We start from the raw sequence: 72,089 nt of genomic DNA, 5'->3' as shown, positions 1-72,089 counted from the left end.
ACTTTATTTTGCCAGATCATTGGCAGCTCATGAAAGCAATTCCAGAATTTAGATTTGAAGTAAATTTGTTTCTTTAAAATTAGCAATAAGTCCCAAGATTTAATCCCACTTGAGTCACTGATCTTAATTAAATTTTCGTTCCTTCCAGGAAGTTGTAGTTTATGCTGTAGTATAACTAGGGTGAAAGTACTTTTGGTTATGCAGCTGTGAATCTAGACAGTTTTGATCTTTTAAAAGGGGTCTTCGGATGGGAGTTGACTACCATTGTGTTCAGCTGATGTATGATGTATTTGAGCAGCTGAGGCCTATCATGCTGATCATCTGGGAAGTGTACAAAGAGTTTCAATTTCCATCTGTACTGAACCATCACTATTGGTTGTATCATTATAACTTAGTAACTTTTATAATGAAATAACATTGATATGTTTGTATGTATGTAGATGGAAAAGAATTAAAATGAAAAGATTGCACAGAATTTGTGTGTTGCCTTGATTTATGACCGTTGGATTTACCCCAAATTTTGTTCTAGTTTTGCCTTCTGACTTGCAAGCTTCAATACATTTTCCCTGTTTTTTGCTCTCATTTATAAATTACATTCTGAAGTATAAACTCAGCACGTCCTTGAAATTGACAGCAGGCTTCATTTTATTCATTGTATGAAAATGTAAGTCATTCTTAAGACACTTTGTTCAGTGTTGCCATTGTAGCAGGTATTCTGGCATAGCTAACAAAAGAATTGAGGAGCAAAAACAACACTGGAAATACACAGCAGTCCAGGCAGCATCTGTGGAGAGAAACATAACTGGTCATTTACAGAACAGTGAAAAATAAGTTGCAGTGGTTGGAGGGGCAGGGAATGTCTATGATAGGGTGGAGATTTTGGTGCAGGCAGAGAAATGAAACAAGGTGTTAGCTTTAAATCTGAAATAAAAATGCTGGAAATACTCAGTGGTAAAGGCAGCATCTATGGAAAGAGAAAATATTAATTGAACTGATAATAGAAGAGATGGGCAAATATCAGAAGGATCCAGTTCTGACAAATGGAAAAGCCTGGTTACCTGAAATGATTGAATTCAATTCTTGAGTCCTGCAATGTGCATAATTGATAAGGTGCTGGTCCTCAAGCATGTGTTAGACATTGTTGAACAGTGTGAGGGGCTAAAGATGAAGGTTCTATATTGGAGAGATCAAAATACAGATTCAGTGACCACTTTGCAGGATTTCTTCATCTCCTGAATATTTGGTAGTTTCAGAATGGGGATTTGTCTATTTCACCTACTGCTGATAGAGTATAGTCAAGTATTGGATCCTAATAGCAAATCCTTCAACATTAATGCTTTAATCATTGCAAAGTTAGCAGCAGCTTTTCTCTTACCACCCCCTCCCCCTTCCCTTACCTCCAGTGATTAGATTAATAAATTTCTGAGTACCAACTGAAGTCACATTAAACATGGCACTTGCTACCTTACACCTTGTCGGGATACAACTTTACACTCTCTGATACTTGTAATTAGCCTTTCAGAGTGAATTCCAAAAGGCATAATATAACAGATCTGACTGAGGTTTTTTGCACCCAGCAAGTGTGAAAAACGTAGCTGTTGTATTACAGTTCCGACTAAAAGTGGCTTACTTTGTGTAGGATGGATCAAGTCCAACCTTGTGGGTGAACTCTATTCTGGAAACCACACACTTTGGTAGCGAAGCACAGGGTATGTAACGAAAGTTTTAAGAATGCCACACCAATGACTGGTGATGAAGTATCCACTGGGAGCTAATTATACTTGAATCTTGGATCTATTTACCACAAGGTCTACAACAGTTCAAGAAGTGCCTTTTTACAGAAGAAAAAATAATAGTCTTCCCAATGCCATTCCACAAATGAATTTAAAAACTACTGTAGAAAACGTATGTAGAACTAAAATTGTAATGGGTCTTTGCAGTTTGACTTGTTGGCTGTTCACATGTGAAGACACCTACCTTACTTCAGGGTAACATCTTGTGGGGTTTAACCATAAGTCAAAACATTCAGGAAAGTAGAAGTGAAGAGCAAAAATAAGTAAATTTGCCATCTGCACTTATGTTCGGGTGAAAAAGTATACTTCACATTGTTTGATATGAATCAAGAGGAAAATTATTTCAAACATTTTCATGTACTTTTTACAAATTATCTTAAAATCATTAGTGGTGCATAGAAACTTATTTGCTGTCTGCGGCATTTGATCATGTCTTAAATACTCCCTAGGATAAGCTATGAGGTATTTTCATATACTGTACAGTCAAATTATGAAATTTTTTGGCAACAGGAGTTAGTCATTCTGTCCTTTAGGCCTTCCCATTCACCATTCAATTAGATCATAAATATTTTGTGATACATCACCATAATGTTTAATACTTTTAGTTAACAAAAATGTCTCAGATTTTAAATTAGTAACTGACCTAGATCATTCGCATTTTGGGGAAAAGTTTTACAAACTTTGCAGATTGAAGTGTTCATTAACAATTCCTGAAAGCCTGAATATAAGTTAACGGAAATTTTCCTATGTATTTCCTTTAATACTGGAGATCAAGCCACCTCTTCAACTAAATTTCAAGGAATATAACCCCCAGTTTGTTCTTCTTGTATGTTATATCTTCTCAATATCTTTATAATATAATTCAGAATCCAGGTGGTAAATCTACAAAGCATTCCCTGAGTTATAATCTTCCTACAATGCTATGCATGGAACCGCTCTTGGTGCTCTAGGGTGATCCAACCAGTCTTTTGTTTGGTTCTAACATAATTTCTATCAGCATTTCCTCTTAAGTTACTGAATGCGAGGAAGCGTTCCAAACCCTCTGGTGTGCTCCTCGTGTGTATGTTGAACTTTCCCTCACTATGAACATCATGTTGTACATTGAGGTTGTGCACATATGCACTTATACACAATATATGCCTGTCTAAAGTGCACCTTCCAATGTGGACAAATTTAAATTCCTGAATGCAACTCTGCAACTTCTCAGCCTTCAATAAAGGATTTGATTGTCATAAGCGCATGAGTCACAGCAACCACAGTCAAAATACATTAAATTGCTTACACATTTGTGTACAAGAGCTGAACACGTTAATGGACAAATAGGCCCATCACCATGAGTGAAGTTTTTGATGTTTAAATTGGTTAAGTTGAGGCTCGCAATTTATTCAAGTATGATAAACAGATAGCCTTGGAAAAGACAAGAGTGCGTTGTGGGAGTTCAGTCAGCTTCCGCAGTAATCAGTGGGAGTTCAGTCACCATTCACATCCCATAGTTATGTCTAGACACAAATTCCTTTATTCACCAGTTTATTTGAGCATATGTAAAGAAGCCACCCACATACAGAGCTCCTGGATGACTTAAAAATCACAATGTAAACAATGATTATTATACCCAAGGCATAGTTACATGTGAAATGGATCATCCAGTTCTAAGGTTACACATCACTGATGAGCATTCTCTTGACCAAAGTACAGATATTTAATTATCACTTCTTGACCAACCCGAGTCAGTATCCAATCATAACAAAACATCTCTGATTCAATTTCCTGCATCTCCCCCTCTCATCCATAGCTATTCCATAGCTTGCTTATATGGAGACAACAGTTCAATTAGGGCTTTCCTGTATCAATTTGTATTCGCCTGCTTGGCATGTTATTATGCTAACCCAAGCCTTAAGTGTCATGGGTGTAGTAACTACAAAGACTTCTGCAATCCTGTGACGTCAGTGAAGGGAACCTTGTTCCTTTAACTGCTTATTATTATTGTTTGTACTACTAAGCCTGCCAGCTCAGTCATACAAACCAGCTCTGACTTGTTTAGTGGGACAGGAATATTTATTCTGCTACAACATGTTTTATTCTGACTGTGTCAATGTTCTGAGTGCCACCCCTTTAAAAGGGAATTTACAGGTAGATATTTTCTTTCCTTAAATGCTTCATCAATTAATCATTTAAGAGAGTTTAATTTTAAGTATCTTTTCTAGGATTATCAGTACAGAAAATTCTTTTTAATATTTGTATAAGTTATGTTTTTCTTTTGAATGATGTATCTCCAATGCTATGTGCCTGTGATGTTGCTGCTTATAAGTTTTTCATTGCATCTGTGCATACATGTACTTACGCATATGATAATAGACTTGACTAAGGATTATGGTCATTGTTGATAATCCACCCTGAGTGACTCTAACCCCTTAATGCCTCAGTATTACAAAAGACTTGAAGCAGATACCACTTATTTTCAGACACAAAGGAGACATTATATTTATCGGTTAACAACTGCTGTTTTTCCAAAAAGTAATATTACAAGAAGTGTCTTATTATTTCAAATAACACTGGAAGGCATTCAACCAATCATGCCTGAGTCACATCTTTGAATAGAGGTATCCAATTAGTCCCACTCCCACAAAAATGTAAGAATCAGGAGTAGAAGCAGGTCATTCAGCTCCTCCACATTGTCCCACTATTCAATAACATTATGGTTGATCTTTTGCCTCAGCACCACTTTCCTCCTCTATCCCTTGATTCCTCTAATATCCGGAAACATAGTCATTTCTGTTTGGAATGCATTCAATGACTGAACACCACTCCCCCCACCCCCCATCTAGAGTAGAGGATTCCAAATGTTCACCCTCCTTCGAATGAAGAAATCTCTCCTCAATTTAGTTCTAAATGGCCTGCCCCTTGTTTTGATCTTGGACCCTAGATCTAGATTCCTTAGCCAGTGGAAATATTCTCATCATATCCACCCTGCTGAACTCTCAAAGAGTTTTGTATGTATTGTTCTTTTAAACTCGAAAGAATAGAGGCCTGGCCTTCTTAATCTTTCTTCATACGACAGACCAGCACCTCAGGAACCAGTCTGGTGAATCTTCATTGCACGCCCTCTCTTTTAGATAAGGAGACCAAAAATGTACACAATACTCCAGGTGTAGTCTCACCAAGGCCCTGTAAAATTGTACTAAGATATCTTTACATAAATTTCTTGCATAAAGGCCAACATAACATTTTCCTTCTTACTTACCTGCTGCATTGGCATGTTAGCTTTCAGTGACTTGTGTACAAGCCCCTTTAAACATTAACATTTCCCAGTCTCTCTCCATTTAAAGCACACTCGGTATTTCTGCTCTTTGCATTGAAATGGATAACAACATTCTTTTCAAATTGTGCTCTATCTGCCATATTGCTGTACATTCTCTCAGCTTGTCTGTATCACTACTTACATTCCCACTGTATCCCTGTATCAGCAAACGTGGGAATGTTAAATTTGATCTCCTAAGCCAAATCACTGATAATAGATTATGAACATCTGGGCCCGAGCACCAATTCCTACAATACTCATATGTCACAGCCTGCCAACCAGAAGAGGACCCATTTATTGCTATTCTTTGTTTTCCATCTGTTAATCAATTCTCAATCCACACGAGTATATTACTCCCAATTCTATGGGTTCTAACTTTGTTCAGCAATCTCCTGTGTGCAACCTTATTGAACGCCATCTTAACATTCAAATAGACCAAATTCACTTTTGGTGAACTACTCCACGAGATACAACCTCAAAAAACACCGATAGAACAGGTAAACACTATTTCCCTTCCATCAGTCCACGTTAACTCTGTTAAGTCATATTATCATTTTCTAATTCCCTTTTTATTACATCCTTTATAGATTCCAGGATCTTCCCAATTACTGATGTCAGGCTAACAAGTCAGTAGTTCCAGAGTTTCTCTCTCCCTCTGTTCTTATATCTCTCCCAATCTCTAGGAACCATGTAAGAATCCATGGAATTTTGGAAGCTGATAACCAGATCATTCAGTATCTCCAATGCCACTTCTTTCAAAACTCTCCAATGTAGATCATTGGGTCCTTGGGAATTATCAGTTTTCCATCTTATTAACTCTCAGTAATATTTCTGTACCAATATTTTTTTGTTATTTCCTTGTTTCCATCCAGTAATTTTGAGAGTTTTCCTGTATCTTCTGCTATGAAGAGAAAAACACAAAGTACTTGTTTAATTCCTCTGCCATTTCCTTACAACTATAAACTCTCCAGGTGTAATGGACACATGTTTACCCACATTGGTCCTTTTCTTTTCACAGGCCTATAGAAACTCCTACAGAAGCTCTTCTGTCCTTTCTCCTCAGATGAACAAATCTTTTCCATTCTGAGCATTTATCCAATTCTATTTTGAAAGTTATTATTGAATCTGCTGCCACACGTCCTTTCAGGTGGTGCAATTCTCATCATAACAATTTGCAGCTTAAAAAGAAGTCACATCTGGTCTCCTTCACCAATTACCTTAAACTTGAGTCTCCTGAGTACAAATCTTTCTGCTGCAGTAAACAGTTTCATAATTCTGAACACACCAGTTAAATATTGGCTTCTTTACTTATTCCATACAACCAAAAGTCCTTCATCAGAAACATAATTTCAGTGAACCATTTTGTGGTTTGACATCCTTCCTAAAGTCTGATGCCCAGAGATGGCTATGGTATTGCAACTGGAATCTCATTAATATTCTTTGATTTACCACATCAATTCCAAAAGTATCACAAAATCAACACTATAATCCCTACCACAGCCTGTCTGGATTTCTTGATAGCTCCCAGCAAATCCTCAGCCTCTACCACTAAAAGGACAAGGGCGTCTGTATGTTCCTGATCCAGTTGTATTACTATTCTGACTTTGAAATATATTGCCATTCTTTCATTGTCACTGGGTCTAAATCCTGGAACTCCCTACCCAGCAGTATTGTGGAAATGTCATTGCAGCAGTTCAAAAAGGTGACTCATCACTGCCTTCTCAAGGGAAATTAGGAAAGGTTAATAAATACTGGCCCTACCAGTGATGTCCATATTGCATGAGAAAATGAGAAAAAATCTCTAACCTGATGAAATGTCGACTGTTTATTTCCCTCCATGGATGCTGCCTGATCTGCTGAGTTCCTCCAGCACTTTTTGTATATTGCTCCAGATTCCAGCATCTGCAGAATTTCTTGTCTCTGATGCTTTTCCTTTGTGCGTGCTGTGACTACACTTCTAACCTCTCGTGCTGCTCTCAGTAACAGAGAAAGATAGAGACAGTATGTTATCATTGGCCAAGGCAGCCAAGCAAAGGAATCCAAACAGCTGAAATCATGCAGTTTACCTCCACAGGTCACTAGTAAGTTGACTTGCTTATCAAGATTATTCCAATTTCAGTAGAAACAAAATTATAGCTTATGAAACTATCTAGAGCTGTATTAGTAAAATTCCAAAGTAATGACTGAATGATGCAGAATACTTTACAAAGTAGACTTCACAAAGGAAGTAATTTTTTTGGTAATTTTTACACCTCTCTTGTGTGTAAAATTCATCAGTATTCTGGAATGCTGGAATGAATTCTGGTCAATGCCAATATGAAATATTGCATAATGGAATTTTTCCTTCTTTACAATGCAACCTTAAAAACAGACTGGCTTTCTGGAGCTAGACAGCATTGGCAGGTCATTGTAAGGAGGTCTCAACATCCCTAAACAAGGGTTGATTAAATTATGCAGAGTTGCTACCTAGTGGTGCCTATTAGAAAGTTCATGGGGGTATGAAATAGGAGATTGTGACGCTATTTACCTCATATGAAAAATCTCTTCCTTATTGTGTTTCTAAAATTATAAATCTTCCTGGAATTTCATTGGAATCCTGCTTTTGATTGGTCCATGAACATAATGTGACTAATTGAGAATAATGGGGAAGGGCTTAATATGACAGGTCAGCCCCAAACTTAACCTTGAATAATTGATTGTTAAACTGACAGGACAACCTGTGTGGTCTGAACTCAAAAAGCTTTGCCAAAGAATACTGAGAAATTCAGGAGAGGCCCATGAAACACAAAGGTAATATAAAGCTGTACGGGGTGCACTGAAGATTCAATTATAGGCTCACAGGGAACTGGGGATACTGGTGGGACATGGCAAACACTGAAGGATCAAAGACTACAAAACAAAACAGGCACCAAGTGGCTTTTGCACTGAAGCATGAGAAATAGCACCTGAGCAATCGCGGTACAAATAAGTCTTTCAACATCACTATAAGGAGGTTGAAGAAACTGGCTACACCCTCCGTCCCTGAGGAGAAAGCAAGCAACGCCTTCAATAAATATGGATCATGGCTGAACATGCAGGTGAGGTGGCACTCAGTAATTTGTCACTTAGTACAGATGACTGTTGAGACACAGCAGAAACCTATTAACATAACAGTGGTGGTTAACAGCCCATCACATGGCATGAAACCAATTCAGAAAGAACAGGAAAGGTAAAATACAATTAGTCAATATTTGCTATAACAACTCCATTGCACATATTCAGCAGAAATTGATGTTACCCTCTCACCCAGTCAAGAAAGAACAGCTCCCCTCCTTTCTGTTCTTGAACCTACTTGCACAACCCTAACCCTACCTCAGCAATGGAACACTATGGACCACCTCTTGCAATACCATGGACTTATCTTCAATCGTATCTTTTTTTGCATTAAGGTCTTGTATTTGCAGAGTCTTGTTTTCACTGTATGGTATGATGTATATATAATTTATATTCTGTGTGTTGTCTGTACCTACATCCCTTTAATGCTGCTGCAAACAAGGTTTTCACTGTACTGTATCTCACCGTACTTGTGCATATGACAATAAACTTGACTTGACTCTGTTTAAGGAATCAGGGTGACCTCCACAAAACCAATCAAATATCCATCCTCCCTCAGCACCCTCACAAATGGAATACAGACCTCAGTTAACTTCCACCTACCAAGGGTTGACAATGAAATAAGTGCTTACCCCCTGTCATCTCAACACAGCTTCAATTGAGCACAACCAGTGTAAGGTTCAGAAAAACCACCTCTTCCATCACCAACTAATTCCTGGATCCCATGTCAACTTCTCAATGAACAACCAGATAATCTCTCAGTGATGGGAACAGAGCCCTTTTGCAACACTGATGAATATTTTGGTAACTGGACCCTTGCCACCACCCACTAAACATCGCTTCAGTCGACTGACAGAAGCCAACATACATGATTTCCTGTTGTTTTGTTCATCATCCTCTTTTTTTGTTTCCCTCCCTTTTCTCTTTCCTCTCCACTTTTGTATTCTGCCTCTCCCCATCCTTCTTTCACAATCCCCTCCCTCTCCTTCCCACCTCACAAAACTGAACCTATCCCTCTTTTGCCTTATATTCCACATCGCACACAGGTTTGGGGATGAATAGATAGGGACCAGGTTGCAGTCAGGAGAAGAGGTAGAGGAAGAAGTGGGAAACAAGGAACATGACATGAAAGTAAATTGAGAGAGGCAGATGTTTGGGATAGAGGGGAGAACTGGACAAGGAAAACAATGGAGAGGAAGGCAACAACATGGTGGATAGAGAAGGTTGAGAAATGACGGCAGTGGATCAGGAAAGGACAAATCAGGTGAAGATTTCACTGAGAGGCATCAGGAAAGAGAGTGAAAGAGAGGACAGAGAATGGGACAAGGAACAGGCAACAGCATCACGGGTGGTGAGAAAAATCTTCAGGAAAATCAAAGGGAAAAGATGTAAAAATTGCAGCAAAGAAGTTTCTGCCAAGAGAAATGGCAACAACAAAGTTATTGGAGTAAGGAATGCACTGAGGACTATGTCAAGATAATAGATGTGTTTTCTTGTAATCGTGCAGAATCCCTGCTGTCACATTTGCCTCCTGTGACACTTGATAAATCCTGAAATAAAGCCTGATTATATTTTGATTACAAAGCTGTAGGATTCTGTTAGGCAGTCCCTTGGGGTTTTAGAGTCATAGAGTACTACAGCACAGAAACAGGCCCTTCAGTCTATCTAGTCCATGCCGACCTGATCTTCTGCCTAGTCCCATCTACCTGCACCCGGACCATATCCCTCCAAACCCCTCCCATCCACATACCTATCCAAACATTTCTTTAATGTTACAATTGAACCCACATCTACCACTTTCCCTGGCAGCTCGTTCCACACTTGCACCACCCTCTGAGTGAAGAAGTTTTTCCTCAGATTCCCCTTAAATATTTCACCTTTCACCCTAAACCTATGTCTTCTAGTTCTAGTCTCACCCAACCTTGGGGGAAAAAGCCTGCATGCATTCACCGGATCTATACCCCTCATAATTTGTATACTTCTATAAGATCTCCCCTCATTCTCCTGCGCTCCAGGGAATAAAGTCCTAACCTATTCAACCTTTCCCTATAACTCAGGTCCTCAAGTCCTGGCAATATCCTTATAAATTTTCTCTGTACTCTTTCAAGCTTATTGATATCTTTCCTGTAGGTAGGTGACCAGAACTGCACACAATACTCTAAATTCGGCCTCACCAACATCTTGTACAACTTCAACATAATATCCCAACTCCTGTAAGTGCCCTGATTTATGAAGGCCAAAGTGTCAAAAGCTCTCTTTACAACCCTATCTACCTGTGATGCCACTTTCAAGGAACTATGGATCAGTATTCCCAGGTCCCTTTTATCTACTGCACACCTCAGAGCCCTACCATTCACTGTGTAAGTTTTACCTTGGTTTGTTCTCCCAAAGTGCAGCACCCCACACTTGTGGATGATTTGCTTTCACTCCTGTTCTGTGGGTTTTGAGGTGACAGATGAGGTGAGACCTGCAGGCCTTACCACTGAGAGGGTAGGAGGAGCTTGCTGGGATAGACAGACGGATAGTTTGTGAGGTGGTGTGATTCTTCCACCGTTAATGCTGAGCTTCTACATGCTCCTAATGCATGGACTAGGGTTGTCAGTGCCATCCCAAATCTCCTTCACCACTCTGAATGGCCGTGGGCCATAGTTGTCCAAGACTCAGTTGGGATGTGGCATTTTTTTGGTGATGCTATGCCAATTTAGCCTACTGATTTATTCACTGCTCTTTGGTATGTCCTCAAGTCTGATCAGTTTCAACTATAAACCTTCCTTGGCTATTGAATTTCTCTCCACTGTGTCATTTGGAGGAGATTCAATATAAGAAATAAATAATTCATCCATACATGAACTAAATTCGATACTGCTGCCTATTCACCAGATATAAATAAACACTTCTCCATAGCCGGCCTTTTACCCTACTTTCTCTGATGCTGCCGATACGCCCAGTTTATAAACACGTATTTGCCGGGAGCAGCACAAGTAACTGACAACAGATTAACAGACAGACCAACAGACAGTGACGCAAATGACAAAGGCAGATGTGAAAATTTAGAAAGGGAGGGCAAGGGAGAAAAAAAAGCAGATACCAGGAGGGACTGAAATTATTTTACATACAATATAATGTTTTCAAGTAACTTCCTGTGCATCCCTTTGTGGAAAGTTTTCTTGAATCTGGGTAGACAGCATCAACACGACCAATACCGTACTATAAGTTATTGGGTTGTCTAAATTAGGAGGGCAGTTGAATGGGGCCCAGTCAGGAATGGAGTTCCATTGCCATTAATTACTTTGTTCAAAGTTTTAATCATGACATTGTAGATTTAAGCAATCCCATCTATCAAAATAAAAGTTGACATAATGTGTCTATGTAACTCATAGGCTATATCCTTTATTGTCATGGTTACGGTGACCTGAAAAATCCAATGTTAGTTTATTGCTGTTTGCAGTTGTTTCTGGCTTCCAGCTTAAGTGAAAAAAACTGTGCCACTGCTGCAACAAATGTTAACTAAGACTTTTGTGCTAGTGTGACATTGATTGTTTTGTAAGTAGCTTATGAGTCACATGCATCTGTGTTTAAGTCCAACTCCACAGAGCTGAGCACAAAATATAACAGAGATGTTGGGAGAATTCAGACACTCAAGCAGCATCTGTGGAAAGAGAAACCAGTCAACATTTTGGGTCAACGACCCTTCTTCAGAACACATCTCAGCACAAAATTCTTGCCTAATATAGCAAAGCATTACTATAAGGTAAGATATCTTTATTAGTCACACGTACATCGAAACACACAATGAAATGCATCTTTTGCGTAGAGTGTTCTGGGGGCAGCCCACAAGTGACACCATTCTTCCAGCGCCAACATAGCATGCCCACAACTTCCTAACCTGTACGTCTTTGGAATGTGGGAGGAAACTGGAGCGCCTGGAGGAAAAAGAATATAGTTTCCTAATATCAGATGACTCAATTAGGCGCAGGATTTCATCACTAAGGGTTCACCTGTTGCCTTCATCATTGTAGAACTGCTTATGGCTTTGAGAACATTATAAAAATCTGTTTGCATTTTTATGTTTGTCTTTTGTTCAGAAACAAAACATTAAGTGTACGCAAAATTATTTAAAAATTGTAGCTGGGGATATGTTACAAAAAACCGCTACGTCTGGATCTTCACTAACGCACTTCAGGCTTTGTTCTTCTAATGTAACACATTTATCTCAGAGACTGGATGTGTTATTCTGTACCAAATGTAATATTCTGTATCAAATTACAACCCAGTTAATGCTCCCTATGTAATGATAGAGGTCCATGCACTTTGCAGAGCACACTGATATTTTCAAACTATAGAGCATGGTGGTCATTGTGCTAGAAAGCCACAGGCTTTGACTAACAACCCAGAGGTGTGTGCTCAAACCCCACCATGGCAGCTGTGGAATTTAAATTTAAATTCAGTTAATAATCTGGAATTGCAAAAAAGAACTAACAGATTGTCATAAACTGCAGCTGATTCCCAATGCCCAATGGAGGAATCCTTGCCATCTTTATTTGATCTCACCTGAAGGTACCTCCAGACCTGCAGAGATGTAGTTAGATCCTAATTGCTCTCTGAAATAGTCAAGCAAGCCACTCAGTAGTATCATAATTACAACATCTGGTAAATAGATAGATGAATGTACGGTATTGCAGTAAAATTCCAATAATCCTCACTGATCATCAACACAAGTGCACCTCAAGGCTGCATGATTAGCCCCCTGCTCTACTCTCTGCACACACATGACTGGCACAGCTCCAAAGCCATCTTCAAATTCACCACTGTTGTTGGACGAAACACAGGTGGCGATGAGTCAGTTTACCAGAGCGAGATAGGACACCTGGTTGATTGGTGCCGCAACAACAACCTCTCGCTCAATGTCAGCAAAACCGAAGGGCTGATTGTTGACTTCAGGAAGGGGAAGGAGGGCGACCATGGGAACATGGGTAGGTTTGCAACTGGAGCTTGAAGTGTTTGAAGTTGTTATACTCCCAGAATCATATCTTATATATAATGAGTCACAATCTTCCATCATAATCCCTGTCTCACAGACACAAAAAACCAATGAGAGTGGTTGTACAGTTCCATACAGGCTAGAGGGAGTCTCATATTATTGGGTCAAAATCTTCCTTATTACCACCTGCTGTACTCCATCAGCTGATGAATCAGTGCTCCTCCATGTCAAACAATGCTTGACAGAAACTTTGAATGTTTTAAGGGCACAGAACGTACTCTGGATGGGGAACTTGGATGAGGGTTTCAGCAGCAGAGGAGCTGAGGCAAGGGAGGAGATGGGCAATGGACAGAAGTAGGTAGTGTAGAAAATGGGAAGAGCAAAAGCCACAGTGCAGGAGCACAATACCGAGAAAAGAGACAAACAAATCATTGCTTACCAAATTGATTCCTGGGATGGCAAATTTGTTGCACGAGAGATTTAAACAGATTGGCCTATACTCTCTTGAGTTTAGAAGACTGAGAAGTCTTGTCATTGAAACATACAAACTTCTCACAAGGCTTGAGAAAGGAGATGTGGAATTGTTTCCCTTGGCTTAGAACCAGGGGTCAGCCATTCAGATGAGGCAAAATTTCTTCTCCCAGATAGTGTAAATCTCTGGAATTCTCCACCCAGGAGGGCTGTGGAGGTTCAGTCCCCTAATTACTTTTCCAAAATAAATATTTTTTTCAGCTATTAAAGGAATCAAGGTCAGTACAGGAAAGTGGTGCCGAGGTAAAACATCAGCCATAATCTTATCCAATGGCAAAGCAGGCCCAACGATCTTCTCCTATGAATTATAAAACACTTTGATCAAGCCTGGACTTCAAGAGTCAGACTACATTGTACAAGCAGAAATAAGTTTTAAATTTCATAAGCAAAAAAACTAACTGCTGGAAGAACGCAGCTTGTCAAGCAGCCATCTGTGGAGGCAAAGGGACGTGTCAGGTCGAGACCCTGCATCAGGTCTGAGGTTTGAAGTTCCATAGTTTTGAGGCCCTGGAAAATAGTAAATTAGAATTGGAGATTATACAACTAATTTTGATTTCATTGCGTATGGGACTAAACGCTCGTTTGGAGCTTGATAGAAGCATTGAAAGGTGCTCGTAGGCGAAATGGTCACGGTAGTTTCAAATAGACACAAACATTGCGACTGGAAGGTTGCAAAATGGAATTTGTTTTAACGCAGTTTATATTTTCTTGAGGTGGGAGGAGGGTTCTGGACAACTAGGAACGTTGGCTGCAGCCTTCCTTAAGGGTGGGATTGCCGCACAAGAAGGGAACGGGGCTCTGCGCTGCTGGCGGCGCGGACACGGGAGTCGCCCCGGAGATCAGAGATGGTGGTGAGGGTGAGTCGGAGGAAGCCCCCCCCCCCCAGCGCACGGCTCAAAGGCGGACACAGGCCCCGGGGCCAGCTGTCGCCATGGTGACGGGAGGGGGGGAGTGAACGTCATTGCTAAGCACCCGGTAAGTGACGGCACAGTTGCCGAGGTGGGATTGGTTGAGGCCGGCCGCGCGTCCTCCATTTTGAGCCGCGCAGGGCCGTGGGGTGAGGTTGTTGTGTCGAGCGGCTGAAATAGAAAGCGGCGCAGGTAGTGTCCCGGGGAGGCTCCGGAGCCTCCGTCGTCTCCCCTCCTCTCCCCTTCCACTGGGCCGCTCGTTCTTGGGTTGGGTTAGGGGCGGCTTGTTCTTGTTGTGTGGAGGTCCGCCCGTAGGCGATGTCCAGTCGGTCGGTCCCCTTCTTCACCCACCCCCCCCCCCTCGCTTGTTAATGCAAGTGTGGGAAGGGGGTCGTCCTGTAATCCTGCTTCTGTTTTTAATTGGATGGGAATTATCCTAACTTGTTTATTCTCACCCTGTCCCCTTTCTGTAAACTTGAGCCTCCTAATATTTGCAGCCAACAGCAGTAAAATCCCATCTGCTGAGGCCTCCTCCCTTTATCCCAGTCTGGGCAGCCTGTCTTTTTTTTGCCAAGGTCTCTCTATAAAAGTCTGTCTTTGAGAAAGAGTTTGATCATCATAAGCTTTGGTTCAACCTGAGCGCTTTCAAGTGATATTTCTTGCTATGTCGAAGCTACACTGGAAGTGCAAGTACTTGGCAGATTCCTGTTTGATTTTGTTTTTGCATGCAATTGCATTCTAGGTCAGCAACGATGAGTGCTCGGGTATTCATTGGCAGACTGAGTCCTTATGCCACTGAAAAAAATGTGGAGAGGTTCTTCAGAGGGTATGGACGAATTAAGGAAATTGATCTGAAGAATGGATTTGGATTTGTGGTAAGATTCTCTATTTTTAATGCTGAGGTTAGTTGTATTTCTGAGTATGTGTGGAGTGATTAAATCCATTCAATTGCCCAGTTTTATCTTAAAAAAAAATGTCGGGACTACTGGGTAATTAGTACAGAGAATTTGACCTTGACAAACACTAATTTGTAGATGCATACTGAAACTAACTTTCAGTCTTTTGTCTTTCTTTTTGGTTTAAAAATAACCAATATGAGTAGGTGAAGGCTCTTGATCCACTTCTTGGAGGTGGAGATGTGGCTTTCCAATCATTTATTTGTAAGAAACTTATCCAATAATTAGGGTTTTAGATCCAGACTATCAGAACATGAAAATTGTATAGACAAAGTATAAATCTGCTATAAAAACCAATGCTGTAAATGATCATTGGTCAGGTTGCATCTGTGGAAAGAAAAACACTTAAGATTTTGTGTTGAAGACTTTTTGTCTTCCTCTTTGACCTGATGTGTTAACTCTTGTTTCTTTTCTTACAGATGCATTCTGACCTGCTGAGTGTTTATAGCATTTTCTGTTTTTATTATAGATTCTCAGTATTTACAGTTTAAAAAAAATTGCTTACAAATCTATTGTTCTATCCTCAGGAGTTTGAAGATTACAGAGATGCAGAGGATGCAGTTTATGAACTGGATGGGAAAGAGTTGTGCAATGAGAGGTAAGCACTCCAGTCTCATTAACCGTCACCCTTAAAACGATAAGGTATTCTGCAATGTTTCTAGCTACATAATTAAGTATTTTGTGTGCAGAGTGACAGTTGAGCATGCCAGAGCGCGCAATAGGGGAGGACGAGGAGGAAGGTATCAAGGTCGCTTTAGCCAAAGCTATCAACGTAGTTCGGGAAGGTATGTTCATTCACCTTTTTTTTTAAAAATTAGAAATGTAGCTAATGTGCAAACTTACTTTCTTTAAAAGTTTTAGTAGATTGATTAAGCAAATAACTTGTTGTATGAGGTGTCTAGGTTTGTTTAATATGACAAACTTAATTTATTATCCAATTTTGTATTGTTCCCATTCAAAAATTGTAAGTGGCAAAACGTTTTTTGCCTGTTGTTTATGTTAAGTCCATGTTAATTTGTTAACATTAGTTAAGTAGAGATGTTGCTTGCCATAAATAGGTAACTTAGTGTGGTGCTGAGCCATTGGAACTGGAGGATCTTGGATTTAATCCATGAAATTTTACTTACAACACTTCGTACCATTATCTTACAATCCTCGGGGATAGGAGCCTGAAAACATATGGTTCTTATTGAAATGACAAATAGAAACTGAACACTCTCTGGTTGAAGACCTAAATAACTGCTGCCTAAATAGCAAGTAGACTGATGACATTCAATTTCCAGACTCTCACTTGGGTAAGATTATTATGGCCTCATAGACCAATCAATGCTCGTGCGTTGTCATATGTTCTTTTAAAACCAGTGATTTCAAATCTTTTGTATGGTGGGAAGAGAAAGTTGGTCAATATTCTTAAAGTAAACCTCAGACTTCTAAAAATCTACATTCATCAACTGAAAATAAGATCAATTTTGAGTTATGAATGTTTGTTTTCAAGAATGTGAGATGTTTAATAGTTTTAAAGTGGGAATTGCAGAGAAGCAGGAAGTTTTTGTTTTTCCTTTCTGACCTATATCCAGAAAAAAGTACCTGTTGATAACTGTAAAGTACAGAACATAACGTATTATCCATTTTAGAAATGGGCCGCCAGTTCGTACAGAAAACAGAGTTATTGTTGAAAATCTGTCCTCCAGAGTTAGCTGGCAGGTATGTTGCATGTATTATCTAATTCTATATCACATTAGTTTTGTGTAATTTGTTAAAACCAGTTGAAAAATTAAACTAGCATTTATTGAATTGTAAGCAGAGCTTTCAAGGTTAACTTAAGAGTCATTTTACAGGCGAGGACACAGTGTAATACTGTCTCTGCCAGATTTTTGACAAACTGTCTACAAGTGTTACTTTCAAACAACATGTTCTAACTGAATTTAAAGAAACATTGACAAATAATTGTTCAGTGCATGAATTGCACAAAATCATAGTGACATGGTGTAAGAGAACAAAAAGTTGTTCTCAACATTTTGGCATTATGTATGTCAGTATAGTTCCTTCCAAAAAAAAGACACTGACTTGCAGTTGAAACGTCAAATGTAATTGTGACAGAGTGGTACAATAGCTTGAGCTGCTACCATGCTTAAACTGGATTATCAGTTTCTATATTTATAAAGGTAGCAATTTTCACCAAACAAATGTGTGGACACTGCTGAAATGTCCATATTAAATATGTAACCTTTTTATTGTGAAAATGACTCTTAATAAAAATATGTCATCAACAGTTGGTTGATAAAAGTTGTCACTTTTCCAAGTGTTCCCATGAATTGAAAAATTGCAGTAAAAGGTGCTACACTTAATGCCAATGTCTGGGTTTGAGTTGGAGCATTAACTTCATTTTTTTTTGCTATGAGGTCAATATAAAACTTTTTTTTTGAAAGCAATGATGCTGACTTTCTTCTTATTTAGAGACCTGTGATACTTTTGGAATTTGTCCATTGTTGTATTTTTTTCCATCTTAAAACATTTTTTGAGAAAATCTTGAGGGACCCAAGGGCTTTTTAATGTATTGTGGCTTTGAGCAAGATAAATGGATAGCTGATCTGCATTAATTTGGATGACCTTAGCCAGTGTATGTTGCTAGGCTAGAGAGTGGAGGGGAAAAAAAGCCAGGAGCCCTGGTTAACAACATTGAAGGAAAAGGTGAAAAGTTAAGTGGGTTTGCCTTTTGATATTGCTAGACCCCACAGCACAATTGCTTGCTGACACTTCAATAAAACTTGCACAATGGTTAATTGGAGAATGTATTGGGAACTCCAGTAAGATTAGCACCTTTGACAAGGAAATTGGGGTTAGACAATTTAAGTACACCATCATGAAGGGAAAACTGAAACTTCTATTTACTTTTGTCATAGAATTTATTTTTGTACTATAATTGGCATTGTCATATTGTACTTTTTGCTGCCCTTTTTGGCCTCATTGCAAAAAAAAAGTAATCCATATGGAATAGATGTGAACTATATTAAAGAATCGATTGACCTTTAGTTGCCCTAAAAAAATTTAAGTACTGCTCCTTTAACTTGATTAGCTTAACTTCTTTAAATACAAATAACTTTTGATTGCCTACTAACCTTAACTAAAATGTGTTCACTCAGATTTTGTTTTTTGAAATTTAACCAAGTGTTAAAACCTTTATTTACCAGCCTCTCGTGTCGTTGGCCTTGTGACGTGGAGTGCCGTTGGTTTTCCTAATCGCTGTGCCTTGGTCTCTTGGGCCTAGTTGAAATGCCAATCTGCTCCTACCTTTGTCAGTTGCTGATCTAAATCTGTGTTGTGGTGGCCTGACCAACACTGGTGGGCACTGGGTTTAGTGCCATTACCTTGCTGCATCCCTGAAAATGATAACAAGGTGTCCTAAAGTCGAGAGTTCTGAGAGCCTGCTGTAAAATGCGAGGTCCTTGATTGGGAGAAATTCGCTGGTAGGGTTGTTTGGAAGCTCGATTTGGAGTGAGGCAAGAAGTCCGTGGTCACAGCGCAAGAGTAGCAATCCCTGTTCCTATGGCAATGCCAGAGTCTGCCTTTAAGGGAGGGTGATGACCGGGAAGGCTTCCATCGAATGGGTAGTGTCAGTCAAGCGGGTGGTGAAGAGAACCATCTGGTCTTCGGTCGTGGTGGTGCCTCTGCGAACACTTGTTACATTTGGCTGGTTGAATAGCCTAGGGAATTGTACGGGAAGGTAATACAAATTTTGAAATTGGATGTCTTTTTTGCTTGCTTTTCCAGTGATATATGGAAATAGAGACATTTTATGTGAATAAGCTTTGATTTATCTAACTGATTTGCTCTTGCATAGGATCTGAAGGATTTCATGAGGCAGGCTGGAGAAGTTACCTTTGCAGATGCACACAGGCACAAGATGAACGAAGGGTGAGTTACAAGATATTTTGAACTTGTCATAGCCTGTTCCTATGGCAATGCCAGAGTCTGCCTTTTAAAGGAGGGTAATGACCGGGAAGGCTTCCGTCGAATGGGTCGTATCAGTCATCTGTAAATGGCTTCTGTGAATGGGAGGGGAGGCAAAAGGGTTATAAAACCTGTGCTAATGCTGTTGTAAAACTATACTGCTGTGAGAAACTGGTTTGTAATCATCTGTGAATGATTTACTAAGAAATTGCTCCACGTTTCGTTGTAAGTGATCCTAAAACCAGTTGTAGAAAGCTTTTAAAGTAGTTTTGAAATAAATGACTGGATTGTCATATTTTCCTATCATGTTTGTAAGGAAATCTGAACACTTACACTGTTTACATCTACCCTGCTTCATCTTGAGCATTGAGTGTTCTTGCACTTTCCTCAGAACTAAAATATCAAGGGAGGGAGAAACAGAACAATAACAAGAAATTAATAGACCAGTTAGCCTGACGATACTGGAATCTATTATTGAAGAGATAACAAGGCACTTGGAAAATAACAATAGGATTGGGCAAAGTGAACATGGATTTAAGAAAATCTATTGGATTTTCTTGATTGTAGCAAACATAAGGGTGCACCAGTTAAAGTTGTGTATTACAGTTTAAAATGCTGCGCAATAGATTACTGAACAAAGAGTGAATGGCATTGACAGTCATTTTTGCCTTTTTAAAAGGTTGTTACCAATTGAGTGTCACAGGGATTTATGCTTTGTCCCCAAATGCACAATTGATGTCAGTAATTTGGATTGAATTAAGTGTAATACATCCAACTTTGATACAAAACTAGGTGGTAGTTTGAGCTGTGAGTGGGATGGAGAGAAACTTCAGGGGATATAGGCAGATGAAATGGATGGCAGCAGGAAAATGTGAAGTCATCAACTTTGGTAGAAGAATAGAAAAGTGGAGTATTTTTAAATGCTGAGGAATTGAAAGGTGTTGGTGTTCAGATAGATTTGGGTACATGTGTATGCAAATCATGAAGTTAATATTGCAGATTCAGCAAGCAAGTAGGAAGGCATGCAATATGTTAGCCTTTAATATAAGAAAATTTAATTGCAAAAGTAAATAAGTGGTTATGTATAAACCCTTGCTGAGATTGTATCCCTACACAAGGAAGAATATATTTGCAGTAGAGGGGGTGCAGCGAAGATTCACCAGATTGACTCTGTTGTATGAGGAGAATACTCAGCCAATATTCTCTACAAAGCAACGTATTTCAGAACATATATAAGTGAGTGATTCTGATAAGAAGTGATCTCATTGAAACATACAACATTCTTAAGTGTTTGACAGGGTAAATGCAGTTGAGGGCCTTATCAGTTATGGTCAAGGGGAAGTCATAATGAAGAAAAAAGACGTCTGAGGCACTGGTGTGGAAAATCCTGTCTTCGGAGCAGGTAATGACAGGGAGTGCAGAAATGGGAGAGGGGTGGGAGAAGGTTTATTCAAGATAACTGGGTTTATAATGGATGTCAGCAGCAAACCTATGCCCCAAGACAGGTGGTGATGGAAAAGTCAAAATTGGGAAGGGATATGATATTGGTGTTTTCTCTGGTTGGGTTGGGATGAATAGAACAAAGGGTCGTTTTCTCAAAAAAAAAGCCCTGCCAACCATTTGAGGCAGAGGTGAGAAGAAATTTCCTTACCCTGAGGGTGAAGAATTGTTGGGGCTTGCTGAGTATATTCAAGATGGATTGAAAGTTTTTTTGGAAATTAAGGAAATCCAGGGGTGTGGGGTTAATGCAAGAAAGTGGTGCTGAGTTAAACTATGATCTTATTGAATGGTGGAGTAGACATGAGGAACTCAAATGGTGTACTATTGTTTGTATTTCCTGTGAAGCCTATTCTATGTGACTACAAACTTGTCTGTTTCTTTTTCTAGAATTGTTGAGTTTGCCTCCTATAGTGATGTGAAAAATGCTCTTGAGAAGCTCTCTGGCACAGAGCTCAATGGAAGAAAGATCAGAGTGGTTGAGGAACGTAAACAACGCAGGTAATTGCAATATACCTTGGAGCAGGTTTCCTTAGTTGCGTAGATTGGATATCCAATCTCAAATATCAATTCTTAAAAATTAAAAGGAAGCACAAGAAGAGCATCTGCACTTAAGTTCTGATGAGGGAAGTAAGGGAGGAAATTACGAGATCTGGTTATAATTTTCCAAACATTTGTAGATTTCTGGAGTGATGCCTGAGGACTATAAGATTGTAAATGTTATGCTGTTGTTCAAAAAGGGACATAGAGGTGAATTCACTAACTATCCCTGATTTATTGTTTGACTAATTTTCTGCACCTTGGATTAAGCTGACCCAATTAGAGCAAAAAATGACTTAAGCCTCCAAGTCCCTCAAAGAGAATTCCGTAAGTTCAACCTGTGGGTGAAGAAATTTTATGAGTTCTGATTTGCAGACCACTTATTTAAAACCTGAGACTTTTGGCGCTAGACACAGACAGGGATATGTTATCCATGCATTTTCTCTGTCGATCCCTGTGAGAATATATTTTAATGAGATCACCTGTCATCTTCTAAACTCAAGAATGTAGACTCTGTCTACTTAATCATAGAATCCCAGGAATCAATGTGACAGTTCTTTGTTGCACTCTTCATCACAAGTACTGTATGTCCTTCCTTGGATAGAGAGACCAGCTGTAGTGCATACTCGAGGTGCAGTCTCACCAAGGAGAATTTAAGTGCAGAAAGATGTCTTTACATCTGCACTCAAATCTTCTTGCAGTAAAGGCCAACATACAATTCACCTTCATTGCCTACTATCTTTGCAAGTTAACTTTCAGTGATTTGAGTACAAAGACATGAAAATTTACGAAATACAGGGGCTCCCTGGGTTACCAATGTCCTGATTTACATAAATGACTTTAAGCAAATTCTCCCATACATATTTAAAGAATTTTTCAAACTAGTAATAATAACTAATAACATTTCATGTTATTAATGAATAACAAGATACGGTATATATTCCACCAGTTAAATTGTGGGTAGAGTTAGGATCTTGAGCTGAAGCATCAACCATTCCTTTGCCTGCTTGACTCACTGAACTCCAGTTTTTTTTTGCATCAGATTTCGGCATTTGCAGTCTCTTGTCTCCTACAGAGGATGATATTAGACATCACTGATATATAAACAGGCTGATGAAAGTTCATGCTGAGAAATGTGAAGTGTTACATTGTGAGGAGGGGTGAGAAGGGGTAGTATAATCCAAAGGGCACAGCTCTAAAAAGGAGCACAGGAACAGATCTATGTATGTGCATAATGCAATAAAACTGTTAGTGCAGGTTGAGAGAGAGGTTGAAAAAGCATTTGGAATCCTGGACTTTATGAATAGAGGCATGGAGTACAAATGCAAAGAAGGCTTGATGAACTTTTATAAAACACATCTGGACTATTATGTCTAGTTTTGGGTGCCACACTTTAAAGATGTGAGGCCTTTGGACAAGGTTAGGAAAAGATTAAGCAAAATGATTTCATGGATGAAGGACTTATGTGGAAAGTGGAGATGGTGGGATTGTTCTCCTTGGAATAGAGGAGATTGTGAGGAGAACTGACGTATTTTAGAATCATATAGCTAAGAGATGGACAGTCCCCATTGTTGGAGACGTCAAGAAATAGGGGCCATAAAACAAAACTGGGGAAAAGAACCAAAAAGGAAATGGGGTTTAAAAAAAAATTGGCACAATGAGTGGCTAAGGTCTGGAACACCTTGCCAGGGGTAGTCGTGGGGATACATTTCATTGTAGTGTTCAGAAGGGAACTGGATAAACAAATGAAATGAGTGGGACAAACTGGATTGCTCTTGCTTAGAGCTGGTATATCCTCGGAGCTGAATAGTTGTTTACTGTGCTATATAACCCTTCTGTAATTCTGTGAACTCAGAGTACCTTGCTCTCGTGTGTGTTGGATTTTAATTAAGTAAGAAGATAGAATAGCTTTTAACTATTGACTAACTTGGTACAGGCAACAGGACCATTGAGCTAGAGTGGTTAAATGTACACATTTTGGTTTTAGCAGCTAAACACCTCAAGTTTGGCTTTACCAGCCTGCATATACCATTTCAGGAACATACTAGATGTTAACTGGATAAAACTAAAGCAAAAAAACCTGTTACAAGCCTGTATTTAGTCTGAGTTGTCGTAAAATAGTATTTTGTTTTGACCATTCAAATGTACATTTTTTTCTTTTTCAGGTCTCGTAGTAGATCTCGTTCTCGTAGCCGAAGCTCTTCCAGATCTCGTTCCAGGGGCCGTAAGTCCTATAGTCGTTCCAGAAGTAGGAGTAGGAGTCGCAGCAAATCCCGATCTGATAGTAGATCACCTGCTCCTGCTAAGGAGCAGAGAGGCCATTCCTCAATGGCCTCTGGAGACCATGTAAGATCACGTACACGATCCCCTTCTGGTGAGAGTACAGATTAAGCCTGTTGATGTGGACTTGAGTGAGTGAAAGGTGATGTAAAGAAATGAATTTGAGAAAAGCAAATCTTAAATTTGTTAAAGCTGTAGTTGCATTTAATGAACTGCATTCATTTAACTTGTCACTTAGAGTTAAATTACTCATTTACTTCACTTTAGACTTTTTTTGGCAATAGATCCAATTTTTTTTTACTTTTGGTATTAAATGTAATGATGTAAATTACATTTCTCTTATGTACTCCTTTTTAAATAAAGAATGTACATATTACTTAGAGTTTTGTACATTTCATGTTTCTGAACTTTTACTAGGGACACTGGAATTTCTCTCATGGTATTATTTTGAAATAAAGGACAATGTCAGATTCAAAAGCAAGGATAATCCAAAACAAAATAGCCAGTACTGGAAACTTTGAAATTTTTACTTTCCCCAGTGGAAGAGTGGGGTTCATAGATTGCACATTGCACCTGTTGAGTGACTCTCAATGTATTGAAAAGTTCTGTAGCAAAATTGTCTGAAAGTTGCTTGAGTCTGAGTGGCCTACATCCAACCCCTGCCCACTGCTATCTACATTAAGTTCCTATGTTTAGGGTTTTAATTTTCAATTACTTTGAATTTTGTTTATAATTAATGTACTAAACCTGTTAATGTCCATCTTTCTAACTTAATGTGCAGTATTTTGCTTTTGCTCTATCAAGATTTACAGCTATAGGGTTGTAGAAACAAGGGCTCAAGCTAGTTACTGTACACTGAGCTCAATGCAGCAGGATTTAATCATTCTTGTCTGTATGTCTTGTATGCATCAGCTGTTACTCACTAGTAACAGCACTTGTTACTAAGTTAAGGTTGTGGAAGTCCATTTAATTCATGCACTGGGTAAATGCTCACCTGTTTAGAGATGCTCTGTTTCAGATCTTGCATTAAAACAAGTCCTATCTTGAATGTAGTGTGAGCAACACAGGCTTGGTGTGATGCATATCAAGTAAATTTGACACTAAACAATTGTTGGGCAATGACACTCACTAACAATGTAATCACATTGACCTTCAGCGGCAGTACTGGTAGTGAATTCTGTATCATCAGCCTCTGGGAAATCACTGTGGACCATGGGTACAAGAGCAAGTCAGAGGCTGGGTATTTTGGAGCAACTAAAACCTGATTCCTAAAAGCCTCTCCACCATCTGGAGTGTGATAGGATATTGTTTACTTCCTTGAAAACGTACCTTCAATACTACTGGAGGTAGATGCCATCCAGGACAGAGCACTCAACTTGATTGGGACAATGTTCATCACTTTAAAAGTTCACTCCTCCAGTCACAAGCGCAACATTGTTTCCTGTCTAAGAGCTTTGCCATCACTGCTCACGCAGGCTTTGGCAGCACCTTTTTTTCAACCTACAAGATCAAAGGCAGCATTTCTTTAGGAGCACTATAACTTCCAGGTCCCATGTCATCCTGGGCTGGAGGGTGTTGAAGATGTCAGTGGAACTGCAAGGCCAAAGAGTGATTTGAACCAGGAACTAATGTAGGCCAAGGAGTGCTGGGAAGATGGTGATTGGGTCATCATGGTCAACGTTAATAATACAATATCTTTGTGCCTGGCCCAGGATTTGAACTCTGATCTCTGGTTTGTTAGCCCATGCATCTGAATTTACTAGTCTGGCAATTTAATCGATGTGTTAAGGGGCAGTGTTAAATAAAGGACAGGAGAGAGGCAAGTATAGATCTTTGCCATCTCCAAAGTAATGGTGTGGGATTAGGTGATAAACATATTGGGTGATTTTTCTGGCTTTGACTGGAAAGATAGGAATGTAATTTGCTCAGATGACCATGGGGCTCTGGAGTGCTCAAGTTGGCAGAATCTAGGATGCTTCAGAGACCAGAGGAGCCACAAATTCTCAGACTTTGCACTGGAGATACTGGTGAAGGAACCAGAGGAGGAAGGATTCTTGATTAGCAGGAGAGAAGGAATCCTGTGACCGTGCTTTGCTGGTGCTGCTCTGACTGGCATCGTGTCTTCTTACAGATAAAGACAGACCCCTAGCAACATGCTTGTGATGAACAAGCATTCCCTCACTGCGATTCTTAGGAGGTAGGATAGCACCTCCCAAATCTTCAAAATAAGTTTGGATAGAGTGAAGTCTTGGCAATGTGACCCACAAAAGCTCAATCTCCAGTGAAGAATAATAAAGATAGATGCATTTAAATAGAGCTTGGACTGCTCTGCAACAATCTTTTTATCCCAACCCGCTGATTGGTTATGAGATCTTTAGCTTTTGATTGTTGAAGCAAACACTTGTAAACTGTTTTCTGGAGATGATTTCAGGTCTCGTCACTTCAAGTGTCACATGGCTTACAGTATTAAAAACAAAGAGAACATCAACTTAGATTTAAAGCAAGGTGGTTCCTGGTACATGGTGAAATTTAAAAAGATCCAGATAAAAGGTGTAGCCATAGGCACTCACATGGGCCCAAGCTATGCCTGTCTTTGTGGGATACATGGAACAGTCTTAGTTTCAGTCCTAACCAGGCCCACTCCCTCAACTCTTTTTTTTCCCAGTACATCAATGATTGCATTGGTGTTGCCTCCTGTATTCATGGAGAACTTGACAATTTCATTACTTTTACTGCCAATTGCCACCCTGCTCACTACCTTCACATGGTCAATCTCTGATTCAATACGCACACAATGCTGGAGGAACTCAGTAGGTCAGGCAGCATCCATGGAGGGAAATAACAGTCGATGTTTCGGGCTGAGACCCTTCATCAGGACCAGAAAGGAAGAGGGCAGAAGCCAGAATAAAAGGGTAGGGGGAGGAGCACAAGCTGGCAGGTGATAGGTGAGGTAGTTGGGGGGGAGTGGGAATGATTTGAGAAGCTGGGAGGTGATAGGTGGAAGAAACAAAGAGCTGAAGAAGAAGGAATCTGGTAGCAGAGGATAGTAGACCATGGAATAAAGGAAAGGAAGTGGGGAATAGGAGGGAGGTAGTGGGTAGGTCATAAGGGTGGGTGAGAGGAAAGAGAAGGGGTGAGGGGGGCCACAAGAATAAGGGAAAACAAGGAGGGGGGGGGGAAATACCACCAAACATATCTTCCCCTTTCAACATTTTGTAGGGACCATTCTCTTTAAGACTCTGGTCCACTCTATCATTCCCATCAACAACCACCCTTCTTACGGCACTTCCCGATGCAACTGCAAGTGATGCAATACTTGTCCTTCCACCTCTTCCCTTCCCACCATTCAGGGAGACAAGCTGTCTTTCCAGGTGAAGCAGTGATTTACTTGCATTTCTAACCTAGTGTACTGTTTTCGGTGTTCACAATGTGGTCTCCTCTACATCAAAGGAACCTAATGCAGATGGGGTGATTGCTTTGTAGAGAACCTACGTTGAATCTGCAGGAGTGACCCTCAGCTTCCTGTTGCCTGCTACTAATTCTCCATCCCAGTCCCATTCTGACCTATCGGTCTGTGGCCTCCTATACTTTTACAATGAGGCTCAACACCAGCTTGAGGAACAGCATCTCATTGTCTGGGCATGTTGCAGTCTTCTAGAATTCTACAACTTAAGGTATCGTGATTTTTTTTTGTCTATCAGTTGTCCATCTGTACTATTGTCTCAGCTTTGTGGCCAGAAAGGAACTAAAATCAGCAAAACAGCTAAGTGCAATGAGCCAAGGACAATGGAAGCAGACAAACCAAATGTCTTTGTTCTTGCCATGTGGTCGAAGGAACGGAGGCTGCCATTTTGTGAGACTGTTCTTGCGGCCACTGTCTTGTGAACTGGTTCTTGTTCGGGGATGGCTGAATCAGACCAATTGAAAGTGGACGCAAACAGGTCCCTGCTGATGATCTGCTAAACCTGAGTTCATTTCCAAATAAGAAACTATTTATTTGGTTAGGTAGAAATGGCGGGCTTGTGGAAAGAACAGCCTGTGACCTGAAGTAATCTGAGCCCAGTGTTAGGCTGAACTGGTCTGATTTAGGGAGAACAGAGAAAATTACCTGAGGCATAATCACAAAAAGTACTGGAGGAACTCAGCAGGTCAGGCAGCATCCATGGAGGGAAATAAACAGTTGACGTTTTAGGCTGAGACCCTTCATCAGGACTGGAAAGGAAGAGGGTAGAAGTCAGAATAAGAAGATGGGAGGAAGGGGAGGAGTACACACAGGCAGGGGATAGGTGATTTCAGGTGATAGGCAAGTCCAGGTGGGAGGGGGAGAAATGTAATTAGCCGAGAGGTGATGGGTAGAAGATGCAAAGGGCTGAAGAACAAGGAATGCAGTGGAAAGGGCAGTGGACCATGGAATAAAGGATGGCGGAGGGGAGGTGGGGTGGTCATCGAGGTGGGGGAAGGGAGCCATAGGAATAAGGGAAGACAAAGGAGTGGGGGGGGGGAGAAAAAGGAGAGGGGTTACCAGAAGTTAGAGAAATCAGTATTAAGGCCATCAGATTCCACTTCCCACACATCTGCCCTCATCCCCTCCTCCCGCCAACATAACAGGGACAGGGTTCCCCTTGTCCTCACCTACCACCCCCTGAGCCTCTGTATCTAACACATCATTCTTTGCAACTTCCGCCACCTCCAATGGGATCCTACCACCAGGCACATCTTCCCCTCACCCCCTCCACTTTCCGAAGGGACCGCTCTCTCCGCGATTCCCTTGTCCACTTATCTCTCCCCACAGATTTACGCCCCCCCCCCCGCACTTATGCCTGCAACTGCACCAAGTGCAACACCTGTCCCTACACCTCCTCCCTCACTACCAATCAGGGTCCCAGACAATCCTTCCAGGTGAGGCAGAGCTTCACCTGTGAGTCTGAGGGTGTCATTTATTGAATCTGGTGCTCCCGGTGCGGCCTCCTGTACATCGGTGAGACCCGACGCAGATTGGGTAACTGCTTCGTCGAACACCTTCATTCTGTCTGCCACAACAGCCAGGACCTCCTGGTGGCCACCCACTTCAATTCCACATCCCACCCCCATACTGGCATGTCTATCCATAGCCTCATCTACTGCCACATTGAGGCCAGATGCAGGATGGAGGAACAGCACCTCATATTTCGCCAACCTGATGGCCTTAACATTGATTTCTGGTAACCCCACCCCTTTGTCTTCCCTTTTTCCTATGGCTCCCTTCCACTGCCTTGATGACCTGCCTATCTCCTCCCCTCCTCCATCCTTTATTCCATGGTCCACTGCCCTCTCCTACTCCAGCCCTTTGCCTCTTCTACCTATCACCTCTCAGCTTATTACATCCTCCCCCTCTCACCTGGACTCACCTATCACCTGAACTCATTTATCCCCTGCCTGCATGTACTCCTCCCCTTCCCCCACCCACCTTCTTATTCTGGCTTCTGCCCTCTTCCTTTCCAAACCTGATGAAGGGTCTCAGCCTGAAACGTCAGCTGTTTATTTCCCTCCATGGACGCTGCCTGACCTGCTGAGTTCCTCCAGCACTTTTTGTGTATTGCTCCAGATTCCAGTATCTGCAGAATTTCTTGTGTACCTGAGGCATAAGTCTGGTGGAAGAGCAATAAAGCAATGCTACTTGTAGCCTTGGACCAGATCCAATGAGAAGCTGACATAGGCCAGCCAGATAAGCCTGAGCCAATGAAATCAAAATGCAACAGTTCAATCTGATAAGAAAGAGGGTAAGTATGGAAGATTTCGGGTGTAGAAGTAATGAAAACTCTGGATATCAACCATCGAGGAAGTAGATGACCCCACATCAGAAACGTGATTATGTCGGATTCAAGAGGAACGACTGGCCAGCGTGAACTCCTATTCCTGGGTATTACCTTTTTGACTGTTCAGGGAGGGTCAGAGAAACTAGTGGGTGTGCACACAGATATTTAGTATGATTTGCATGCTTGTTGCTAACTGATCCAATCAAGGTATTTGTCAGTTAATACAGATTCTCTCTGTGCCTAACCGATCATTATTGTTGAGGGTAATTACAAGAAACAATAAATTGTGTCCCTGGGTGGGTCTTGAGGATAAATTTCTCCGTTGAGTCAGCGGGAGACTCGAGCCGGACCAGATTGGCGAAGTACAGAGAGATCTAGGGGCTGGGTAGTCAGTTGTTACTGATCCAGGATAAAGAATTAAGGGAATTCTGCAAGTCTGGAGGACATGGATTGCTTTGATTGGAATACAATCTCCTCCAGATATACGCAATGGGGAAGTGGCTGGCAATAGTTTGAAGCATTTGCAGGTCATGCCAGTGGCAAAGGGAAAATTGCTGGGGAAGCCCTTTGGAAAATTGCCCAAGGGAAATTGTCAGACAGGAAATTTAAACAAGTATAGAAGCCAGTAGCAGTTGGCTGTTTAATTGAGGATTGGATAGAATATCGGCAGCAAGCTAAAGTAGAGTGGGACAGATTAGAAGAAGAAAAGGCTCTATGAGGAGGTAGTACACCTTAAGAAGAAGGTTACTGATTTACAGGGGCAGATGAGCGTGGATTTGATGCACAGGAACCAGTATCAGTTGCAGTGTGAAAAGCTGGGTAAAGAAAAGAGTAAGAGAGAAGAAGAAGCCCAAGTAGCTAAGAATGAAATGGAGGGATTGAGGAAGCAGTGCAGTAATTTAAAGACAGCTATGAATGTGATACAGAAATCAGTGCATGAAAAGTAACACTGGAGATCACACAAAGTATCTAAAGTAAATAGAAAAGCTGAGGACCAACTCGCTGCTCAGAGAGGAATAATATGTGCTTTTGGATCTGCAAGAGGGGAGGAAGGTGATGATGGAGATATAGATTGGAGTGATTTAGCAGATGAAGTGGCCAGATACAGATTTGATGATGACGAGGAGCCTCCTCCCGAGGATCCCCACCAGCAAGCAGCCAAAAGAAGCTGGTGCTACCGTCAGCACCACTGGCCCCCCTAGTTACTACCAGAGAGGGAGGGGGAAGCTGGGGCAGGAAATCAAAGCCAGAATATAACATACACTACCCCCTACGGGGTACAGCAACTGAGGAATATTGGGACATACATGCCCGGGGATGACCCTGGGGAGCTGTTCCAGACAACTATTCACCAGAGAGCAATACACGGTCTAGCTGACGCCAAGGAAAGGAAATTGATTGTAATGTGTCTGCATCAGAACATACACTCAGCTTTGCCAGAAGTACGCCGACATGGTGGGGGAACAAATGAGGAGTTAAAGAATGCAATACTGACTGTTATGGGTATTAACAGAGGTGATCCAGTAGATGCACTAACCAAATGTTATCAGAGGAGAGGTGAACACCCCACTGCATTTGCGTCCCATCTATGGGCAGTGTTCCAAGAAGTATATGGAACAGCATTCGCTGGAGACCATTTAGGACCAGAGCCTACAAATAGATGGTTAAGAACATTTACGTCTCACGGTACTGATGAATCTAGAAAAGCATTGGAACTGTTTGATCCCACTGACCCTACACACACTGAGGCATGGGTACTTGGGAAAATGGCTAGAGCATGGGAGAAGGAGACACTGAGGCCAACTAAAGCCTCTGGTGGGAGGGTGTTGCCTATTAAAGATCAGGCGATTGCCTGGAGAAACGAGAGGAGGGGACCCACACCAAAGCCAGCGAGGAAGGGGAGAGGCAGAGGAAATGGAATGGTGCTAGGAATGGGGAGAACTGAAGGTAGAATATCTAAATGCCATAACTGTGGCCAAGAGGAGCATTTTAAGTGAGAATGCCCAAAATCTGAGAAGAGGGAGAGCAGAACAAGGAGGAAGTCAGGGTTTTGCCTTGGAGGGGCCAAATAGGCTGAGCCCACAACATAATGTGATGAAGACACCACCATCCTGGGGATTGTACCCCGAGCTTCAATGACGGTGTCAGGCCTCACCAACGTGGGTGTGTGATGAGAGGTGGGATGAGACGGGAAGACCGCTAATGAATGGTAGGGTCGGAGGCTGCCCTGTTACTTTTCAATGGGACACCGGAGGATCCCAAACCACAGTCAACGCCACTAATGTAAGTAAAGCATATTGGGAGATACAAGGTAAAATTATTCTAAGTGGATTCACGGGAAAGTCACAAGTGGGACATGTGAATGTACCCTTGGAAGTTAAAATAGGAGACATCGTATTGGAACATTCAATAGTGTTGGTTGAATTACCTAGGGAGCTAGAGCTTATATTAGGGAGTGGTTACATGGCCAAAGTGGAACTTTGCTTTGACCCAGTTAATTGTATGATTTGGCAGATGTTGACGGACGTGAATAACATATACCATATGCAGATCCCAGCAGGAGAATATCAGGATAGAAAATGCACAGTGGGTGAAATGTGGATAAAACCAGAGGAGATGAGGAATGATCATGAGGTGCAGCAAATCATTGCACAGAACTCAGGAGTATTTGCACGGTACAAGCATGAATGTGGAAAGATGACTGGGAGTGTGTAAACAAGGCCCAGACCCCAAACTGCAGAAGCAACATTGGTTCCCACAGAAAGCAGAGGAAGATCAGAATCAACATCAGGTTTATTATCACTGATTTATATGTCGTGAAATCTATTGTTTTGCTGCAGCAAGAGATGTAGGTAAGGTAATACAGAGTCTGGTACAACAAGGGGTACTGAGGCCGGTAGCCTCCACTAATAATTCACCCATTTGGCTGGTAAAGAAACCAAGTGATAGTTGGAGACTGACAATAGACTATCAGGAATGGAATAATTTAACCCTGTTAACAGCCCCAGCCATAGCAACTAGTTTAGAACCAGTGGTTAAACAGAATGAAAGGGCGGTTTTGGACATAAGTAATGGGTTTTGGTCTATCCCACTAGAAAGAGAGTGTCAATAAAAGTTTGCATTTATTTTTCAAGGACAGCTGTATACATGGACTGTCCTACCACAGGGATTCCATAATTCCCCATCCATATTTCACCAGCACTTAGGAGAAGGGTTAAAATGGTTCTCAATACTTGAGTACTTAGTGCAGTATGTAGATGATTTATTTCTGCAGACTGAAACCAAGCAGGAACATTATCAGCTATTAGCAGAATTGCTGCAATTATTACATGCATTGGGACGAAGAGTAAACCCTAAAAAGGCACAGGTGATGAAACAGGAAGTTAGTTATTTGGAAATGGTCTTAACACCAGGAAAAAGAGAAATTGATAAGCAAAGGATAAAGACAGTTATGAAACTACCTGTTCCCCAAGACCTAAAAGGGCTGAGATTCTTTTTGGGGCTGGTAGAATACTATAGGTATCATGTTGATGGATTTGCCACAAAGGCAGCCCCTTAATGAGTTTACTGAGAAAGAATGTGGCGAGGGAATGGAAATCACACCATACCCAGGCCATTGCAGCTCTGAAGCAATCATTGACCACTGTGCCTGCTCTAAAAACCCCAAATCCAAATGAGCTGTTCTCCTTGGAGGTGGCCACTACTGATAGCACCCTCTTGGCAGTGCTATTACAGGAGACACATGAGAAACTAAGTCCAGTAGCGCACGTATCACGTATGCTTTCACCAGTAGAACAAGGGTACGAGGTATGTGAAAAGCACTTGTTCCCTGTTTTTAGGGCAGTACAACACTTTACCTATATAGTGGGACTTAATGAGAATCAGGTTTATTATCACTGACATATATCATGAAATTTGAAATTTGTTGTTTTGCGGCAGCAGTACAGTGCAAGACATAAAAGTTACTATAAGTTACAAAAAGAAATAAATAGTGCAAAAGAGGAATAACGAGGCAGTGTTCATAGGTTCATGGACCTTTCAGAAATCTGATGGCAGAGAGGAAGACGCTCTTCCTAAAGCACTGAGTGTGGATCTTTCAGGCTCCTGTATCTCCTCCCCGATGGTATCCACTTACAAGATTGACAGAACACCAATCCCCCCCTCCCCCCAATACAATTACTGCGAGATGGAAGGATTAAAGATGGTTCAGTAAGCCAAAATAGAATTGCTAGATGGACACTGTTGCTTCAGGGGAGAAATATAGTTGTAAAAGGAGTAAAAAACCACCACTATGTTAGCCGACAACCTGGTGTACCAAGGAGGAGAATGTGAGTGTCAAGTTATGATAGCAAATGATCCCAATGGACTATTTGTATCAAAACAAAAAGGAGGGGGTACAAGTAGATCAGATAAAGCAATGCCCGAGAACATAGACACAAAGGAAAAGGAAAAACCTGATTTAAACATTTTTGTAGATGGTTCCTCATCCGTACAGGAAGATGAGAGGGAAACTGGGTGCGGGATATATGTGGAGGATGAACATAGTCAGGAAAAGTGTAACGTAGCTTTAAAGTTAGCCAAGACCATGAGTACGTAGGCAGCAGAATTGGCAGCCATAGTATATGTGGTTGGCCACCCAGAATGTTCTTTCGCCTGGATCGGTCAAACTACCCTCTGATGGTATGTATGTTTGTAACAGCCTTATAGAACGTTTGCCTCTGTGGGAAGGCAGAGGATTTGTTTCAGCTGACGGAAAGCCCCTCCCATCTGCCTCATTATTGCGGTACATATTTGAAGAAGCAAAGGGAAAGGAATACAGAGTCATAAAGGTGAAAGCCCACTCAAAATTATCCCCTGAGGGGAATAGGAAGGCTGGTGAATTAGCAGAACAAGGCGCTTTAAACGCTCAGGAATGGTAGCTGCAGACTGGGGAGATCTGAAGGCAGAAGGAGCAACAGGTTAAGGTTATGAATTTAGTAGAGGAGCAAAAGAAAGATAAAGAATTAAAAAAATTAGAAGGAGCAGGGCCAGAAATATACAAAGAACACAAGGGAATACATTTTAAAGATGCAGTAGTCTTATGTGAAGGGAAGTTTGTGGTTTCACAGGGGGGACAAAACCAAATGATCCACTGGTACCATGACCTATGGGGACACCAGGGAGCTGAAAGTACCCTGGAAAAGATAAAGGAGGTGTGCTGGTGGCCCAGGATGAAGGATGATGTGGAAAATTATATCAAGAATTGCTTGATACGTGCACAATATAATCCCAATTAAAATGTAAAGGAAGGAGCCCTCCAACACACCACACCAGTGAAAGGGCCTTAGACTAATTTACAGATAGATTATGTAGGACCACTGCCACCCACTTGAGGACGGTACAAATATATTCTAGTGGTAGTAGATACTTTTACCAAGTCAGTGGAAGCTTTTCCGACCGGGACAAATACAGCTAAAACCACTGCAAAAATTTTTTTGGAAAGAGTATTTACTCGCTGGGGATTAGCCCGGAGTATAGTATTGGATTATGGCACATGTTTCACAGCGCAGGTAATGCAAGATGTCATGGCTCTTTTAGGGATCAGGCAGAGATTTCACATAACTTATAGACAGTCTAGTGGAATTGTGGAAAGGATGAATGGAATGCTGAAAAATATGATGGCCAGAATGGTGCAACAACATGGCAATATGTACTGATGATAGTAAGGAATACAGTGGCATCTTCAACAGGTTACATCCCATGTAAACTCATGACCGGAAAGGACATGAGAGGAATGGAGGAGTTGTTAGGATTAGATTTGTCAGAACCTGAAGTTGATGAGATTGTGTCAGAAAAGTGGGTACAATAGTTAGTAGAGACCATGAAGGAGGCCAATTATGTGGCAGCACATCAAATAGGAAAGAAGCAGCAAAGTAAAGCCTACTTTGACTCAAGGACTAGTCCGGTAGAATTAAGCCCAGGACAAAGAGTGATGATTAGAATACACCAACCCACCTTATTTTTAAGCCCAAAGTTTGCAGGGCCTTATGAAATTATGGACGAAGCAAGTCCATCGGTGTACAAGGTACTGATTGCTCAGGTAAAAGCAGGTGGTACCATATCAACCAGCTAAAATTGGTGGGGGAGAAACAAGAAAGTTATCACCATCAGCACGTAAATATCGACTACATGATGGTCCCGATTTGGGAGATTTGAGGATTGGACAGCTGTTCCAAGAAAATGGGGACCGACCCGATCAAGGGGATGCCTCTCAGTTCCCTAATCCTGAAAATCAGGGGGGGGATTTCTGCCAAAAAGACAGGGTAAAGGAGAAAGAAAAATATACTGTTGCTTTCCTCTTCTACTCTGAAACAAAGTTGGGTAAAAAGAAATGGACAGCTTGAGTCCAAAGACAGTTGGGAGCCTGGATTGGATAATCTAGGGGGAAAAGATGGAGAATTTGGACTTAATATAAGAAAGAAACTGGAAACAGGAGCAGAAACTACACCTGTGTGTTACAGGCTTAACTCAACATGAAAGGAGTAATGTTTCTCATTGCAATGGAATTAACCGTTACTGAGGCCACGGTCGGACTTGCTCCAAAACCATTGCAGCTGATGAACGTGCCAGCAGCAATGTTGATACTTGGTGAATACCAAGTGTTCAAAAACAACCTTTCTCAATTGATCCAGGTAACTCAGGAAAACTAAAGGGAAATAGAGGACTCGAATTTGTATTATGTGGCGGTGGATGGTTTGACATGTGTGGACAAAACTTTGAGTATCCTGGAGGGTAGAAAGGTACAGTTCTTCTGTAATAAAATTCTAGAGGTGACATTATCAATTATCCCAGAGGGGATAATGATTAGTCAGTTTTTAGGTCCAGTTATTGAGCAACCATCAGGTAATGATGGCCACAGTAAGATTACAGTTCCGTGGGATCACGCTCATGTGAATATTGAGTGGGGCAGTGACTCCCACAAGAGGTATATTGATTAGGGTGCCTACACCATAAGTTTTCCAAAGGTTGCTTCAATCATTACTAACTGTACTCAGGAGGACACGGTACAGAGAGGAAGTAGAGTGAAAAGGACATTAGAAGGCGTGGGCAAGTGTTTCTGTCAGGGCCCAGAACCCTTCATGATTCTTTAGTTTTGTATGATTTGCATGCTTTTTGTTAACTGATCCAATAAAAGAATTTGTTAGTTAATACAGATTCTCTCTGTGCCTAACTGATCATTATTGTTGATGGTAGTTACAGCAATAACTTGTTTGCGTTTTTGTTCCCTTTTCAACTTTTTTTCTGGGAGTGCAGGATTTTGTAACTCCTACGTTCTTTTAATATATTTTGCACTATTTATTTATTTTTGTAACTTATAGTAATTTTTATGTCTCCATTTTTTGCACTGTACTGCTGCAGCAAAACAACAAATTTTACGACATGTCAGTGATAATAAACTTGTTTCTGATTCTGTCTATGTTGTTACTCTCTGACTGCTCCCATTCACTCATTGACGAGATAATTCTGTTTACAGTTTATCCCCATGGTCACCCTAGTTTAACCCTATCAAAGACATCTCCCCCCACCCCCCCACTTCACCCTCCCTGCAGAATGAGCTTCTTTTGTCTCCTTCCCAGTTCTATGAATGGTCTTTGACCTGACACTGCTGCTCTCTCCTTTTCAGTTCTGACAAACGATCTCCAACTTGAAACATTAATTTGGTTTCTCCTCCCACAGATGCAGTCTGATATGCTGAATATTTCCAGCATTTTCTGTTTTTGTTGCATATCAGCAATTGTTCAGTTAAAGGGACCCATGAACTAACACAAGAGATGTGATGAAACTATTCGATTTAGAAATACTGCAGAAAGAATTGTTGGTAAGCTGCTGAACACCTACAGTGAAACAAGCCCAGTCAGAGTAACCACTGAACCCTGAGCATTGGCTGTTTTGCTGCCAACAAAATAAATAAAGCCTCTGGTTAGTTCCAATATTTAGTCGGAGTATTGCACTCTGAGCAAATCTGTATCAGTGCCACAGTGAGTCTAGATGAAACTTTCCCAGCATATTTTAGTGTTGCATTACCTTGTCACTTATACGTTGATAATGGAAAATAGCAGAGTTACTCGGGAGATGATGGAGCATTCTGATGAAATGAACTGTATTAGAAGACTGCCTGAACTTGTTAGAATGCAGTATAATGTGTAGCTTATTAGTACCACTGAAAGACCTGGCAGTAGTAGATACAGATAAGAAAGATAAGGATCTTCTATTCACCAATATAATTAGGTGTTCCAATGAACACTGTATGAGCAAAGCAAAATCAATATCTTCAAACCATTTGGTATTAGCTTTCTAGATCTTAGTTCAGAACTACACATGTATTTTCCCAACAATTTTTTCAACATATAACTCACTGCTGCAATGTTAAGATTGATAATAATCTGCATGCTTTTACTCCCTATTGATGGCATTATTGACTGGGATGAAATTTTAAACATTTGATATCTGGAGTCACTCTCTCGATCAGACTGGGATAAGCTTGAAATTGCTAACGTTCTACACTACAATACAGCGTCTGCACTGTGCATGAAGATCCTAAGTGTCTGATTTACCCTGGAAGCTGAAAACTATGGGTTCAAGACCCATATTAGAGACTTGATTGCAGAAGCGTAGATGAACTTTCAGTGCATGGGGTATTTCACTGCCAGTGGTGCCATCTTTCAGAAAAGATGTTAAATTGTGCACATCCTCAGTTAGACATGATAGATTCCATGGCACATTTTGAAACAGGGCAGGGAAGTTGCCCATTGTGCCATGGCCAATATTAATCCCTCAGATAACGTGACTAAAATAGATTATCTGATCAATACCTCCTTGCTGTGAACTGCTCAGATATTGTGCTCCTGACATTGCAGCAACGCCTATGTTTCAGAATTGCTAAAGGGTTCTATCATAACTGGAAGTTCTATTTCTCTTAATAGGATTGCCCTGTTCATGCTGTAATATAACTGAGGAATACAGGTGCATCAGAATTAGCCTTGCCCACAAAACTCCACTGAAGTATTTTGACTGTTGGGAAGCCATACCTCCAGCTTTGCCAACGTCAAAGCTCTCAAGGCTTTTCAATACTTTTGAAAAGCAGAGAGATTTAAAAACTGTTAAAAATGAAACAGTTAACAAAATTATGATGTTCTTTAAAAAATCTAAAATCCCCTTTCTGTACTGCTGGACGTGCAATGCATTAACAACTGCATTCTCTACTCTGTTTCTGAGATGTGTTCCACTGAAGTTGATGGAATGAATTTCCAAGGCAGAACACAATACACTGACACCACTATACTGCATGTTTAGCATTAACAATGGGACTGAATTTCTAGGTGATCATTCTTTTTGTCCTTAAGTATTTCACCTCGCTTAAAACGTTGTCCCCAAGGTGACTTTCACAGCAGTCAGCTTCAGGCCCAGGAAGAACCCAGAGAGATCAAAAAGTTAAATGACTAGCTCATCTATTTTCTAGTGATGATGGCTGAGGAAAATACCAGGATGTTCCAAGTCCATCCGAGCACACAGGGCCTTCTTAGTCCAACATTTCAAAGCACAGCTTTCCTTCTCTACCATCCTGCTTTTGTGTTCATCACTGAAGTGGGACTTCGACCTACAACTGAGGAAATAAAGTGACCACTGAGTCTGTTGTACCTAACAACATTAGAAATAAATGTAACTGCACTGTGTAATGAATTGACCTGTACAATCGGTATGCAAGACAAGTTTTTCTCTGTACCTCGGTACAAGTGACAATAATAAACCAATACCAATACCAATCAGAACAGGCGTCGGCTATTCAGCCCCTTGTACTTGTACTGCTATTCAAAATGATCAGGGCTGATTTGTTTATCACAGTGTCGCTTTCCTTCACTAACCCCATGTTCCTTGATCTCTATAATATCCAAAAGCCAATTGATCTCTGCCTTAAATACACAGCTTACAAGTGCCTGAATTAATATACAGCCCATACATACAATCGAGTGTTTGGAAGACCTGTAGGATGGATTTCCCGGCTACAGGCATCTTCTGTCACGTGGGAACTCATTCGCAGCCGCATTTCCAACTTGCAAAGTGCTCGGATTTTGAACAGTTAACAGGAATTAATTCCTGTCGTAACCTGGGGAGGACCTGTATACTCAACACTTGAGGGTCCACAAACCTGGTGGAAAATATGTGGAGATTTTAGAATATAAAATATAAAATGGAGATTTTACTGCGTCAAGGAAGGTAAGTTAAGAATATAGTAAATTTCATTTTTAAAATTATTTGTGTTTGTTGTAATAGATGTAACCTGGTGGAAAATATGTAAGAAAAAACACATTTTGTAAATTAGTAGAAGTGAATTCTTTCAGTGCTCCATGTTAATGATCTTAAAGGTCACTGCTGAGTCACAAGGTTTCTCAGATTCAGGATGTGTTTGGTGATCCGTTGTGTTCTCCACAGTCAGGTAAATCCTTTCGGTACCTAAAAAAAACCCGAAGATATAATTTCAGCTATGTGTCTTGGACCAGATCCACAGCATTAACATAAAAATGTAAATACATTGTTTCTCTAATATGGAGCTGGAAATTATCTTGCAAAATCTGGTAGTTGTTGATGTATTAGGCTAACTTATCAACAGATATTTTGAGTTGATAAACTTGATGGGTTCAGGGTAGTCTATTTAGTTTTAGCTTTTTGACTTGCTATTGGATTCTATCAGAGGTTCTTTTTTCTCGTTGACCACAGCCTCCCTCACATCACCCAAAGTGGCCTCCCCAGTCAGTGCTATCACTGATGGGTATCTTACCACTACCTCCTAGAAATAATAGGCGGGCTGATGGACAATGTTACTTGACTCCACAGCAAGTATCTGAGTAAATGCCAGTATCATTCCACACTGAACTGTGAAAAGGACATTATCTTGACTTGGTGTTACCTCCCCAAGCACAGTTTCTTCCCTTGTCTGATTAACCACAACAAACTTTTGATCCTCTGAATGTGCATTGCTCTCAGGATAGTGCAACAACAATAACAATGTCTGCAGTAAGAACCCTGTGAACAATATGCAGAAAAACACAAAAATGAACTCAGAGAACAAAATGAATCAATTGAATTGCCTCTATTTATAAGAAATTCCTGTTAAACTTATTAAACTGAGTCTTGCCTTTACTCTGTAAGTGCAAGTTTGAGACTTGGCTGCATGAGTGTCCAATCACAGATGTCCCAAACTTTTGACAATTTCCAGCTGGTTATTCTGGCAGAACAGCTGGAATCTGTATTGTTTCCAATGGCAGAACATGAACTTGCTGAATTTTCCCAGCATTTCTGCACAAGCCCATTCATTGCAATGGAGATTTTACTGCTTCAAGGAAGGTAGTTAAGAATATGGTAAGTTTCATTTTTAAAATTATTTGTGTTTGCTGTAATAGATTTAACTAAAAGTTCATTAGATGATTTCATTTACTTCTTGAAAATGTCTTCACAATGCTACTTTTTTATTTGTTAACTTCATTATTAATAGCTTTTTAAACATACTGTATCTAAATGTTAGGGTCAAAATTATCTCATGAGGATTTATCTGAAGATGTGTCAGCTAAATGGCACAGTGGCGCAGCGAGTAGGGCTGCTGCCTCACAGCGCCAGAGACTCTGCTTCATTCCTGACCTCAGGTGTATCTGTGTGGAGTTTGTGTGTTCTTCCTGTAACTGTGTGGGTTTCCTGCAGGTGCTCTGGTTTCCTCCCACATCCTGAAGACGTGGATCAGTAGGTTCATTGGCCACTGCCAATTGCTCTTAGTGTGTAGGTGAGTGGTAAAATCTGGGGGGAGTTGATGGAATGTAGGGAGAATGCGATTAATGTAGGATTAGAGTAAATGGGTGCTTGATAGTTGGCATGGACTCAGTGGGCTGAAGGGCCAGTTTCCATGCTGTATCTCTCTGTGATCCTTTGACTTTATGAGTTCATACAATAGAATTGTTGCATCGATATAGATAATTGTGAACAGCATGGAACTTATTTCATGGGGTAGGACTTGTATATCTTTGTTCTGCAGATGCATGACTGGTCTATGTTAAATATTTAGAAACACCTTATCTTGCCACAGACTCTGTTCTTAACTACTGCTTGTTCACCCTCAGTAGTTTGTCTTTCTCTTCTTGCCTTGAACAAGTTGTTAACCTGTTGTTGACTTGCTTCCACAGCCACATCTTTCATTGAATCTGCTGCCTTTATCCTTCTTCCTGGCCACAGCCTGAGGCTCAGCCAGATTTTTCATGATCTTAGCATTCAATGGTATCCTTGAGCTGGGTTTCTCATCCCATACCTTCCTATCAGTAAGGCCATTGTGATATTACCAGCCTCCAACCTTGCATCAACTCATCAGCCACTAATATCCTCAATCGTGCTTTTCGTCAATAAACGCGATTGCTCCAATTCCCTACTTCTCATCTTGGATTACGCTTACCCCCTCCCCACCTCCCTCCTCTAATAAAATATTTGGCCAGTAGCACTGAAGTGCAGACATCAAGGATAAGGTTTCTCTTGCATATAGAATAGGAGCAGCCAATATGGATTCTTGGGCATTGAGAGAAATGCACATTCTACCCAAAGTGTCAATGAACCAGAAGTTTCATCCCCTCATGAAGTCATCCTCCTCATCCAATCAATGGAATGGCTAAAGGAATTTGCCATCGCAGAACCTTTAATTTAATGCAGGATAATGCAATATCAGGTAAATGGAATTCAGGATAATTTGGTCTGCCAAAGTGAATTTTTCTGCAATAATGCGGAACCAGAGAGATGCAAAAACCAATTCAAAAATAAAAAGGTCAAATGCAACAAAAATAACTGTTTGCTGCCAATCTTCTGTTGAGTATTATACTAAAGCAGTTTAGACAGAGGTACAGAATTTATTTGTTCGAGGAAAGGTTAGTAAAATCTCATGAAATGAAAGTCCGTGCTGCTTTTATTTGCCAGTAAGTTCCAAGGTCATAAACCCGAGAGTTTAAATTTTGTTCAGTTGGGGCATACTTTCTTGCATTTTATTAGTGTTGGGAAAAATTAGGATTCGCTGATTGTTGGAAAAGTTTCAGTCAAGATCTTAACTTTTAGTCTCCATAAAGCGCAATAAGGTTAAAATGACTATGAATGCACATTCAGGGTCATATCAACATTAACATTTACCACTGTCTGCAAGGGCACCACCAAACAGTTATTTTTGTTGCATTAGACCTTTTTATTTTTGAATTGGTTTTTTGCATTTTTCTGATAGCTCATTCCTCAACCATTGGTTAATACTCTATCTCTGTATTTTGAAAGCATGTGCAGCATTCTTAAAACAAGATAAATAGAAATGTAAATTCTGCATGGCTTGTATGTATCGCCAGCTTGGAGTTTTTGTGGTGAAGATAAATAAACACTGGATGGGCCTTTAGGGAGCTTTACTGTTTTTTTATTGGTTCAAAGGAAAAACTCAAGCTCTGTTCATGACCTGCAGAGATGGAAAGTTTTGTTTCTATTTGCCTAATGGATGTTTAGCAGCACCTTACTAAGGCATTATTTATAAAGCATGAACTTTCACAAGTTGGTCCAACTTAAGGCTCAGGAGAAAAGAGCACGCTAACCATCTATAAGTTCTCCATTGATCTAATGTTTTTCTTTGCATGATAGGAGGAGGCCATTCAGCCCATTGAGTCTGAGATGAATCTCAAAGTAATCCCATTTCCCAAATACATCTATCATCAAAGATCCCCACCAGGTGAGTCACGCCATCTTCTCTCAGCTACCATCAGGTAGGAGGTACAGAAGCCAGAAATCCCACACAGCTATGTTCAAGAACAGCTACTTCCCTTCAGTCGTGTGGTTCTTGAACCAACTTGCACAACCCTAGTCACTACCTCAGTATAACAACACCATGACCACTTTGCACCACAATGGACTTTATTTTTGTTCCAATTGTGTTCTTCCTTGTATAATTTTGTATAATTTATGTTTAGTTTGTCTTTTCTTGTGAATGTTGTGTCTTTGATGCTATGTGCCTGTGATGCTGCTGCAAGTAAGTTTTTCATTGTACCTGTGCATACATGTACTTGTGCATATGACAATAAACTCGATTTTGACTTTGTCGCCTATTCTCTCTCATATGCCTGTTAACTCACCCCTAGTTCTACTACCACCCAGCTATACGAGGGGCAATTTACATATAACATAGAACATTACAGCATAGTACAGGCCCCTCGGCCCACGATGTTGTGCCAACATTTTAATCTGCTCTAATGTCTATCTAACCCTTCCCTCCCACATAGCCCTCCATTTTTCTATCATTCATGTCGCTATCTAAGGGTCTCTTAAATGTCCCTAATATATCTGCCCCCACAACCTCTGCTGGCAGTGTGTTCCACGCACCCACCACTCTCTGTGTAAAAAAAAATTACCTCTGACATCCCCCTTTTACCTTCCTCCAATCACCTTACAATTATGTCCCCTCGTGTTAGCCATAATACAGTGGCCAATTAAACTACCAACCAGCACGTGATATAGGAGAAAACCAAAGCACCCAGGTGAAACCCACACAGTCACAGGAAAAACGTGCAAGCTTCACATAGACAGCACCAGAGGTCAAGATCCAACTAGGTCACTGGAATTGAGGCAGTAGCACCACTTACTGTGCTAACGTGCTGCCTCATGGCAATAAGCAGGGCTGGTGTGGAAAAAGAATCATCAGAGCAAATAACTAAATGTGAAAGGATTGGAATCTGAGCAACCAGTCATGTTTTCTGTGGTCAAGAAATCCCCAAACACTTGCTAGTAGTTTAGTTATTTCTTTTTATTGGCAATGAGTGGATTTTTTTAACAATAGCAAGTGCTGAGAAGGGGAGATTTAAATTGTGAAACTATCACTTTAAATTAGTAGGTTTGCACTGGAGTTTAGCAAGTGTTGCAAGGTCTATTGGATAAACTGGATTTGGAAGCAGATGAATAGGCCATGTGCCAGCATTGTGCAGAAATGTCACCATGGTGAAATCCATCCCATGATTCCTCATGAGACCTTCAGTGGGATCCATGCCTGTATGCTCTACTATGGGATGTTTCTCAGACCAGCTAAGCTTTTCTGAAATGGACTGGAAGAGTAAACCATCAGCTGTTTAAACCCCTTGCTTCAATATGACCAGGCACCCAAAATTACACAGAGTTACTCAGCTGAGCCACGTGCAGGAGCCAGGTTTGATTGTCAGTCAGTGCTGAATTAGCAGCTCTGATCAGGAGCAATGATTAAACTGTATAATCAACCTCAGTGACTCTGAATCTGAGATTAAAATTATCTCCAGCCTTCTCATTCTCAACCTCTTTGCAGTACATGGGCAGTAGGTGAGTCCAGTACCAAGTTCCACTGCTGTGCTCTCTGTGGCATAGTGCTCCTCAAACACTCATATTCATGGCTCATGCACTACTAATAGCTATTTGAACAAGATCTTGTAACCCTTGAGGAACAACACTTGGTAAGGAAAACTGAAAGATGTTAATGTTAATTCAAGAAGACTCAGGAGATTGAATTGGTTTCTCCAAATGTGTTTTACTCTAGCTACCTCTGTAATTTCTTCTCTGGGGTTGGTGAAATAGTGCAGCATGGTTCCTGGTTTCAATCCTGACCTTGGGTGCTGTCTGTGGGGAGTTTGTAATTCTCCCCGTGACTGTGCCAGTTTCCCCCATGTGCTCTGCTTCCCTCCCACATCCTTAGTGTCTCGCTGGTCTGCACGGCCCAATAACAGGTCTATCTGTGCAATGGGTCACTGGGAGGATGGTCTTGTATGAGAGACACCAGGAAGGATCTCCTAAGGTCTGGAAAAGGGTACAGAGGACATTCACTGAAAGAGTACCAAGGGTGAGGGACTTCAGTTCTGTGGAGGGAATGGAAAAAGTGTGGTTGTCCCTACAGAGAAATCTGATGAAGGCCTTTGAAATTGTGAGCAGTTTTGATAAAATAACTGAAGAAATATTGATTCTACTTGCAGAGGAAGCAAAAGGTACAGTTTTAATTTAATTAGAAAAGGAACAAGAAGGCGAATAAAGAGAATTATTCTCCCTCAGTGAGCTATTGTGATGCAATGCCTGGAAGAGTGACAGAAGTAGATTCAATAGGGAATTGGATCTGAGCCTAGAAAGGAAAATATTGTAGGGCTATGGGAAAGAGCAGAGAAGTGGGACTATGTGAATGGCTCCTTTAAAAGAGCCAACCGTATGAACCTATGAAGAAAGACTGGTTACTTACCATTTTGTTGATGTTTCTTTATCCTTTCATAACTTCGATAGATCATTACAAGAACTAGTGCTTCTGTAAGTTGAAATACCAAGAAGCTTATTGGAAATAAATAAAGAGCACCAATCTCCTCCTGGGAGAAAGCAACTTTCAGGATGGTGGAACATAGCTGAACGTTTTGGAATCCAGTTTCCATAGAAACCGTCCGTTTGCACCTGTAATAGCAGAAGAAACATGTTGAAAGTGGGTTTCAAGGTGGTGATCTTCTTTCTGCTTCTACAAGTGGATGGGTCATAATGATGTTGAGGTAACTGTGCTGATGGGGGTAATAGTTAAATACAGATGCAGCAAATTTGCTGCAGATAACTGGCTTGGATGTGGGGACATTTAGTTTCCTAACAGGGTGAATTCAGAAAAATAACAGCACACAAATTACTGAAGAACTTAAGGTATTAACACCTCTATTTAAATAACTGGGGAAGGATTTTTTAAAATCCATTTACAGGATATCAGCACTTAATGTCCATTTGTAATTGTACCTGAACAGTTATGAGTCATTTACACTGTTGGGTTTGGAGTTCCTTATAGGCCAAACTGGATAAAGAGGACAGATTTACTCCCCTGAAGGATATTAGAAAGATTTGCTTTTACAAATATCCAGTAGTTTGAGGGTTAGGGAATATTATGCATCATCTGGCTTCCCTTGTCTGCTTATTTGTGTAATATATTGGTGGTAATGATTGGAGTGTGGGGAAGATCACTCAGTTTTCCCTGGGGACTATGAGGGACCTCAGTTCCTTCAGACTTCAGACTTGCAGGGTGTTTAGAAGTAGCTCCCTATAAGAGAATGCCTTATTACACTAATGGACAGGCCTCCCTCCTCGGCTCAGCTGGGAGAGGAAACTGTTTATGCTCAGCTGGGAAATTCCGCTGGGAACTTTTATCCTCATCCTGCTCCCCTTGCTCCTGCTGCTCGACAGGTCATGCCTCTCGGCTCTTTAGATTTGACTCCACCGATTGATCCTGTCGCCTCCTACAGTTTTCAAGGTCGGGTAGCATGTTGCCTTCCATGCTGAAGTCTCCACACCAGTTGGGCATATCCTGCAGAGCATCCCTGAAATCTCAGCTTCAGGAAACCAAGGGCACTCGCCACTTCCGGCTTGGAAGTTGCTTTGGTCTCATTCTGTCTCCTCTCAGCTGGTGTGAATGGGAACAGGTGGAAGTAGAGGGTAGCCCTCGTTCCCTGGGATCTATTTCTCAGCATGGTGCTGGTCACAGAGCACATCCATCACTGATTTGATGAGCAGAGGGCATAATGGCCCAGTTGCAATGCAGGCATGGATATGTGCTAAACAGCAAAAAGAGCACTCAATAGACAGAGCTGAGCAATCCCGCAACCAATGGATCTGATCAAAGCACTTGCCATATCTAGCCGTGAGTAATGATGGACAACTAAACAACTAATGGGAGGAGGAAACACCAATAACGTTCCCATCATCAACAAGCCATGTAGTCCTGGTCAAACCCAAAGTGGTTACTGATGAGTGGGTGCTGCTTAAGTGCTGTCATTAACGAGACCATCCATTACTTTCCTGACAATTTAGCACAGACTGACTGAGCAGGTAATGAGCCAGATTGAATTGGTCCTGTTGTTTGTGAAAGGGGCGCATCTGGACAACTTTCCACACTGTTGGGGAGATGTCAGTGTGGCAACCCCATTGGAATAGCGAGAGGTGCCGCTCATTCTGGAATGCAGGTCTTCAGCACGACAGCTGGGATGTTTGTTGCCTGGTCCCATAACCTTTGCTTCAGTGAGCAGTGGTGGACCTCAACCTGGGAGTGTTAAAGACATGGAAACATTTGTGACCATTTTCAGCCAGATCTTGACCCCCTCCATCACAGAAACCAGTCTTCAGCCACTTTGTTTCATTCCATGAGATAGCAAGAAGCTAGTGGGTCGTGGATTTATGGAATTCGTTTCCACATGCAGCTGTGGAGGCCCGATCATTGGGGGTGTTTAAGGAGGAGATTGATAGGTATCTAATTAGTCAAGGTATCAAGGGGTATGGGGAAAAGGCCGGGAATTGGGGCTAGATGGGAGAATAGTTTAGCTCATGGTGAAGTGGCGGAGCAGACTGGATGGGCCGAATGGCCTACCTCTGATCCTTTGTCTTGTGATCTTGTGAAGCAACTGAGAGTACTGACTACAGAATCAGGTACATGTGGTGACTTACTCCAGATAAAATCACTTAGTACTGAAAATCACAGCAATTTCTGTGCTGGCCATCTTCCATTTACTAAGGGCCAATATTCCATTAGATTTTTTTGAATGCTTCTGGTATCTATGCATAAAGGGTTTGTGGAGTTAGACATCTAAATCTCTTTGCTCCCAAAGTTCACAGTCTTTTACTATTTAAAAAAAATATTTGGCTTTGCCCATCTTGGATCCAACTGAATAGTATGGAAAAAATTTCAAGACTTCTGCCTCCTAACTTGGTCCCATCTATGGTGTATGATTAGGGTTAGGGTTGGTCCCCTCGGTTGTGTCTTATCTTAGAAACCATTTAGAAATGATTGGAAGGTTAATTGGCAACTATAAATTTCCCCTCGTGTAGGTGGGTCGGGAGTTGATGGGCATGTGAGAGAGAGCAGGTTGCAGGAAAATAGGTGGGGGGAACAGAATTGATGGGATTGTTCTGTGAGCCAGCATAGATTTGATGGGTTGAACAGCCTCCTTCTGTGTCATAATAAACATGAAAAATTAGTCTGTTTTTTTTTACAGAGTTAGGAACTCTCTCTATCATAAGGTGCTCATAATTGCCTTTGGTGATATAGTAACAGTCCCTGTGAAGGTTACATATGAATTCTGGCATGCAGTGGCTTCGATTTTACAACCAGGTATGTTTCTTCTATCTCTTAATAGAAGAAAGTAGTAATGCCTCCAATATGTACTTCCACTCAAATTTTTATCTCACTCAAATACATGCAACATCAGGTTTACTCCTTGATTGTTGGATCGTAAAGAATGAGGACAATTGTTTTGATCGTTATGACTAAACTATTTGTACTCCAATAAATCACACACGTTACCTTTGAGATAATCTGCATAAGCTTGCAAGGGCATATCCTAACGTGTATCCAATAATAGGCATCAGTGCTGTGGTGACAATGAGGCGAGGGTTGAAAAGGGTCCACAAAGTAGCCCCAATCAACTTTACTGACAAGATGACAATTATTATTGCAGCAATAAGAAGAATGAACAGGCCAATCTGAAAGAGAAACACATGAGATTATTACAATAAAATACAATCTGTCAACGGCTCAGACATCAAGAGTGCACTTTCAGTTGCTGCTAGCCACAATCAGTCCCTGACTTCAACTCAAATGAGTTCTGGAGCTTTTCTGAAATCACCTTTGAAATTTCAACACTGGGTCAAAATTACAAGAATGAAAATCTAATTTTAAAATTACTGTTGGTGATATTAGTGGGCAGACATATAACTCTTCTGGGTGCTACCTCAGTCTATTTATTTCAACTGCACTAATGCTGCCATTACAACAGAGGACAGAGCTAGGAGAATGAGAGGGAATCTTGTAGAAACATATAAAATTATGAAGAGACTGGGACTATACTTGCTGGAATTCAGAAGAATGAGAGGGGATCTTACAGAAACATAAAATTATGAAAGGGATAGATAAGACAGAGGCAGGAAGGTTGTTTCCACTGGTAGGTGAGACTTGAACTAGGGAACATAGCCTCAAGATTCGGGGAATAGATTTAGGACGGAGATGAGGAGGAACTGCTTTACCCAGAGAGAAGTGAATCTGTGGAATTCTCTGCCCAGGGAAGCAGTAGAGGCTACCTCATTAAATATATTCAAGACACAGATAGATTTTTGTATAGCAGGGGCATTAAGGGTTGTGGGGAAAAGGCAGACAGGTGGAGCTGAGTCCACGGCCAGATCAGCCATGATCTTATTGAATGGTGGAGCAGACTCGATGGGCCAGATGGCCGACTCCTGCTCCTATTTCTTATGTTCTTAAGTTCTAACATCCAAAATGCTAAGTATTTGTCCACCAATACTATCAGCAGGAATTTCTAGGCTAGTGCTCTCTAGAGAACAGACTTGGTCCTTGTGGTGGTTTTTTCATGTGATAAGATCATTGATCCTTAAAATGGTATCTTTAAAAGTTTATTGAAAGTGAGATTCTTGATCTTCTCCTTAGAAGGAGGGACTAGTGCATTGCACCTCATCACATACTCTTGCTTTGAGAAAAGAATGGGGAACACAGATCATCCATGCTTAGTTTCAGGGGAAGGCAGTGATGCATCCTGCATTAACTGTTGGATTGTAATGATTATTTAAACGTGAAAAGAATCTAGAGCAATCAAGCTTGGGTCCTGGATGGCTTCCATTTTGGCAACAACAATTTTGCTCCATGGCTGGTGTTGAACACACAATTTCAATCCTACATATTTGCCTTTGGCTTTGAATTTATAAAACAGTGCAGAACTGTCATATTCTTAAACCACATTATTTTTCTAAAAAACCACCTTCAGAGAGAAGAAATTGAGAAACCTGCCCTACCCTATACAAAATATGGAATTAACAAGTTATGTTCAGGAAAGGCTGTGGTGCTGCCTCGAGACGTTTCTCCCTGGAAAAAAAAGGAGTCTGTAGCGACTCACCGTCCGGGCGAGCGAACCGGCTCGGCAGTCGGGTCGTGCGGCGTCGGAGCGACGAGGCCCAAGATGGCGGCGGGCTTTCGTCTTCCCCGAGCGACGGGGAGAACCCGCGCGCGGGAAAGACTTAATGATGTAGCATATACGTCATTGTCGATTGCATTAGGTGAGAACAGTCTCCCTTAAAAGGCCCGTGCAAGGCGGGAAAATAAACCAGTTCTTGTTTGGCAATCTTTCAACTAGCGTCTTGTTTTATTTCGCGGTAGCAACCGCTACAAGTCTGTTGCTCAGCTTGCTGTTCTATTTTGTACAAAGACCCCAGATTGTAGAGTTCGGAAGCAACAAGTGATGGTAAAGTGTGCCAAATACTAAACAGAGTTTGTCTTTGATTACGTTGGCTGCTTCCCGGAGGAGTGGGAAGTGTCAATAGAGGAGAGGCTCCCACCCGGTCACTCTCTCTTCTTCCCCCTTTCATTGCATTGAAGATACAAAAGCTTGAGAACACGTACCACCAGGCTCAAGGACAGCTTCTATCCTGCTGCTATAAGACTCTTGAATGGACCTTACATACAAAAAAGATGAACTCTTGACCTCTCAACCCACTTTGTTGTGGCCCTTGCAGCTTATGTGTCTACCTGCACTGCACTTTCTCTGTTACTGTAACACTATATTCTGCATTCTGTTATTGCTTTTCCTTTTGTCCTACCTCAGTGTACTTACAGTATGTTTAGAATGATCTGTCTGGATGACATGCAAACAAAAACTTTTCACTATATCTCAGTACATGTGACAATAATAAACCAATTACCAATTACAAGTTACCAGAGTTCAGATAAACACAGCCAACCTCTTCACTACAAAATAGAGAAACCTAATATTTTATTATTTAATCAAGGATGCTATCACCTAATTCATGGACCCGATGATTAAGGCCAGAGGTAAAGTGTATATAAAGACAGGAATGAACACGAATGGCATAAAAGCAAAAGATAAAGTACATAGTAACAGTTAAAGTATGACTGCAAAGGAGAAGGCTGCAATTTTTCCAAAGTTGAGCGTAATTGTGCGTAAAATCTGATCCAAATTCTATACACGGGAAGTGGGAGAGTTTTTTGCCTGAAGTTTTGGAAACGGGTCTGGCAGCTGAAATTTTGGCTTTTTTATATCCAATGAGACATACACCAGGTGAAAGCTGACACAGGTTAATTAGTGGGCTTAAAATTACTGTACAGCTTTCTTTACAAGACAGAAAATAAATCCCCTCCGTCAATGCTCTGTTATTGGAGTGTTAGCTTTGGCAATATCTTTGTACCTCATTCAAGGTGATGGCTTCCCACACCCATACAGACATCGACATGGCTGTATCTAACTAAATTCCTTGCCCATAGGCATCTGGAATGAGGGTCTGGTTTTCTGGAAGGAGGGGAGATGAAAGTTGTGTTCCCAATCCATACTTTTATTTTTTGCATTTTTCAGTCTCTAGGCATCACTAGCAAGATCAGCATTTATTGCCCAGCCCCAATTGCCTTTGAGAAGATGGTGGTGAGCTTTCTTCTTGAACCATTGCAGCTCCTCTAGTGAAGGTGCTCCCTGTTACTGTTGAGTGGGGAGTTCCAGGATTTAGACCCAGCAATGAAGGAACAGCAATATATTTCCAACTCAGGATGATGTGTGGCTTTGAGTGTTCTCATACACCTGCTGTGCTTTCCCCTCTTGGGGGTAGAGTTGTATGTTAGGAGGTGCTGCTTGAATAGCCTGGGTGAGTAACTGCACTGCATTTTGTAAATAATACACAAGGTATAAAGGATATCCAAACTCAAAGAACTTATATATTAGCACCTTGGGTTGGTAAGGTTATGGAAGAAGCTAATCTAATTCTAATTGCACCTCATAAAGTACAAAATATAAAAAATCAAGAACAAGGAACTTGTATCAAATTTGAAAAGAGCTTGGAGTGGTGTGTAGCGTACTCACTACTGGAAGGATACCGGGGCCATAGAGAGGCTCCAGTGCAGATTCACTGGGGTACAGTATGATATATAGGAATATAGCAAAGTAACAAAAGAAAAATTTAACTCACTTTTAGAACATTGCAAATTACAATGTGATTTAACAGATCTGGAAAAGATTAGAAAGATGAAACAGGTTCCAGCAGTTGAGACATCAAGATTTAGTTGTTATAGATATAAAATATTTAGGACAGAGAGTAGGAGAAACTCCTTCACATGGAACCAAATGGAAATGGGGTTAATTTCCTTAATTGAGGATTAAGGGACGATCTACGCAAACATTCAAGACAGCATAGGATAAGTGAATGAATGGAAATGGACTGAAGAGATTTGATAAGAGGGTATTTAGGTTGAGCAGATCGATTAGCGTGCATTGAAATACCAATACAGACTGCTTAAGCACTCTGCTCTTGCTCTGGGCTATAGCTTCTGTGTACTGTGTACATCTGTGCACATGGCAAGACTACAGGGAGGCAGTGGGGGGGGGGGGAGGGGTTGGGTGCTGTAGAATAAGGGTTTTAGAGTCATAGAGTCGTATGCACCAAGAAATCTGAAAAGTGCCACAGAAAAGATCAACTGGAAGCCAGGGGACCTTGGAAATCTACTAGCAGTTTTGACAGAATATAAACTTAAGTGATAAAACACGGTAATATCCTACCTTGGTTATGGTCTTTGAATGCTTTGGATACCTGTGATTGAGAAAGATGCCGATGCTGCAAGGAATGAGTGTTGAGACGATGGTTAGGGTCATTTTTCTGTATGGCACTTTATTAACCAGTGACAGGCCGTTGCAATAAAGATAAAGAAGGAGGGGCATCATGGCAAGTGCCAACGTTGTAGAGCATGTGGTCATCACAATACTGCAAGGAAATAACATCAGAAAAACCTTAGCGAAGAGCAAGCAAAAGCAATTTAGTTGTTGGTTCTAAAAGTACAATGATACTGATTCAAACCATGGTGAGTAAAATATATCTCCTCACTGATAGTGGAAGCTAGGTTATGGGACTATTTCCTGTATTACTTATTTATTACCAGATAATGGATTTAAAAGGAGCATATATTCACGGGGTGATTTTAAGTCAGTCCACCAGTACATTTTACGTTTTCTCTGAATGTTCTCCATGTGGACACCATGACATCTGCAGCACTGTGGCGCAGCCAGTGGAGCTGCTGCCTCTCAGCACCAGCGACCTGGGTTCGATCCTGACTGATGGTATTGCCTCTGTGAAGTTTGCACATTCTCCCTGTGACTGCATGGATTTCCTTAGTGTGCTCCTGTTTCCTCCCATATCCCAAGAACATGCAGGTTGGTAGGTTAATTGGCTACTGTAAGATGTACCTAATGTGTAGGTGAGTGGTAGAATTTGGGAGGAACTCAAAGAACTTATATATTAGCACCTTGTGTTGGTAAGGTTATGGATGAAGCTACTTTAACTCTAATTGTACCTCAAAAAGTACAAAATATTAAAAAATCAAGATCAGGGAACTTGTATCAAATTTGAAAAGACCTTGGAATGGTGTGCAGAGTACTCACTACTGGAAGGATACAGGGACCATAGAGAGGCTCCAGTGCAGATTCACTGGGATATAGTATGATATATAGAAATAGCAAAGTAACAAAAGAAAAATTTGTTACTTTGCTATTTCTATATATCATACATCCCAGGGACATGCAGGTTGGTAGGTTAATTGGCTACTGTAAGATGTACCTAGTGTGTAGGTGAGTGGTAGAATCTGGGAGGAGTTGATGAGAATGTGGGGAGAATAAAATGAAATTAGTGTAGGATTAGTGTATATGGGTGGATGATGATCGGCACAGACTCAGTGAGCTGTTGGGCCTGTTCCCATGCTGTACGACTCCATGACATCTGATGTCATGGTGTTGATTGAATGGGGCTACTCCACACAGTAAAGTGGTAAAGGAAGAAGCAGAGGCTCTTAAGGGTAACCTTTTCACTTGTCCTTCTGAGATCAGGAAGTCTAGCCCACACATAGAGAGTCTGGGTCTCCACTGAGCCAGGCTCCCTTCCTCCCTCCTTTGCTAATGGATAGAAACTTTTGTGTTTACAACCCAGGTACTTCGATGAGGCATCTAAAGATTGTTGGGGTGAAGATGCTTTCAGAAGTGTTGCTAAGCTAAGTCCTTGCTTTCCCAAATGTGTAGTAAAATAGTGTGTCGGTGAGTGGTAGAATCTGGGGAGGGTTGACGGGAATGGGGGAGAATAAAATAGGATTATTGTAAATGGGTGCTGATGGTTGGCGCGGCTGAAGGGTTTGTTTCTGAGCTGTATGACTATGACTCTATGACCCTATAATGTAGCAAAATGGTGCAGATAGCAAAATGGAAACTGCTGACAGCACACTGTAATGTCACTCCAGAATTGCAGTGTCCCTAATGATGGAACAGTGATTACAATGCAATAAGTTTACATAGGCAGTTTCCATGATGGAAGTGGACATTGGAATTTTGAATGGAAATATAAAATAAAAGCTGAGTGAATTACTGTAAAATAAGGATCAAATTACATTTGTTCTCCTAATCTAATTATATCTCTGTTATTTTATGTCACACAGACACCATACTTGGGTCTAGTTTTATGTGTGCAACAGTGGGCAATAGACTACGAAGCCAAAAGATTTCTCAAGGCACTGAGAGATAATTGAATGCTGTGGTACTTGGTGAGCAATGCCGTTAACTGTGTAGTTTATTTGACTATCACATTTTTATTAAATGCTGTCTTGAACAAATATTCCAAATTTAAAGGAACAATGCATTCCTTGAAAAAAATGTATTTGGCAATTTTTTTGAGGTTGAGGAAAGGCAAATATTTCACATTTTAAAACAATGATGGGGCCATCAATCAAAATAATCAAGTATTTGTTGTTGAGGTGGCAGGGATTATATCAATCTGCAATGAATGTATAAACAATACAAGAAAGGCTGGCTTTTTAAATTAAAAACAGTACCATCTAAATCTGACAAAGGATCCTCAACCTGAAACGTTAACTCTGTTCCTCTTCCCACAAATGCTGACTGATCTGCTGAGTGTATCCAGCATCTTCTGTTCTTATTTCAGATTTCCAGCATCTGTGGGTTTTGGATTTTCATTTAAAACTTAAATGGGGGATACTAGTCTTCGGTGAAAGCATGGCAGGCCACATCACACATCTTTTCCCACTGTTTTGCTTTTGCCAAAGATCAATTATATGCCCCTGAAACTCGAGAAAGGTTTGGGTTCTGTTGACCAAGTCAAGTCAAGTGGAGTTTATTGTCATATGCACAAGAACAATGAGATACAGGTACTTGCATCAGCATCACAGGCATGTAGATTCAGACAACACACAAAACATAAGTTCTACAAAACAGTGAAGAAAAAAACTATGCAAAACAAGGCATTGGCTGTTCCATACCTGAGATTCATATCTCCATCCAGTGCTAGCGAGAAGATATTGGAAAGTGTTCCACCAGGACAGCAGCCACAGATCAGGACAGAGAGAGCTTCAATGGAAGACAGTCTGAAAATCCTGGCAAGGCTGAAGGCTGTTAAGGGCATAATCCCATATTGAGAAAACAATGCAATCAGCACTCCCTTTGGCTTTAAGATGTATTCCTTGATCCTTGATATTTCCATTGTGCAGCCCAGAGAGATCATCGTGACGAACAAAATGATGATTGAAGTGACAGTTATGGCTAGATCTGTTAGCCTTCCCGTTGCTCCATCCCTCCATTCCAACGTCGTGTTTCTGCCAGGTGTGGAATTACCATTGCTAACTTCTGCCCACAAGTATACCTTGCCGGTGTTGTTCATTTTGACCTCAGGAATTCTTGCATTATTCCAAAAATCTTTGCTGCTTTGTAGCTGAGAACCTAATGCCCTCCAGATATGAAGTATTCCGAGTGCTAACAACATTAGGGGCTGGATTTGTGAGGTATTTTCTTCAAGTATTTGCATATATTTTTCTGAAGTTACTATGGTAATGCTTGATTTGAGTTCTGGCTCTGGGTATTAATTAGCATCTTTTAGAAATTCCATTCAGCTTAGCGTTTGAATAGGACAACGAACTAGTTATTCTGCAGTTTTTTGGATGCACACTTAAAGTACACTGTAAGATTTGTATTTAATTACTTGGGAAAGATGAGAAAAAAACAAACAAAAACGTGTTTACCTGCCACCAATCCAATTACTGCAATGCATGACTCAAAGTTCCAGGGAACAAAAAAAGAATATTTTTGTTAACAATTTTGCAAATCATTCTAGATTTGCATATACCTTCTTTCCTATTCCTTCAATTTCTAATCAAATTGTCTAGCTGATCTACTCTAGACCTCTACTACCCCTCTGTGCCAGATCCCTAGAGTCGAGTCAAGTCAAGTCAACTCAACTCAAGTTTATTGTCATGTGCACAAATACAGCGAGGTACAGGTACAATGAAAAACTTGCTTGCAGCAACGTCACAGGCACATAGGTTCAGACGACACACTGAACATAAATTATATAAGACAATGAAGAGAAAACTAGACTGCAAAACAAGACATCCGTGCAAAAAAAAACACAATCAGAGACAAGTCCATGGTAGTGCGAGGGGTGGTCTGTAGTGTTCCATTGCTGAGGTAGGATTAGGGTGCAGGTTGGTTTAAGAACCTGATGGTTGTAGGAAAGTAACTGTTCTGAACTTGGTGGTGTGGGACTTCAGGCTTCTGCACCTCCTGCCTGATGGTACCCACATTCCCCAATTTTTCAAAAATGTATCTATTTTCATTTTAAATACTTCTAATATTCTAGTCTCCGTAACTCCCTGGGATAGAGAATTCTGGAGAATCACCACACTTTACTGAAAGAAATTTCCATGCACCTCAGCATAGAGGGACCAATGCAGGTAAATATCATCGTCAGATAAGGTGGGCCAAAAGGGCCCGTTTCTGTGTTGTATGTGTTTTACATTTCTGATTCTAAATGCTCACCCTCTTATCATGAAACAATGTCCCCTTGTTCAAGACTCTCCCACTGGTGAAAACATCTCATCATCTACCCTGTCATCCCCGCTTGGGATCTTATATGTTTCAATAAGATCACTTCATTCTGCTAAACTCCAAAAATACAGACCCAACCTGTTTGGTCTTTCTTGATGGGACAATCCTCTCATCCCAGGAATTAGCCTGGTGAATCTCCTTTGGACTGCCTCCAATGTTACTATAAGAACATATGTACATAAGAAATAGCAGCAGGAGGCGGCCATCTGGCCCATCGAACCTGCTCCGCCATTCATTAAGATCATGGGTGATCTGGCCGTGGACTCAGCTCCACTTACCTGCCTTTTCCTCACAACCCTTAATACCCCCACTATGCTAAAATCTATCTAACTGTATCTTAAATATATTTAATGAGGTAGCCTCTACTGCTTCCCTGGGCAGAGAATTCCACAGATTCATTGTTCTCTGGGTACAGCAGTTCCTCCTCATCGCCATTCTAAATCTACTCCCCCGAATCTTGAGGTTATGTCCCCTAGTTCTAGTCTCATCTACCAGTGGAAACAACTTTCCTGCCTCTATCTTATCTATCTCGTTCATAATTTTATATGTTTCTATGAGAGCCCCTCTCATTCTTCTGAATTCCAGCAAGTATAGTCCCAGGCAACTCAATCTCTCCTCATAGGCTAACCCCCTCATCTCCGGAATCAACTTGGTGAACCTTCTCTGCACCACCTCTAAAGCCAGTATATCTTTCCTCAAGTAAGGAAACCAGAACTGCACGCAGTCCTCCGGGTGTGGCCTCACCAGTACCCTGTACAGTTGCAGTATAACTTCTCTGCTTTTAAATTCAATCCCTGTAGCAATGAAGGCCAATATTCCATTTGCCTTCTTGATAACCTGTTGCACCTGCAAACCAACCTTTTGCGATTCATGCACAAGCATTCCCAAGTCCCTCTGCACGACAGCATGCTGCAATCTTTCACCATTCAAATAATAACCTGATCTTCTATTTTACCTTCCAAAGTGGAAGACCTCGCATTTACCAACATTGTACTCCATCTGCCAGGCCCTTTCCCACTCACTTAACCCATCTATATCTCTCTGCAGACTCTCTGCATCCTCTCCACAATTTGCTTTTCCACTCAATTTAGTGTCATCAGTAAACTTAGGTACACTACACTCGGTCCCCTCTTCCAAATCATTAATGGCTATTGTGAACAATTGCGGGCCCAGCACCAACCCCTGCAGCACTCTGTTAACCAGCGATTGCCAACCAGAGAAGCACCAATTTATCCCAACTCTCTGCCTTCTGTAGGTTTACCAATCTTCGATCCCTGCTAATACATTACCCCCAACTCCATGCATCCTTATCTTATGGATAAGTCTTTCATGCGGCACCTTATTGAATGTCTTCTGGAAATCCAAGTATGTAACATCCACCTGTTCCCCTCTATCCACTGTGCTCATCATATCCTCAAAGAACTCCAGTAAGTTTGTCAAACAGGACCTGCCCTCCCTGAATCCAGCTGTGTCTGCCTGATGGAATCATTTCTATCCCGATGTCTCGCTATTTCTTCAAATAATAGCTTTAGGCATTTTCCTGACTACAGACGTTAAGCTAACTGGCCTACAAGTACCTGCCTTTTGCCTGCATTCTTTTTTTAAACAGTGGCATGACATTCACTGTCTTCCAATCTGCCAGAACCTGCCCAGAATCTGGAGAATTTTGGTAAATTATCACAAACGCCTCTACTATAACTTCCGCCATTTCTTTCAGTACCCTGGGATGCATCCCATTAGGATCAGGGGACTTGTCTACCTTTAGGCCCACTAGTTTGCTCATCACTACCTCTTTAGTGACAGTGATTGTATTGAGGTTCTCACCTCCCATCGCATCCACAACATCTCTCTTTGGCATGTTATACGTGTCCTCCACCACGAAGACTGACACAAAATAGTCATTCAAAGCCTCGGTCATTTCTACATTACCCAATATTAATTCTCCCTTCTCATCTTCCAAGGGACCTACATTTATTTTAGCCTTCCTTTTCTGCTTTATAATATAATAAAATCTTTTACTATCTGTTTTTATATTTTGTGCTAGTTTACTTTCATAATCTATCTTCCTTTTCTTTATTGCTTGCTTATTTGTTCTTTGTTGTTTTTTAACGTTTACCTAATCTTCCATTTTCCCACTACATTTGGCGACTTTGTATGCATGAGCTTTTAGCTTGATGCCTTCTTTTATTTCCTTAGTTATCCGTGGCTGGCTCTCCCCACCCTTACTGTCCTTGCTTTTAACTGGAATATACTTTTGTTGCGCACTGTGAAAAATCTCTTTAGAAGTCTTCCACTGTTCCTCAACTGTCCACCATATAGCCCGTGTTTCCAGTCTACGCTAGCCAACTCCTCCCTCATCCCATTGTAGTCTCCCTTGTTTAGACATAATACACTGGTTTTAGATCAAACTATTGCACCCTCCATTTGTATGGGAAATTCAGTCATACTTTAATCACTCTTTCCAAGAGGATCCCTAACTACAATATCGTTAATTTTACCTATCTGATTGCACAGGACCAGATCTAAGATAGCATTTTCCCTTGTAGGTTCAGTAACATGCTGTTCAATAAAGCTATCACGGATGTATTCTATGAAGTCCTCCTCAAGACTGCCTCAACCAACTTGATTCGCCCAATCTATGTGCAAGTTAAAGTTCCCCATGACCACTGCTGTTCCATTTTTACATGCATTAAATATTTCTTGGTTTATTGCCTGTGCCACTGTAATGTTATTATTTGGTGGCCTATAGACAACTCCCACCAGTGATTTTTTCCCCTTTACTATTTCTAATCTCTACCCAGATGGATTCAACATTCTGCTGCTTAGATCTTATATCGTCTCTTACTGTTGCCCTAATCTCATCCTTAATTATGAGCGTTACCCCACCTCCCTTACCTTCCTGCCTATCCTTCTGTATTACCTGATACCCTTGGATATTTAATTCCCAATCATCTCCACCCTGCAACCATGTTTCTGTAATGGCCACTAAATCATACCCCTTTGTACTGATCTGTACCACAAGTTCACTGACCTTGTTTCGAATACTATGGGCATTCAGATAAAGTGCCCTTCCATTCATAGTCCTTTTAGAATCTAGTAATCTTTGTGTCTTTTACATTTGGCTTTTCTGTACTCCACTCTTACTTTTCCCATTTGTAACTTTTGCTTTGGTCCCTGCATTGCTTCTCTCTGTCTTTCTGCACGAATTCCCCAAATCCTTTCTTTGATAAAGGGACCAGCACTTGTGTGCAGCACTGCAGCAGGGGCTTCACCAGCACCCTGTAGCAAAACTTCTCTACTTACAGCACCTGCCTGCTAAATATTTGATTCATGCACAAGAACACTCTGTATTTCATCTTTCCGCAGTCTCTTTCCATTGAAACAATAATCTGACTTTTGATTCCTCTTACCAAAGTGCATGACCTCATGCCTTGCCACATTAAATTCCATTTGACTCTGCTGTGGCCTTCCAGAAACTTCTCTTGGTTTGACCAATTGGATGGCAAGATAATAGTCACTTCAAAGGATAATGAGTTGGGGGGGGGGGTGGTCTTTGAATGCAACCCTCCAAATAAGATAGAGACAGGAAGCCAAGTTTCCATTGAGTCTGCTCCACTATTGTTTCTCTTTCTCTGGATGACACTTATGTTAGATATTCATTCATTGAACACTGGCCCTGCATGTGGTCAGTAACACCTGTTCTCGCCATAGTATCGCTAACCTGTGAACTCAGGCCAAGTGTCGGACCCTGGTCGTTTTGTGGAATGGGATCTTCCACTTGTCTAAGAACAGCTAGGCCAACCTTCCCATGAGTCCCAGCTCCCTGTTCTGGGGAGCTGCCTGGCCACACATTGCCTTAAGACGTCGATCTGAAAAATGCTCTATTGAGAGAGCAATGGTGTTAGTAATTACAGTAAATCCACAGATTATGCTGAATCATGTCCATTTTGTGTTAGGATTTTCTGTTGGGATTAGCCAGAAGCCACTGTTGCTGCATTTTTGACATTAGAATCACAGTCTTTCCAAGGAGCAGGGAAGGTTTTGCAGAACACAGTGTCATGGAGTCCATGCACATTTATATCTCATCTTTTCAAAGCACAGGTGGCAGTCCTAAAAGTTGGTATTTTTACTACACCATTGAGAACCTCATGATGTATAAATGTTGGCAAAAATATCTGCAAGTAGATATTTAAATTTTAACTTCCAAATGTCAACTTTAAATCCCAAATGCCCTGTTGTACAAATAGTGCAACAAGTTTGTCAGTTTTCTAATATAAACATTACTTTGTAACTGTGAAGAAATCAGATATTGTGTAAGTCAGAATGCAACAATATTAAGTATATTTTTTCTCTTATCATATCATTTCATGTATTTCTGTCTGGGAGCTTTACGAGGAATTTTTGGCCGAGGCTTCCCTCATGGAAGGGTAATACCACACTTCCCTTGGATGGTATCCCATTGAATGCCTACAGTTGTCTCTGGCAGATCTTGAAACGTTTTCTGTTGGAAGATTTTCAATTAATAATAATTGCTCACACACTATTCAACGTCAAAATCTAGAAGTGAAAAGTTTTACATCAGTTTTTCCTTCAGTAACAGTGCAGGCAGACTCAAATTACTACTGCGGCCACTCTCTTCAATTCACAAGGCATTGCCCTATCTCTGTGAGAATGGGGCCCAGTTTCTTTAATTAACCTACTTTGCCATGCCCAGCTACCAAGTTAAACACACGCCCCTCTGCCCCTAAAATGATATTTTTGTACCAACCTGGCAGAAGTATGTAAAATTTGAGAGGCATAGATAGGGTAAATAGAGTCTTTTTCCCATGGTGGAAATGCCAAATACTGGAAGGTATTGGTTTAAGGTGAGAGGGGGATGGTTTAATGGCGATGTACGAGGCAAGTCTCGTTACACGGAGAGTGGCAGGAATGCGCTGCCGGGGAACGTGGTAACAGCTTGGCCTGCGGTGAGAGGGGCCCTCACAGGCAGATCCTTCCTGCACAGATGGAATATCATCCCCAATGCACGCTGCCCTCAGGACAGCTGTGGTGGGGAAGAGACTATCACCCACCTCTTTGCAGACAGTGGATTTGCTAAGAGGGTGTGGGGAAGGATGCAAAGGTCCTTGTCTTGGTTCATCCCGAGCAGCTGCGTAACAGAGGACTCTCTGATCTACGGGCTGTTCCCAGGGGGACACACCGAGACAGATATCAAGTGCTGCCGGAAGGTCATCAACTCGGTGAAAGACATTCCTTAGTCTGCCAGGAACTTGTTGGTCTTCCAACACAATGAGATGTCTGTAAGGGAATGCTGCTGACTGGCACAGTCCAGGCTGCAGGAGTACGTGCTGAGGGACACACTGAAGCTCGGTGCAGCCAACGCAAGGGCTCTGTGGGGAAGGACCACAGTCTAGGCTCCTTCTGTTACTGCACATGGAGGGGCTGAGTCGGGTGGGGAAGCCCCTCAAACACTGAAATGGTGCATCACCCCCGGGGCCACATGAGTGGCACTGGTACAATGATTTAAAAAAAACATTAATACTACTGAATGTATTTGTTGTGTCTCTCACTCTCTCTCATGTGAAGCAGCAGTTCATCATTTAAGTTCATTGTTCATTTAAGTTCATCATTGTTGGTGGGTGGTCTCTTGGTCCACCTGTGTGGACGAGAAGAAGCTGAGTCACACCGTTGAACCTGAGTCCAGTGTTTCCCCTGGCTGCCTCACCAGGTCTGCACACTGGCACAGGTACCATTTGTCAGCAGCACCACCTGGGGTCCCGTCCACCTGTCCACTCAACCCTGCCTTTTCGGGCAGATCCATCACCAGGACCTGGTCACCCTGCTGTGGGTGGGGGGGGGGGGGGGGGGGTGGAGGGGGTGAAGAAATTATCTCCTCTCCCTCTGGGTCTTTCTGATCAGCAATGCGTTGCTGCGGTTTTGCTCTGTCCTTCGATATTTTAAACCGGTTACAAAGGTCCTTCACATCTCTGCATAATCTCACTAGATTGGCTTCAGTGATTTCTCTCCCTACACAGGAAATTTCTGTTGTTTCCTGTTCTTCCTGTGCTGAGATCTGCCCACTCATTCCCTTTCTGATCTTTCCTTCCCCCTTTCGTGTGTATCTTTATTTTAATCCCTGCTACCTCTGCAGGCTGCCACACTGCTTCTAACAGTTCTAGCGTGTGTTTGGCCCCTGTGCCTTGGGACCTCCTGACATGATTCACATGGGCCGAGCGGTCTAAGGCGCTGGATTTAGGCTCCATTCTCTTCGGAGGCGTGGGTTTGAATCTCACCGCTGCCAGTGGGATATTTATGGGCAGGCGCAGTAGTGTACTGGTTAGTGTAACGCTACTACCGCACCAGACACCCAGGTTCAATTCCCGCCGCTGTCTGTAAGGAGTTTGTATGTTCTCCCTGTGACTGCGTGGGTTTCCTCCGGGCGCTCCGGTTTCCTCCCACATTCCAAAGATGTATGGATTAGGAAGTTGTGGGCATGCTATGTTGGCGCCGGAAGCATTGCAACATTTGCGGGCTGCTCCCAGAACACTCTATGCAAAATATGTATTTCACTGTGTGTTTTGATGTACATGTGACTAATAAAGAAATTTTATCTTATCTTACATTTTCCTGTCTCCTGTCCCTGCTTGGGGCTGCTGTCTCTCTGTGGACAATGTTGTCTGCTCTGTGGATCATATGTGTTCACTGACTATGGCTCATCCATGTAATCCCTCCCTTCCCTGGGTATATGATAGCGTCTGCCTTTACTCAGTGTGTCTGTCCCCAGGATAGTACCCTCATTGTTTGAGCATACCCAGAAATTTACTGGAAGCTGCACTCCCACTATCTCCTGAGGCTCACCGTCCTCTGCCCTCATTGTTTCCACTCCTGGACCAGTAAGATAAATCCCCTCTCCAGTCATGGGCAAGAGTAGGTCAGTTACCGATACTGATTCCCCTGAGTCCACCAACATATCACATTGCTGGCCCCCCAATAAACCTCTGGTGTACATCCGTGGGTGACCAGGGCCAGCAGTGGAGGCTGCCGCCAGCTGTTTGTCTGACCTGGACGCTGTCCTCACTAGCTCAATGATCTGGTCGGCAGCCAGATCGGATTGAGAGGGCACTGCTGTGGTCTCTGCCTGTTTTGGTGGGTGCCTCTCACACCTTCTTCCCTTGTTAGGACACCGTCTCCAACCATGGCCCAACCAGAGGTCCTGTTCCTGTGATCTTGCTGTTCTATGTTCTAGCTCTCCTTTGTTTCAAGCTGTAAGAGGGAACTGCACAGAAGCACCTGGTTCAGCCTACCACACACGGCTAAAAACTGAACAGGAAACACAGAAAGGTGGCAAGGCAGACAAGTTTACAGAGGTAATGCTAGAGTTTAAGGGATGAGACAACCAAAGGCAGATTGGCCAATGGACAGCTGAAGGAATTGTGAGTTCATAGAGTCATAGAGCAAAATAGCACGGATACAGGCCCTTCAGCCCAATGAGTCCATGCCAACCACGGTTCCCACCCAGCCAGTCCCAATTTCCTGTGTTTGGCCCATATTTCTCCAAGCCCTGCCCCTGCATGTGCCTGTCCAAATGCTTCTTAAATGATACTATTGTACCTGCCTCAACCATTTCTCTGGCAGCTCATTCCATATACTCACCACCCTCTGTGTGAAAAAGTTGCCCCTCAAGTCCCTTTTAAACCTTGCCCCTATCACCCTAAATCTATGCCCCCTAGTTTTGGACTGCCCTACCCTGGGGAAAAGACTGATACTGTCTACCTTATCTATGCCTCTCATTACTTTAAACATCTCTATAAGGTCTCCCCTCATTCTCCTATGTTCCAAGGAATAAAGACCTAGCCTGGCCAACCTCTCCCTATAACTCAGGCCCTCTCATCCTGGCAACATCCTTGTAAATCTTTTCTTCACTCTTTCCAGTTTAGCCACGTCTTTCCTATAACAGGGTGACCAAAACTGTACACAGTACTCCAAGTGCAGCCTCACCAACCACTTATATAACTGCAACATAATGTCCCAACTCCTATACTCAATGCCCTGACTGATGACGGCCAGCATGCTATACGCCTCTTTCACCACCTTGTCTACCTGTGATGCCACTTTCAACAAACTATGCACTTGTACTCCTAGGTCTCTCTGTCCTTCTCTGGTTTGACTTTCCAAAATGTATCACCTCATACTTATTTGTACTGAAATCCATTTGCCACTCCTCGGCCCACTTCCCTAATTGATCAAGATCCCCCTGGAATCTACGATAACCTTCTTCACTATCAGCGACACCTCCTAATTTCATGTCATCTGCAAACTTACTGATCAAGCCTTGTGCATTCGTATCCAAATCACTGATATATATATATAATGAATAACAAGGATCCCAACACCAACCCCTGCGACACATCTCTAGTCACTGGCTTCCATTCCGAGAAACAAGCTTCAACCACCACCCTCTGCTTCCTAACTCCAAGCCAATTTTGAATCCACCTAACTAGCTCTCCCTGGATTCCACGGCACCTAACCTTCCAGAGCATTTACGTATGAGCGCATGAATTAGGAGCAGCAGTCAGCTTCTCAGCCCTGTGAGCCTGCTCCACTATTCGATAAGTTTATGGCTGATCTGATTATAACCTCGGCTGCCTGTCCTTGGTAACCTATCACCCCACCGCTTATCAAGAATCTTATCAGTTTTTTTCACCCTCTCTCCTTGTCAGGCAAGATTCCAACCTGGCTAAACACTGAAACAGTGCTCTGTAGCTGGAAATCAGTTTAACCTGGAGGGAGCAATATTGTACCCACCTTCAAACTGGTAAGTCTCTGTGCTGTAAATATCTACACTTAAACATCTTTCCTTCAGTCCCTGTGCAGGTCCCCTGAGCTCTCTCACCTCCTCCCATCACAACAGCATCCATTCTTTCAGTACCAACACTCCCCTGCAGCTGAAGGAAGGTTGCCTGTATTGTGGTATGCCCCTTTAAGAACCGGCTGCAGAGGATGCACCTGCTCTACAAAATGCCTGTAGCTGCAATAACTTGCATCAAGGTCGCCTCACTGAACTGCCACAGTGCAGCATTACACAGTGAAACTTGACAACGCCCTTTTGTGAACTTTGCAATTGAAGATCTCAATCTTTATGTAACTTTCACAAAGATGGGAACCAACACAGTACAAATGAGGGTAGGAGGAGGCCTCTCAGACTCCCGATCTTGCTCCAGCATTTAATAAGGTTGTGCCTAATCTGATTGTGACCTCAACTCCATATTCCTGCCTACCTGCAGTGATCTTTCAGTTCCTTCCTTACAAGAATCTACCTACCTGTGCCTTAAAAATATTGTCCTACCACCGCCCTTTGAGGAGGAAAATTTCTAAGACTCAAGGCCTGAGTTGTTCAAGAAAGGCTCCAAGAATAAGCCGGGAAATTATTGGCTGGTGAGCCTGACGTCAGTCGTGGGTAAATTATTGGAAGGCATTCTAAGGGACAGGATATATAAATATTTGGATAGACAGGGCCTGATTAGGGATAATCAACATGGCTTTGTGTGTGGTAGGTCATGTCTAACCAATCTTATGGAGATTTTCGAGGAGGTTATCAAGAAAGTCGATGAGGGAAAGGCGGTGGACGTTGTTTACATGGACTTCAGCAAGGCCTTTGACAAAGTCCCACATGGGAGGCTGGTCCAGAAGGTTAAGTCGCTTGGCATTCAGGATGAAGTGGTCAATTGGATACAATGTTGGCTTTGCAGGAGAAGCCAGAGAGTGGTAGTAGATGGTTGTTTCTCTGACTGGAGGCCTGTGACTAGTGGCATGCCACAGTGATTGGTGCTGGGTCCTTTGTTGTTTATCATCTATATTGATGGTTTATGATAATGTGGTAAACTGGATCAGCAAATTTGTGGATGACACAAAGATTGGGGGCGTAGTGGACAGCGAGGAAGGCTATCAAAACTTGCAGCATGATCTTGACCAGCTAGGAAAATGGGCTGACAAGTGCGAGGTGATGCACTTTGGGAGGACAAACCAGGGTAAGTCTTACACAGTGAATGGTAGGGCTCTGAGGTGTGCGGTAGAACAAAGTGGCCTGGGAATACAGATCCATAATTCCTTGAAAGTGGCATCACAAGTAGAGAGGGTCGTAAAGAGAGGTTTTGGCACTTTGGCCTTCATAAATCAGGGCACTGAGTACAGGAGTTTGGATGTTATGTTGAAGTTGTACAAGACAATAGTGAGGCCAAATTTAGAGTATTGTGTGCAGTCTGGTCACCTACCTACAGGAAAGATATCAATAAGCTTGAAAGAGTGCAGAGAAAATTTATGTGGATGTTGCTGGGACTTGTGGACCTAAGTTACAGGAATAGGTTGAATAGGTTAGGACTTTATTCCCTGGAGCGCAGGAGAATGAGGGGAGATCTTATAGAGGTGTACAAAATTATGAGGGGCATAGACTGGGTAAATGCAAGCAGGCTTTATCCCCTCAGGTTGGGTGAGACTAGAACTAGAGGACATAGGTTTAGGGTGAAAGGTGAAATACTTAAGGGGAATCTGAGAGGAAACCTCTTCACTCAGAAGGTGGTGCGAGTGTGGAACGAGCTGCCAGGGGAAGTGGTAGATGCGGGTTCAATTGTAACATTAAAGAAATGTTTGGTTAGGTACATGGATGGGAGGGCTTTGGAGGGATATGGTCTGGGTGCAGGTAGATGGGACTAGGCAGAAGATCAGGTTGGCATGGACTAGATGGGCCGAAGGGCCTGTTCCTGTGCTGTAGTGCTCTATGACTCTGAGACCCACTGAGAGAAAAAAATTCCCCTCATCTCTGTCTGAAGTGGAGGTGATCCCTTATTTTTAAACAGTGATCCCCAGTTCTAAGTTCTCCAACAAGAGGAAACGTCCTCTCCACATCCACCCTGTCAAGACCCCTTAGGGTCCTGTATGTTTCATTAGAGTACCCTGTAATGCTGTTTTAACACCATTAAAACATGAGAAAGCAACTTTTAGACTCTCATAAGGTTGTAGGGCTGAATTGGTCCCACTATAACAGTCTACTTTTATTTAGAATGCTTTTGAGTCATACTGTGCTGCAACCTGGGGTGAGTCTCAGGCTTGGGTTTTGTTTCAGGATTTGTTGACAGTGCATTGCTGTTCTGTCCCCTACGGCGTGGGAAAAGGAATCTCAACCTGCCTTACAGGAAACAAAATGATGGCTCTGGCATGCAAAGTAAACTTGCTGTTGCTCGGTAACCATTCAGATCCATGTCCTTTTTGTGATAGAATGCCTCTAGATTTTGAGCAGTGCAAAAATACCCAGTTATATAACAAATTCGATGAGGCACGTGGATTTTCTGGGTTCTACTTCCTGCTTCACTTTACTTTCTCCTGAAAATAAAATTCAAAGACATGTTAGCCATAAACAGAATTCCTCTTTAATTGTTGCAATATTGCTCTGAGGGATAATTCAATTATTAAATTAATGCTAAAATTCAGGATGTGAGCTTTGCCAGCATTTATTGGCCATCCTTAGCCCTTGAGAAGATGGTAGTGGGTGGGGAAGGGCAATTAAGGATTGGGGAGGGATCTCTGAAGAGGGTGAGACATTGGGGAGAAGCAGGGGCAGAGTAGGTGCTTGGGAATCAAGAGGGGAAGGAAGAGGGTGATACGGGCAGATCAGAGACCGAGTTTGCAGTGGTGAGTGACTTACTTCCTGACTTCCCAAAGCCTTTCTTCCATTTATAAAGCAAGACAGGAGTGCAATAGAAAAGTGAAATAAAATCAGAAAATGCCAGAAATACTCACCAGGTCAGGCAGGATCTGCGGAAAGCGGAACAGAGTTAACATTTCACGTTAGAGACACAAGAGATTGCAGACGCCGGAATCTGGAGTAATGCATAAAAATTCCTCATATTAGCTTGAGCTGTTTATTTTCTGATGGAGTTGCTCCTACTAGTTGTCACATAAAAAGTTACAGCAAATGAAATATGTCTGCAGTACAAAGCCAACTTTAAAAAGATGCATTAAAATTGGGCAATAAAGCTTGCAGAAACTTTACAAGTAAATTCCTGGAAAATGAATAATATGTTGTTGCAGCAATATGGTTTTCAATGATTATGATGTTGCAACCAAATAAATAAATGCAACTGGTGGATCAAAGCTTATATTTATAAAATATTGCACCCTACAACAGTTCACTTAGAAAACAGAATGACAGAGAGATTGGATCAGAAAACAGCTTGTTCAAAATGCATTTCTATCACAGTTCCCCCTTTCCTTTCTCTATCCAACTGACCAATCAAAAGCAACTGTGCTTGCCCTCATTGTTTCTCAGTTTGCTTCCTGTTTTCTTGTTTTACTTACAAATACAACATAGAAGGAGGCCATTAACCCATTAGGTCCATGCTAACTCCCAGTAGAATGATCCCATTCATCCTATTCCTACACTATGAGGTAATTTACAGTAGCCAATTAATTATCAGCATATCTTTGGGATGTGGGGGGAAACCAGAGCACCTAGAGGAAACACAGAAGGTCATTGAGAGAATGTGCAAACTCCGCACAGACAGCACCCAAGGTCAGGATTGAACCCCGGTCAATGGAGCTTTGAGACAGCAGCACCAACTGCTGCACCATTGTGCTGCCCTACTGTGCCACCTCTTGTTTCTAGAAAACACAGACTTGAAAACCAACTCGGGTAATTCTGACTGATTGGAGAGAAGTGTCAAGAAATGGTTGGAATAGGTACAAAGCACTTCCCCAGTAAGAGGTGCAGATTAACTTGAATTAATACAGGCCAGTGTTGAATGGATCTAAACTCTCAGTGTACCATTCTACAAGCCCCCACTACTGCCTGTGTCGCTTTATGTTAAGTTTCAGGCAGGAAGCACTATTCATCAGTGTTATTTTAATGCCTAACCCACTCTGTATGGATTAGTTACTAATTTGTCCAATTAAAGGTGCTTTTGTCTATTTTTTGGCCTACATTCTGTCTTCAGCCACCACCTGTTATTTTGCCTGCTGGTTTATTATAGTGGCGGATTCCTGTTAAGACAGTTCAGTTCAGATTTTGGGATGGGAGTTGTATATGTGGATGGGAACAGACAAATTAGAAGCAGGATTAGGCCATTCAGCCCCTCAAAGCCTGCTCCACCATTCTATGAAATCATGACTGAACTGGATATAATCTCAACTCCACGTTCACGTCCAGTAACCCTTTCACTCCCTTGCCTGTCAAGAAGCTATTTCTGACTTAGAATTCAAAGAGTCTGCGGGATTAACCCGCACCTGCTGGCTCCGATAGTGCACCAACGTTGTGCCCCCTGCCACCAGTACAAACCATCAGTGACCCAGTACAGTGAGAGTCCAGCTCCACTTAACACCAGCCTGCACTGGTTGAAGTAAACCAGCACCTCCTAATGCAGAAGTACGTTTTGTCCAGAGCACCCAAAGCAGAAACTAATCGCGCAGAAGGAGGCCATTTGGCCCAATGAGTCAAAGTCCCATTCTCCTTCTCTTTCACATTGCCATGTCAACCATTTTCTTTTAAGTGCCCATCCAGTTCCCTTTGAAAGCAAAATACTGCAGATGTCTCAAATCTGACATAAAAACAGGATATACCAGATCTGCCGAGCAGCTCAGGCACCCTCTGTATAGACAAGAGTTAACATCACAGTTCAATAAATTTACGCAAATAAAAGAGTAATGCTGCAGATGCTGAAAATGTGAAATAGAAAGAGAAGGTTCAGAGAACACACAGTTGATCAGGCAGCATCTGTGGAGAGCAGTGCTGAGCATTGGCAATCTTTTCTGGTTTTGTCTCTTTTGAAACCCCGATTGACTCCGTTTCCATGACACGTATGGACACCAAGTTCCACATCATCAACATCTTTTGTGAAAGAGAGATTTTCCTCACATCTGCACTGCATCTCTTGCCCATCACACACTAAACTGGTGTCTCCTTACTCTTGAACCATCTGCTAATGGGAATGGGCACAGCTTCCCTCTATTTGCCCTGTCCAAACTAAATTAATCTTGTCAAATCTTTTCTTAGTCTTCTTTGCTCTGAGGAGAACAACCCTGGCATCTCCTGCCTGACCCCATAGCTGAAGTCCCTCATACCTGGAGAACAACCCTGGCCTCTCCTGCCTGACCCCATAGCTGAAGTCCCTCATGTCTGAAAGTCATTGCTGCACAAAAGCTTGTCATAATTTTGCAGCCTAAGAGATAGTGGATTTTGACAGTTTCCAAAGCTGGAAAGCCTTAGGTCGGGTAGGATGTGGGGAGGAAAAGAATAGGCACTTATAGACTCTTTAGCAGTTTAGCAGCACTATGACCACTTTGATCACTTTGCACTAACATGGACTGTTTTTCTTTTGTTTTAGTTGTTGATCTTTCTTGTAAAAATTGTGTATAATTTATGTTTAATTTATGTTTTTTTTTCTTGTGAATGCTGCTTATATGATTCCGTATGCCTGTGATGCTGCTGC

The 72,089-nt window shown here is 41.7% G+C and overlaps 3 protein-coding genes across 5 annotated transcripts in view; 2 read left to right on the top strand and 1 right to left on the bottom strand.

Moving 5' to 3' along the window:
• LOC127569912 (serine/arginine-rich splicing factor 5-like) overlaps window positions 1–475 on the top strand; it is a 10,653-nt gene extending 10,178 nt beyond the window's left edge. For both annotated transcript variants that reach the window (XM_052014978.1, XM_052014969.1), the window contains exon 8: window positions 1–475. This exon is cut by the window's left edge and continues 1,932 nt beyond it. The gene's annotated coding sequence lies outside the window, so the exon portion shown is untranslated.
• A 14,220-nt stretch (window positions 476–14,695) lies between these two features.
• Window positions 14,696–24,208, top strand: LOC127569060 (serine/arginine-rich splicing factor 5-like). 2 transcript variants are annotated; one of them, XR_007956141.1, is made up of 8 exons: window positions 14,696–14,796; window positions 15,347–15,479; window positions 16,088–16,158; window positions 16,250–16,345; window positions 17,195–17,264; window positions 18,752–19,284; window positions 19,402–19,475; window positions 21,399–21,473. XR_007956141.1 is itself a non-coding variant. In XM_052013356.1 (8 exons), the coding sequence occupies exons 2-8, from the start codon at window positions 15,357–15,359 to the stop codon at window positions 23,937–23,939; spliced, it is 771 nt and encodes a 256-aa protein (XP_051869316.1). In that variant the 5' UTR covers window positions 14,696–14,796; window positions 15,347–15,356; the 3' UTR covers window positions 23,940–24,208. The 2 variants fall into 2 exon arrangements, 1 of the variants encoding a protein (XP_051869316.1); XM_052013356.1 differs by lacking the exon at window positions 18,752–19,284 and adding an exon at window positions 23,714–24,208 and having other exon boundaries at window positions 21,399–21,509.
• Window positions 24,209–32,398: 8,190 nt separating this feature from the next.
• On the bottom strand, window positions 32,399–56,478 carry slc10a1 (solute carrier family 10 member 1). Its single transcript, XM_052017893.1, has 5 exons — window positions 55,992–56,478; window positions 53,239–53,440; window positions 48,978–49,156; window positions 45,900–46,102; window positions 32,399–40,114 (listed from the first exon to the last, which is right to left on the bottom strand). The coding sequence occupies exons 1-5, from the start codon at window positions 56,387–56,389 to the stop codon at window positions 39,999–40,001; spliced, it is 1,098 nt and encodes a 365-aa protein (XP_051873853.1). The 5' UTR covers window positions 56,390–56,478; the 3' UTR covers window positions 32,399–39,998.
• Between the last annotated feature and the right edge of the window lie 15,611 nt (window positions 56,479–72,089).

Source organism: Pristis pectinata, chromosome 1, assembly GCF_009764475.1.
Source record: "Pristis pectinata isolate sPriPec2 chromosome 1, sPriPec2.1.pri, whole genome shotgun sequence".
Taxonomy (NCBI): Eukaryota; Metazoa; Chordata; class Chondrichthyes; order Rhinopristiformes; family Pristidae; genus Pristis; species Pristis pectinata.
This window is presented reverse-complemented; position numbering and strand designations above follow the sequence as displayed.

Coding starts and splice junctions, on each gene's coding strand:
- LOC127569060 (XM_052013356.1), top strand. CDS start 15,357: ATGAGTGCTCGGGTATTCATTGGCAGACTGAGTCCTTATGCCACTGAA. Junction 17,265..19,401: donor CCTCCAGAGTTAGCTGGCAG/GTATGTTGCATG, acceptor GCTCTTGCATAG/GATCTGAAGGATTTCATGAG. Junction 21,510..23,713: donor GAGGAACGTAAACAACGCAG/GTAATTGCAATA, acceptor TTTCTTTTTCAG/GTCTCGTAGTAGATCTCGTT.
- slc10a1 (XM_052017893.1), bottom strand. CDS start 56,389: ATGAACAACACCGGCAAGGTATACTTGTGGGCAGAAGTTAGCAATGGT. Junction 53,441..55,991: donor GATGGAGATATGAATCTCAG/GTATGGAACAGC, acceptor ATTTCCTTGCAG/TATTGTGATGACCACATGCT. Junction 40,115..45,899: donor AAAGAAACATCAACAAAATG/GTAAGTAACCAG, acceptor GGTTTTTTTTAG/GTACCGAAAGGATTTACCTG.